The sequence below is a fragment of the Haliotis asinina genome, chromosome 10 (genome assembly GCF_037392515.1).
Source record: "Haliotis asinina isolate JCU_RB_2024 chromosome 10, JCU_Hal_asi_v2, whole genome shotgun sequence".
Taxonomy (NCBI): Eukaryota; Metazoa; Mollusca; class Gastropoda; order Lepetellida; family Haliotidae; genus Haliotis; species Haliotis asinina.
This window is the reverse complement of record NC_090289.1, coordinates 39,526,831-39,579,016: the sequence shown is the minus strand read 5'-3', so window position 1 is coordinate 39,579,016 and position 52,186 is coordinate 39,526,831. Positions and strand designations below refer to the sequence as shown.

The window sequence follows — 52,186 nt, the reverse complement described above, 5'->3', positions numbered from 1 at the left end:
AAAAATGGAAAGTCAACTTCTAAAGTTGAGAAATAACGAGAATAACGTTGAAAAAACCCGCGAAATCGTAGTTCACGCGATTCACTAATTTTCCCCCAGCGCAAGAGATGCGTGCAAGGATTAGCGCTAGGGTTGAAGTCGGAGAACAGAGATGTTTTTTGTGGTTGCAAGCATCTAGGGTCTGCAGTAATACATATACACTGGTCCCATACTTGCAGATTTGCAAGCCAGGTTTTCAAGAAAAGTGTAGCATTAGAAATACCAATTTCAGTGATGAAAATTGCTCAGCTTGAAAACTGAAATGTTTTAATACATGTCTATGGAAACAAAGACAGACATGTTGATTGTGACAAGCTGTCTCTGTCACTGACAAACCTCAATGTCTGTTTTACTGACACCTGTGTGTCTGCCTGCCTGTCTGCTAATGACAGTTTGGAAAATACAACGTCAAGCATTGACCACATACAATTTGAACTTAACACCTATCAGGCTATACACCATAAACAGTCTGTCACATTGTGTTATTACACAGACAGACAGGTGTGATACCAGTACACATGACATACAATCATGTTTGTGGTGTTTGTGGATTGCAAACAAACTGGATCGGACGGAAACCGGTGCAACGGATAGTCAGTTTCAAGTTCTGCTTTGTACTTGGACGAATGACAGTTTCCAGCCAGGCAGTAGTTCGCCATCTCAGTATCTGTTGATAGGATCGAATGGAAATGCAGGGACCATGTATTTACAAACTATATACTTTATTTATGGATAACAACTTCTTTTATTGTATGTGGTGAGACGTTTCATTCTTGCTTGAACGTCGCACCATATACAATAAAAGATGTTGTTATCCTTAAAAATCGTACTTTCTACCATACTCACCATAGACCATTTCTGTACACACATAATGAGCCTTCTGCGTGTCGGCAAATGAACCAGCCAGCCAACGAAAAGTCTTCGTTACACTTGAGTGCACACCCACCCGCTCTGACTGGGTTCGGTCTGCCAGGGTCTTCGATTCAAGGGATGAAAATCCAAGTACAAAATATTGCACTTTTGAGACGCGATTGCACGCTTATAATGGTGTTTATTTGTTTGTTTGTTTTCACAATCAGCAAGTTGTATTATATTATCTGGTCATGAATAATTGTGTTTTAATAATGTTTGATTTTTGGTTGCATAGGAGCTTTAATGAATTTCTTAAAGTCATGTCAAGAAAGGATGAAACTTTCTGCTGCATTGTGATGAGGGCACGTCTACGGTCCACTTCGTGATCTGTCTACGGTGACCCAAGTCTGTCTGTAGCGTTTAATAAGTCACATAACCGTGGTATGGTGGCATCCGAGGGCGTTGGCAACGGCATTGTAAGTAGACCCCATCTGCAACATCCCAATGGCATCCCACTTTTTCAGCTGTTAATCGTGGCCTAGTTCTCGTAATGTGAATCATATTATGCATTCTAGGTTCTTTTTATATCCTATAGAATCATTCTACATAAAAAATAAGCAAATGCTACTTGAATATTGCAGACCTTTGGCGATTGCTACGTGTAGACAGCAAAAATGTTAGCACAGATGTTACAAAGCACTTTTTCACATATCAAATCTACAGAAAATGATTTAAAAGACTGAAGCCACAGGAAAGATTTTTTTACAATTTCACACACTCCTCAACTATTGTTTCTTGTTTTAATAGTTGAACAATTGTGACTTTTTATGGTTTATCTTTGTCTCAATGCAGAATTCTATTTCAAACTTTCTTTTGGAAATGTAAATTATTGTTGGTATGTTTTGGCATGATCAAACATAGGACCATTTAACTCTTCTGAAAAATATACATTTCACCTAAATATGAATTGTTTTTCGGGTTTTACACAAAACTTTGTTATTAAGCTTTCTTAAAAACTAATACCTTCTGAAATATCTTAGATAGTTTGAAGTAATTCAGGAAAGGTAGGAGGTTAACGTGTCTTTTGACGTTTAGTTGAAGTCAATAATATATTACTCAAAAGAATTTAAAGGTCAAGGGATGATTTAATCATGATATTTAATAATGCATAGCAAACATATAATAAAATTCCAAGCATGAACGTCGGTTTATTCTGTCCAAAAGCTAAGCACTGTGTGCAAATCATATGCCGTACGCAAACTCAATGACAATAAGCATTCTTTTGAAAATTCTTTAATCCCGGAAAATTCATAATGGGCATATCAATAACGCGTGAAACCGCCATGTGCACCTGAACATGATGCACATCATCGTTGAGACATACTGTCAGTCACACCGTGAAAAAGACATCTGTGGTATAGCCTGGCACTCTGACTGAAGAAACTTGACCAATTTCTTGAAGATGACCAGGTTGACGATGCTTGTCCCTCACCCTATTTCCAAACCCGTCCCAAACATGCTCAATCAGCGCCATATCAGGCGAGTATGCAGGCATGTCAGTTCTCACATTGCCATTTGACTGGGAAAATCGTTCTGAAGCTTAGCCTAGCATTATCATCCTGAAGAAGGAAACCAGCTCCAATATGGCGAAGAGTAGGAAAAACAAACGGGCGTACGATTTCGTCCCTGTCCTTGTCAAATTTCCCTAGACGACGTACAGAGAAATCATGTGGTGCACACCATCACCGAACCACTGCCAAAACGGTGACGCTGTCTGACGTTGACGTCAGCAAAGACTTCACCTGGCCATCGGTAGATGCAAACTGTGTTGTCGTTGAACTGCAACACAAACCTGGACTCATCCGTCACGTGAGGGTGCGCTGACATAAGGCCGACTGTACAGCATACCGCTGTTCATCCTGGCCTCACAGAGCGGAGACGATTTCGAATTAAATTGTCACATGTCTTTGTGTCAAACCATCCTGGAGCCACGCAATACGTCTTCCCCAATCAACATGACATTGTTGATATCGGACCAGGATGAAAATTCACTTAAGAACACCATGATTGCAGAAACAACTTATATTCTCAAATTTTGCATAGAAGATGCAGACTGCACTTGCAATAACGAAACGACCTCACAAAGTTCAGGCAGCGTTGTGATCAAATCTTTCTTTGACCCTTAGGTGCTTTTGAGTAGTATTGCTTGGTTTGGTGGACTTGAACCAAATCAGATGAGGTCACGTGTGTACCTTTGCTAGTGACGTGTATTGAACTGATGTTCAAAGGACAACCCTTCATCCCTTACCTTCATCCTGGATACGTTGTACGAGCAGTGGACGTTTTTCAATATGAGTATCAAAGTCAAATATATTCTTTTCAGATTTAGATCTTACGGCAGAGAGAATACACAGTTCAAATGAACAAGCGAATTGGGATAGATTCCCCTAGCGTAAAACTTGGAGATTATGATAAATCAACAGTGGCCTGGCCAGGTGTCAGTGTGTCGATAGTGAAATTCATTCTGTCTCTTCCTGTTGAACACACTGGAATCCGGAGATATTACATGTACAAAGCACTAGATTTTCTTAGCTCTCTTAGCACAAAGAAAGTCGTAAGTGTCATACATTAACACTGACTTACTACTATCTTAGCGCTAAGAGAACTTCGAGCCCTGGACCCTGGTCCACTCTGCCTTGGCGGGCAAGTGAATTTAGTTTTAAGCCGCACTCAGTAATTGTCAGCTTTATGGAGGCGGTCTGTAGATAATCGAGTTTGGACCACGTACTCCAGTGACCAACAGCATGAGCATGAATCTGCGCAGTTGGGATACGATGTCATATGTCAGTCATGCCATTGCGCCTAACCACCCGATCCCATTAGTCGGCTCTTACAAAGTTGCTGAATACCAATTCCATCGCCATCTTCACTGGTCAGTACGTGCATTTACATATTACGTGGGCGATGGGGTAGCCTTGCTGTAAATGCGTTCTCTCGTCATGCCGAAGACCCGGGTTCGATTCCCCATATGGGTACAATGTGTAGAGCCCATTTTTGGTGTCTTCCGTCATGATATTGCTGGAATATTGCGTAAAACTAAACTCACTCACTCACTGCTGACGTATAAATATATGACGTATTGAACCACTTGGATAATGTAGTATAAAAATTATTGGATGTCCTATTTTGGGATGATATTACTGGGAACCCTATTTATGCATATTGTATATGAATTTTGGAGTGGCTGCTCCATTGATCACATGTTATGAATTTCGACCAAACACGCTTATTTCCTATAAGTGCTTTCTTCATGATATGCATGTGGCATGAGGCATCTGAGTCTATGATTAAACATGTGGGTGTTTGGAGTGAAATTCGAATTGAAATGTAACAGAATTCCACTACATCATTGAAGTTACAAACACTGAACAATCTCCATTTCTGGACATTCACCATTTGAAGGTAGGCCATTCGCAGTCAAGACAAATGTAGGTCAAACGTCATTTACATTGTTATCGTGTTTCCGTCATTCGGTCGCTGCACAAGATAGCGAGAGGGAGATGTCTGACTTCTCCACTATCAAATGTTGCAGTCGTGTAGGGCCGTCAGATATCATCAGCTGGCGTTTCCAAGATTTGACAACACATTTAAGAAACGCGATACATTGTTTCAGCCATCGAGGTGACGGACCAGTGAACATCCGGGTTAGAACTGATCTTTAGAAACCCATACTTGTATTAAGAGGCGCATTGATCTTTAGAAACCCATACTTGTATCAAGTGGCGACTAAGGAGATCGAGTGGTCTGGGTTGCTGGTTTTTTCGCTTGTTCACTTAACTTGTTCGCTGACATGTTCTCCTATGTATTTACAACCGTAGTATGACATGCAGACCCTGTAGTTACAGGCCAACTGTAGCGCAAGTTGGGTTGCGCAGCGTAGAGAATATGAGCAGTCTTCATATATGCGCACGAAGCGAGCAAAGGTTGGCAACACACTTTCCTCGTTTCGGTTCAAAAATTATTTTTCATGTCAAAATAAAATATCGCCACTATCAAAGGTACAGTCCAATTTCCTGACTAGGTTGTGCCCTCAGATTTCCAACGCCATATTTAATAATTACTCACGTGAAATATGTTTTAATCAACATTTTAAGCGCCACTCGTGATACATCAGACCGTTCTTCGCCTCCATTACCCCTGCCAGCTTCCGGTTTAAAGCAGTGAAGGAACAAGTAATTATTCCGTATGGAATACATAAAGAGTTACTTCCCATGCTTCATACACCCACTACGCCATTAGTGTGTTTATTGTAAAATAAATGTTACAAAAGATCTAACAATAACGCCGACACTTAAGACAAACACAATCCAACAGAATCATGATAAAATTAGGCAATATGGTATTTCTTAATAATTTCTGCTTATTCTTGTTCCTTCACTCCGTTGAGCCGGAAGCTGGGAGGGGTAATGTGGATCTCCCGGCTATGTTGTCAGAACATGCTCAGTGACTCAAACACTTCACCGTATTAATAAAACAAGATTTAATTTCCACATATTTTTTCATTCAGATCAAAACAGGTTATATTTCTATAATTAGCTCAAAATGATATACTGATGAGTGTTGTCATAGACTAAATAATTTCAATAAGTTTCTTTGAAACTTCATATATTCAAACGATCTGTTCGCTTCAATACATGTCCATTTGAAATAAACCTGATTCTCATTTTTTTCAAAGAATTTCACTGCCTCATTGTCGATACCACATCATATCATCTTTTTAATTTAACTGATGGTTGACGTAGAGGGCCTTTGGATGTAAAACGTTGTTTGGTGTTTAACAATCAGCAATATTCACGTTATACGGCGGCGTTCTGTAAATGACAGAGTCCAGACAATCCGCTGATTCATGTCACGAACATCGATCTACTGGGTATCAACAAGTATCACCCAAGTCAGTGAACCTGACCACCCGATCCCGTTAGTCGTCTCTCACAAGCACGCATGGATGTCTGGATTCTTACCCGGATCATCAACTTGCTTCAAGCTGTGTTACACCTTGTTAAATAGGGTGATTGATGAGAATCGTGAAAGAGACTCTTGACTGTGACCATATGAAGATAGGTAGAGACAGTACAGACAGGTTAAGTGAAATGTGGTTTAAGATTATTACGCTTATATGACGACGTCCATGCGTGTGTATGTGTGGCTGCTTATACTGACCAACACTAGAGCATCGATATAGTGCACGTTCACTATGAACACTCGAACAAAAACATACTGACCCCAAACCGGCCAGTCCTTGTTCTTTATATAAATTCCGGACAAGTACCATATTTTACCTTTGTTTGGTATGACGTGACTGGGGTTCGAAACCCCGACCTTCATCTCTCTGGGCGGATGCTCTAACCACTACACCACGAAGGCGGAGCAGTACAGATTGATACTGTCTTGGTATGAGCCATGCACTTTTGTGTATAATATATTCATGTTTACTTTTCATCTGTGCTAAGTATGTAAACCTCGTGTCCATAAGTATGCGTGCGTACGTGCGTGAGCGTGTGTTTGTTTGTTTGTGTGTGTGTGTGTGTGTGTGTGTGTGTGTGTGTGTGCGTGCGTGTATTAAACACTGCACCCAGCAAAATTAAAGATCGATGGCGGCGATCCGTAAATAATCGGATCTGGTTCACACAATCCAGTGATCAGCATCATAAGCATCATAAGCATATACGAGAGAGAGAGACAGAGACAGACAGAGAGAGAGAGAGAGAGAGCCTTTGTTGGTAGTCAGTTTAATATGACCAGTAAATTGTGCTTGTAGTTATTGTGAATGTTCAATGATATTCGCAGAGCGTTGAGGTACCATAGCGGTCGACGTGTTCGTTTGTCATGCCGTAGGTCGGTTTCAATTTTCCACTTGGGTACAATGTGTGAAATCCATTTCTGGTGTACCACCCCGAGATGGTGCTGGAATATTCCTAACAGAGGCCTAAAATTAAACTCACTCACTCAGTATAATTCTCGACGTCACGCTGAATACCTCACGTACGGACAACTGCTCTGAATATTATGTATTCGTGTTTGTCGTAAGTGGACGTGTAGTGACGCGGATACAATGTATTGTTGTGTACGAGTGCGGAAGTAAATCGAGGCCAAGCCGAGGAAGTAATGGCGACCAAGATACGTTTCTTAATCGATGGAGAGGAAGATAGGAACACAAAGCCAACTTTATTTGTGAGAGTTACGTTCGTAGCTACTCCAAAGAGAATCAAGAAATATTGCAGTTATTCATTTAGGAATGAGTTCTTTTACCTTTAAGTGTAAACGAGTCATTCCAATGAATGGATTATTCCACACAGAAAAGACAAAAATGTAAAGTGTGTTCTTCAAAATATGTCAGCGACAGACATAAAGAATTCTGATAACGTGGTGTCATAGCAACGTTCGGGCCACTTGCTATTATGACCGTTCCACATTGTCAGGGGAGATGAATTTCATTATTTACAGAGATACGTAGTATGATATTATACTTCAGTATATTTTTTACGCAACTAACGTGTACAAAGAACACATCAGAATTTAAAAAGTTATCCATGTTTATCAATAGAAAACTAACACTCTATAAATGCTAAGTGTGATCCATCTTGTCTCAGTCTGTGTAATCCGATGCTTTTGTACTCTTGTACCACCGCTGGGTGGTTGTAAATGCTGAGTCAAGGAGGGAGGGGTCAGATAGTTATCTCACAATCCCTGAACCTGGCCCTCTCTGCAAAGCGACCAGCGCCATCTAGCTGGAATATTGATGAGTGTGGCATTGAACTAAACTCACTCACTCACTCACTCACTCACGCACTCTCCGCAAAGCTAAAATTCTACATGAAGCAAGTCTAGATATTCTCAGACTCAGGGCTCCTTTACAATTTGAAGCTTAATTTAAATTTGAGTTTATTTGTTATAACCAAAGTTATATCTTCTGAGACTAAGCGTTAGTTTAGGGATCGCACGACCGTTAGCACTAGCCAACAACATTACATTCATGTACTGACCCACATTCATACAGTGAATAACTCCAGGTTCTCTAGTCACGCAGGTTTACTCAGTCCCGATCTTCTTTTACAAGGTGACTGGGACTGGGCAGGACAAAGCAGACGCTTAGAAAATGTGGAACTGCAGCGCTCACGGGGATGTGAACATTCTGTTGACTTTGAAACCCGCACCACTTCACTAGTGTTGACAGTCTCTTTTAAAGCTGTTCGAGCCTGCTCCGCCCATCTCCCATTATAACATTTCTGATTCATTCAAAGTTACACCATTCTATGGTCTCATGTTTTGCCGCGTGATCGGAGAAGTACTATAAACTATCCATCGTTGAACGTTTTCTCGACTTTGGGGGGTCCGTTTTCGCTAGGGTCCATTTTCTCCTCATTCCGTTGATTCGCCGTTAATGGAGTATAGTACCCATTCTATTACGAAATAACCAAATGTAGCAGGGCGTGGAGTCATCCCACAGATGACATCCTAACCTCATTGACGGGGATAACTTTTGAAGATGTGGACAAGGCGTCCGACTCCGGGCCATAAGTTCTGTGGCGATGGCCAGTGCATTATAGCCCAATCTATCACGAAATAACTGCAATTTTCAAAATGGTTTTGTTTCTAGTTTAGAATGCAATGTTTACCTTATAACACTTGCTACAGGTGGGATCGAGTGGATTATCTGGTTAGCAAGCGCCTGCACTGAATACTTTGTGTGCTGGCGATTAGGTGCCTCACTCTGAGGGTGCGGGTTCGAATCCCGGATGGGACTCAATCAAACAAGTACTAGCATTTGTACTTTACTAAGAATGCGAAATCCCAAATATGACATATGTTGTATTAAATGTTTGGTAGTTGACATAGCTTAAGTTAAACAATAGGGAAGAAAATATCAGTGTGATATTCAAGATACAAAGGCTATTTAAGTATTAGCTTCGCTTGCTTTCATTTCGCTTCACATATTGTACCCGGTTAGGGAATAGAACCCAGGTCTACGGCGTGACGAGCGAACGAACTGGGCTACCCCACTGCCCCACTTTAGACAGGAGGCAGCGGGAGGGACAGCAAGAGATGGCGTGAGTGTCTGTGTCAGTCTTTTTCACGAGTGTTCTGTTTGTGTCTCGTACAGTGAGTGGGTGAGTGAGTGCGGTTTTACGCCGTTTTAGCAATATTCCAGCAATACGACGGCCGAGGTCACTAGAAGAGGGTTTCACACATTGTGCTCATGTGGTGAATCGAACCCGGGTCTTCAACGAGACGAGCGAATGCTTTAACCACTAGGCTACCCGTGTCGCTTACAGACATAGACAGAAGGGTGTAAATATTTTACACAGAAATAATTTTCACCTCTTTATAAAAAATCCGTTTTGGGATTTTTGTTTCGAATAGAATTGCGAAAGGCAATTAAGCTCATTGAGGACATTATTTTCAACTTCTATCCTTTAATTATTTTTCTGTAATGTCAAGGATATTACTTTTCCAGGATATTCGTGTACAAATGTTTAATTTTTATCTGGCCTAATCACAACTTCGATTGCCATGTTTCTTTATATTTGACAGAGTTTTGCATAAACCTCGCATTCGTAAAATATCCGCGTACTTTCACAACACCCCTCTTTATTACAATGAACTCATCCACATGCATGGGGTGCACGTGCTGATGTGTCGGTTATCGTTTGCGCAGTTCTTGTGTCTGGAGCTTCAGTGATCTCAAAATGATCAGTCGGAAAAGACAAGTGTTGTATATAATGGTCTTCGTCTCTGCTGTGTCGTTTTTCTACAACAGCAATCATGTAGTCAGTGAGTATGAACATGTCCTTGGAAAATGTAAGCAGATATGGGATTACAGGTCACATCTCGATATGAGACATGAGATTTTCCTAACTACAGTACAACATCAAATGTTTCTTGGTATTCCGTTTTTTGATATAGGCGATGCATTTATTATTGCGAAACAGCATTGGTGTATCAAAATATTTCTGGAACAGAAACTCAGTGTCCTTAGTATTCAAATTATTCTAAAACTGGGAAACTAGTGATCGGGATAGCAGAGAGTGAGTTTGTTATGCCGCTTTTAGCAATAGTTTATCAATAACTCGGCAGGGGACACCAGAAATGGGCTTCGCACACTTTACCCATGTGGGGCATCGAACCCGGGTCTTCGACGTGTCAAGCGAATGCCTTAACCACTTGGCCACCCCCTGCCCCAGTCGGTTTCTGTTATGTATAATAGTCATCTACGCAATAAAAGAAATTGTTTGATAAATACTATTCACCAAGCAATCAAGAGAACTACGTATATATGCGTGGAAAAAACTGTAAAGTTGTTACAGGATCTAATGTATACGCCCATAAAATACTCTTCTGGAAGACATTATCGGGGCGGTTGGGTGATTAAGGCGTGTTCTCGTCACGACGTTCACGATGCTCGTTCCCGGCATGGGTACAATTTGTGAGGCCCATTGTTTCCCTCGCCATGATATTGCTGTAATGTCGGTAAAAGCGGAGTAAAACTAAATTTACTCACTAGAAGACACGCACTTCAACACACACTAAAATATTCACATAACTGATAATAAATGGGAGCCCATCTTACATCACAGCGAAAGAACTTGTTACAAGCTAGTGAAGCTTGGGTTATGCCTGGGTTGTGTTGTCTTTTCGTTTTTCAACGTCGTACTCAGCGATAATCCAACTAAATCTCGTTGGTCTTTAAATCGAGTCTGGACCAGACAATCCAGTGATCGACATCATGTTGCATCGATGCACGCAGTCGTGACACAATAGCATGTCAGCTTTCCTGACCAACCTATTCTGTCAGTCGCCTTCAGATTGTGGAAGATCATTTCTCTCCAGATCTTCTCGGGTATCTGCGATATGAGATCACCTGTACTTTGTATGAAGTGTGTGCAAATCATTTCAAGTATGTATTCCAGTGAGACAAGGTCCTGTGATTGTGTTGACCTTCAGTTCAATGAAGCACCATTTTACATCCAGGGCTATTGAGTACAGGATTTAACAACCATAGCACAGGTTTCCCCGTAAGCATATATTAAAGTTTTCGTATGGGAAAATTGCAAAGGTAACGCGTAAGTAAGGTCTGCGTGAATAATCTTCAGAGATTTTACAACCGCTTATTGCAATTTGTCATCGCTATCTGTGTGCTTCCTCTGATCCGTGAAGATGTTTGTTGAAATGGTTCTTGGGGCGGTGGGGTAACCTAGTGGTTAAAGCGTTCGCTCGTCACGCCGAAGACCCGGGTTCGATTCCCCACATGGGTACAATGTGTGAGGTCCACTTTCTGGTGTCCCCCGCCGTGATATTGCTGGAATATTGCTAAAAGCGGCGTAAAACCAAAGTCACTCACTCACTGAAATGGTTCTTTAGTAACCCATGCTTGTCTTAAGAAGCGACTAACAGGATCGGGTGGTCAGGTTGACTTTGTTGACTGATGTCATCGTATCTCAGCTGTGTAGATCGACGTTCATGCTCTTGATCACTGGATTGTCTGGTTCAGATTCGATTGCATATATTAACAGACTGACTCCGTATAGCGGGAATATCGCAGCCTTAAGCAACAATCGATCGATTAATCATCTAAATCATTGATAACTTGGCAATCCAGTCCTGAGACCACGCTTAGTCCTCAGCTTAGCTAGAGAAATGTCTTCTACAGACCACTCCCCGCACAGCGTGGCCCCGTACTCCCTTGTGAAGTCCCTCCAACTCACGTTACAACTGCCCCGAAACACAACGTCCAGGAAGGTCATCGTACGTAGCTACATGAAGAATCTACAATACCAACTTGCCGGGAGGGTTCAGCAGCAGTATCAGGTAGGTCTTATATATTTTCATATTTTCTGAAAACTCGAGAAGCCGGAAAGTGAAATGCACATTCACAGCGAATCATGGACTGTTTCTACTGGGAGACGAGTTAATTTTTACGCTGTACTCGGCAATATTCTAGCTGGATGGTAGTGGTCTGTACATAAGCGAGTCAGGACCAGGCAATCCAGTGATCAACATGAGCACACGTTCTCATGCCACATCCTCCTTTGGATGCACAAGAGCAACCGTCGTCAGACTGATGCAGCGACTCGGGCAGACAGGCAGCACTTCTGACAGGCCTAGGAGCGGTCGACCACGCGTGACCACAACCACAACCCCAATACATTGTATTGCTGTTTCTTGTAGTTGTTTTTTGTTTGTTTGTTTGTTGTTTTGGGTTTTTTAAAAAAGAATTTAACCTCCTTGATACTCTAAAAGAAGCGGAAACAATTGTCAAAAGCATATTCTGACATAATAATTACTAGATGTTCACCCTTTCTTTTCAATATGTCTGAAAAGAGTTGGTGATCACAAATGGGTTTTGTTTTATTGAATATGTGAATAAAATTTACAAAAAAACAGCTGCTTTAAATCGGTTAATAATAAGGTTATCGGCTCCCAGTTGCGCAGATCGATGCTCATGTTGTTGATCACTGTGTTGTCTGGTCCAGGCTCGATTATTTACAGACCACCGCCATATAACTAGAATATTGCTAAGTGCGGCGTAAAACTAAACTCACTCACCCAAGTGGATTTTAAGTGTATTCACTGAAAAACATATGAATCATCAAAAAACGTGAGACTAAAATATTCCTCGAGATGCGAAATCTGTGCCCAATATTAAAGATTCATAAGTTCATTAGTTACATTCAGACATAATATTATTGTACTGAAGCTGATAGCAATTTATGGCTACAGTTCCTAAACTTGTAGAAACGCACGTACAATCACCACAAGCCCGGAAGATCGTCAGAAACATACACATTCGGACCAGTGAGAGTCGTTGTGTCGAACGTACGTTCGTGTTTTCGTATTTTCGCGCATAACGGGCATCGAGTCGGGGGTGAGTCTTTGGAAGTTACGGAAAGGGGCGAGTGGTGACGAATGGAAAGTCGCCGGAAATCTGGTTCCGAAAGTAAACTGGCGCCTGTCTCGCATATCTAAAGTTGGTTCGCTCGAAAGGTGGCGGGAACCTGCGAGGTACCGGAAGTACCGCCTCGTGAGACTCGCAAGCCCTAGATGGGGCAGCGGTGGGGCAGCCTAGTTGTTGACCACGTTCTCTCGTTACGTAGACCACCCGAGTTCGATTCCCCACAAGGGTGCAATATGTGAAGCCCATTGCTGGTGTCCCCGGCCGTGATATTGTTGGAATATTGCTTAAAAGCTGCCTACAACTAAATAAATAACGAGTTCTTGACTATCTAATCAAGTGACTGGTTTTACAAACCAAATATATTTACTCCTTATGGCAAGGTTTAGAGTGATATAGTGAAGTAAAATAAGTGACCCACAGAATCGAGTTACTTGACATAAACCATATCACGGCTAATATTTTTTTACTTTTGTGTGTCAATCGATCATTGCTGTGTTGCTGGTTCAAGATCTGCATGATGTCATCATGATTTTTTTTTTTTTTTTTTTTTTTTTTTGGGGGGGGGGGTTAATTTTTGTTTTGTTTTCTTTGCTTTGCTCTGGTGCGTGTGTGTTATAATAGATACGTATCTTTTCATCCAATGAAATAACACCAAATTATATGGAACATCTCCAGTTGCTAAACGGGGATGGTGTGTTAGCCTATTGGTTAAGGCGTTCGCTCGTCGTGCGAAAGACCCGAGTTCGATTCACCACATGAGTACAATGTGTGAAGCCCATTTAAGGTATTCCCTGTCGTAATATTGCTGGAATATTGCTAAAAGCGATGTGAAACAACTCGGTTACTCCAGTCACAAAAACCCAACCATTCGCGCTGCGCCGCTCCTTCATCTTCGTTATGCATGCATGATATTGCTCGGCCATGACTCTTAACAACTTCACTCTCGCGCGTACATTAAACTTTATGCCCCGAGAGACACCTAAACGGGTCTGTGTTGATATAAACGCGACGAAGTTTGGATTTTACCAAGTCGACACACCATTGCCGTAACGGGTAGGTATATTTTGAACCTTTCAGTCACCTGACCTGAACGTCATATTGACACAGTGGGAAATGCATACTGAGGTTAACTTTAACTCACATTCTTTGTGTTGCACTAAGGTTACCTTAGTGACTTGCGATCACTTCAGTTCTTTGTGAAAGGGACCCGTGAAGGTCCGGGGTAGAATACGCCTTCAGCAACACATGCAAAACAAAAGGCGACTCTGCTTGTTGTAAGAGGCGACTAACGGGATCGGGTGGTCAGGCTCGCTGACGTGGTTGACCCATGTCAATTGTTCCCAGTTGCGCAGATCGATGCTTATGCTGTTGATCACTGGATTGTCTGGTCCAGGCTCGATTATTTATGGTTGGGATACTGCGGCGTAAAACTAAACTCACTCACTCTTTGTGAAAGGATATCCTGAGCATTTCTATCAACTATCATGCGTGCTAGAGGTATTCATCTAATAAACGTGTATACGACTCATTAAAATGGCCCTTTGGGGTTGTTGGGATGGTTCATGGGTCCCTTACACCCCATGCCTTGAAGACCCGATGACGGTGGAAAATTATGTTTTTTGTTTTTGTGGCCTGGGTTGGGGCCAGTCTCATCGGGTCCACTATAGCTCATTCCGTCACAACTCGTTGCTATGGTTGTTTAGCGCAAAGACTACAGCTCCAGTGTACACAATTATTGTCAAAGCACATCACTGTCAAAAGACCACTTTCTTTCAACTTGCCTTTTTGAAACGCATGCTAAGATGATTATATATTTTCAGGCTGGCGACAAAGAGGTGTACCTGAGGAGGCGCAACCACGTAAAGAACGCCTGCAAGAAGCTGAACCGCACTCGTAAAATAACCCCCAGGGAGCTCCGCCTGCAGACCAGCGTCGTTCATATCCCCAACCTGCTTTACTGTGCGATACCAAAGTGTGGGACTACTTTCTGGCGTAGAGTTGTTGTAGCACTCAGGCGGAAGGATCCATCTATAAGAAGCCCATTCCTGCTTTCTTATTCTGACTTTAATGTTAACAAGGCCGCCTTCAACAGAACCCTCCTGAAACCCAAGAACCTCCAAGCGCTGCAGCACTTGTTAAATAATTCCTTGAAATTTATCTTCACACGGGATCCATATCAAAGGTTATTTTCGTCGTATGTGGACAAAATCTACGCTCCAAATAATCAGTTCTGGGAGGTTATTGCCAAGAAGGCCGCATTGTTGATCCGGAAGGGCATCCGCGATCCTAATGCCACATGTGGTCAGGACCTTACGTTTAGAGAAATGGTTCGTTACCTGAACTCATTACCACCTCAGAAGTATGACGAGCATTTCTTGCCGGGTTCTCTGAAATGTGACGTGTGCAGCGTAGAGTATGACGTCTTTGGCAAAATGGAGACATTTATCAAGGATATGACTTACATATTTAATACCTCTGATTCATTTGGACGTTACTTACAGTTTAACGACGTGACCGCAGAGTATAAGGTTGACTACATCGTCGATGCCGTCACAAGGGCGTTTTTGTTTAAAAATAATGACAATAAACGATGGAAAAGTTGGACCAAGTGCATCAGTACTCATGCAGCCAATCAGAGGATTTGGCGTCAATTACAAATAGGTGGACATATTGACAAGACGGACCCTTATCCCTTAAGCCCTCGGGAAAGCGACGTCATATCGATGACTGAATACATCAACATGGCGCTCAAGGCTTTTAAGAGATCGTCCAAGAAAGCCAAAGCTCAAAAGAGGGAAGCCTATTTGCAAGCATATAGTGAACTAACTCGTGATGATTTAGAAACCCTGAGAGAAAAATACTTAGACGATTTTTATCTTTATGACTACAATGATAGACCTAAAGATTTATTTGAGCAGGTCGGTAAAGAGAAAGTATGGGATTTCAATTACTATGATCTGCTGAATGTGAAATAATGGTGTTTTCTTCACAAACACTCCATAAGCTTGGATGTAAGGTTTGTAAATAAATTATCGGGACCTACATTTCAGTGTGTGTGGCTTTCTGAGTATTGTGAGAAAGGATGTTATCGACGCAAAAGGCAGCAGAATCTGTTCAAACTCTGTATGATTATAATCGGTGGGAGAATTGTTGGTCAGACCGTTTGTGAAATGTAAACTAAAGATCATTCATATGTACTACAAACTGTTATGGGTCATGAATATTTTGCGGTTGTAATTTTGCAATTGTAAACTGAATCTACGCTGAAAAGATCCACACCCAACACAATATCAATCACTTGAACTTTGTTCAGTGTAAATGCCCTATAATCAACTTTGCTAACTACATAGTGACACTGATTCTGATGACATTGTATATGATTTTTACCAGTAGTCTAGCAAGATTCACCAGTATTCTAGCAACAAACAACATGAGATAGACGACGGTAGAATTGTTAGTTTCATATCTCGGCAGCAGCGGTGGTGTAGCCTCGTGGGTAAAGCGTTCTCTCGTCAAGCTGAAGAAAAGGGTTTGATTCTTCACAAGGTTAGAGTCCATGAAGACCATTTCTGGTGTCCCCTCCGTGATATTGCTGGAATATTGTCAAAACCGGCGGAAAATCACTCACTCGCATATCCAGTGAAACCATTATCAGTTTCCTTCCAACTCTTGGTAATGAATTTGTGATGGTGATTATTAGCCTGCAGGCGTAGTTCCATGTTGTATGCTTTTATCACGGGAACTAACTCTGTGAGTCTAAGCCTGAGGTGAGCCCCGACTTCCTCACTGTTCTAATACTGCCATATTTCGCCGTTCTCATAAAATCCCCTAGCGGCGAAAATGGCAGCAGATTGATCTCCCTTTTTCTGTCCAATCAGAACACGTGTTCCATCGACTTAGATTCAACTTGACCAATGCAAGCAATGTGGAGAAACAAATGTGACATGACTGAGTTCTGTCGAGAAGAAACATTTGAGTATCGCGCCCGGGAAGAGGTTCTAGTTTTCACGATGCATCCGGAAATTGCCGAGATCTTGCGAACGATCACTTTTGAGACATGGTCGCTGATTGCACTACTAAATCTGATTACCTCCAATCACGAGTCTTGAACACTCGCACCATGAAAGGGTCGTATTAGAACAGAGGAAAATGTGACAAGTAACAACTGTGGGAAGAGAACGCGACTTCCTCCCTGTTAAAGAATGAACAAAAACACTTGATAGCAGGAATATTAGAGAGCCGATTCGAACTGTATTCCCGTTCAAGTCCAGCACTCAGGCATGGCAAATAATTGTATGCTCATGTCAGTTCAGTGTTGTATGCGCTACTCTGATAATTCGTACATAAGATTTGATCTTTAGACTTGTCCCCTGCGTCGTAGCCACGGGGTAACCTCGTGGATAAAGCGTTTACTGGTTACGATGAAGGCCCGAGTTCGATAACCCACATGGGTGTACAGTGTGTGAAGCCCATATCTGGTGTCCCCGCCGTGATGTTGCTGTAATATTGCTAAAAGCGGCGTAAACCAAAATTCACTCACTGAAAAATATTGTACAAAGTACATCAGTTTCATGTAGAGTTAAGTTGATGTGTAATCGTTTGTAATCGTGTAATCGTAAAGGACACTATTAATATTTAAAAAATATATTGCAAATATGAATCTGAAAGCAAACACTTCAATAACAGAATGTTTTGATAAAAATGGATAAGCCATCTACCATTATCTGAACATAGTCGAAGTATTTCCCCACTAATATTATTTTCAATATTATTACAACTTGATATTTATTATAATGTGATTTCTGTACTGTGTATTGTGTAACAGTATTATCATTGTTGATAAACAATGGTACAGCAAACACTACACTCTGTACATTTGTACAACTCTGTGTGAGAATGGTGTACTCTGTGTATGAACTTGTACGCTACTGTAACAGCATGTAACCATACACAATATATAGCTTTATATACTGTAGTATGAATGTCCTTCATGAAAGCAAACCTGTCCTTCAGTATGACATATGAGCGATATGAACGTGTATGCTTCTGTACAAACATGTAACCATATACAATTTTCTGCCGTATAAACTACTGTACAAACATATAATTTTGGTGTACTGAAATAAAAATAAAAAAGACGTTGTGTACTATCTAAACACGTAGTTATGCTCAGAGTTCGCTAACTTCGTCGGCGGTTAGGTGATTAAAGTATTCACTTGTCACGCCGATTCCCCGGTGTCGATTCCATACATGGGTACGTGTTGAGCAATTTCTGGTAGCTGCGCTGTGATATTGGTGGAATATTGCCAAAAGCGTCGTAAAACCACACTCACTTATTCACACTCGTTTCATTGGATTCTGGAATTTTTACTTGTCTCATTCTTCCTTTCAGACGTTATCGTTTCAACAATTAGAGAAAATTTACAGCTCCAGACGAAGGCTGGTTAAGGACATATGTCGAATCCGCAGAAGTGGGAAAATGAAGGTAGATAAACTCCGTCAGATTAGCGTTCTGAGAAAACCTAACCTGTTTTATTGTGCCGTGCCAAAAGCTGGGAGTACCTTTTGGAGACGAGTTTTTGTAGTAGCCAAAAGATGGAAATCTGGAATATCATCCCCGTATATGTATTCATACTCAGATTTTATAACTAATAATTACGCTCTGGGTATAAAACTGACAAAATCTAACCGAAAGAAAGATTTACAGAAAACTCTTAAGTCTTCTTTCAAATTCCTTTTCACACGTGACCCGTATCATAGACTATTTTCTACGTATATTGATAAAATGTTAGCTCCTAATAGTGTGTTTTGGGAGTATACTGCCAAACGGGCTATTAAGAAGGTTCGGACTGATGGACGGTTTTACACTGGGTGCGGAGCGGATATTACCTTTGTGGAATTAGTTCGGTACTTGAACACTCTTCATCCCAATAATTACAACGAGCACCTGATCCCCACGACTGGGAAATGCGACGTTTGCAGTGTCGATTATGACGTCATCGGCAAGATGGAGACCTTCACGAACGACGCCATATATATTTTGAATAGAACCGGTTTACTCGGGAAGAAGATTGTTTTCTACGACATGAGCACTGAGCATGAAGTTGATTACATCATCGATGCTGTCGTCAGGGGTTTTCGTCTAAAGCATGTCAACAGGAGTGCTTGGATCAAGTGTGTCAGCACCCATGCGGGATACCAACGAATATGGCGGCAGTTGCAAATCGCTGGACTGATAGACAAAACACGCCAATATCCGCTTACTTCTATCGGAAGTGAGGACGTCAGTGTAACGGAATATATAAATATGGCACTTGAAGCCTACAGACAGTCTAGTCCGTTATCCATCCTCAACAAAAAGGAAGCGTACTTGCAGGCATATTCGCAGTTGTCTTTGAGAGACTTGGAAGCCATCAGGGAGAAATACCTTGATGACTTCTACACGTTCGGGTATCCTGATCGGCCAGCCGAACTCTTCCACAGAACAAGTATTCCTCAACAAAATATGTTTGACTACTTCGACCTGTTATAATAAAGATTATGTGATTAAGCTTTTTACACATATTATTTAGTAAGATTTGCGACTCCTGAAGATCCGGGGTAAAATAGGTCTTCAACAACCCATGCTTGCCACAAAAGACGACTATGTGCTTGTCGTAAGAGGCAACTTCCGGGATCGGGTGGTAAGGCTCGCTGACTTGGTTGACACATGTTATCGGTTTCCATTTGCGCAGAATTGCTCATGTTGTTGATCGACTCTTCGCCAAACAATCACGTGATCAACAGCATGAGCATGGATCTACGCTCTTGGGATACGATGACGTCAAAACCATGTCAGCGAGCCTGATCACCCAATTCCGTTAGCCTTTTAACCTCTTATCTTCACAGGTAAAATGTTGTGAATCTCGATTCCTGGTGGATGTTTTCTAGGTACAAGGCCCTTAACTGGCTAGTTTTATGACGCGATCAAGATCTACCTACACCTAACACCTGTACATTAAATTGGGCTTCACACTTTGTACCTACGTGGGTAATGAACCCGTGTTTTCTGATTCATGAGCGTAGGCTTTAACCGATATGGTACCCAACTGCCCCTTGGGCACGTACCTGTTCTTTGCAAGTTAGAACTGATCTTCACTAACTCCGTTACTTGGTTGACACGTTTCAAAGGGAGCAGTCACTTTAGAACAGTGAACATCACAGAACCGCACCTTTGTTGTTTAGTAAAAAACAATAATTACACTATTGCAATTCAGGTTCCGTTGCAGTTAAGATACAAAATGGATAGTTACTATACTGAATTTGGACGTCATGTTCAACTCCATAAAGAAATATACACGTGAAGATTCATCATGTACAGCAAGCTTTGTGAGTGCGAAACACTACATACTGATCTTGTTTTGTTTGTAGATTGACGCCTAGCAAATAATATTTTAGATAAATGTACATGGGTTCGATTGGTACATAATCGAGTCAGACAATCCAGTGAGCAAAATCATGAGCATGGGTCTACGAAAATGGGCTACAACGGCATGTTTCAAGACATGGTCCGGTGGTAGAATAGGCCTTCAGCAACCCATGCTTGCCACAAAAGGCGATCATGCTCATCGTAAGACTCGACTAACATGATCGGGTGGTCAGGTCAGGTGAGTGTGGCGTAAAACTAAACTCACTCACTTGCTTGTTTCAGTGGAAGCTGTGAGCCTGTTCAACCGATCTCGTTAGTCACCTGTAAACATATGTTGTTGAAGATCAATTCTAACGCAGTCAGTGCAGTGCACTTGTGAGAAACGAAAAATCTATTTACCCGCAGAAAAGAATGTCGGAACATGCATTGGATCATACAAAGCAGTTGCACAGCATTCAGACTATTGTGATACATTATATTATGTTTGATGTCGGTGGCACAATCAATTATTTAAACAATTCCACTGATAAATGGAGCGCTTGTTCATGTATTTGACACACAGTGCTACAAACGTTACCGGATTATAAATACATCTATTTTGCCATTTTGACCGCTGCCACATAGCTGGAATATTGCCGAGTGTGGCGTAAAACTAAACTCACTCACTATTTTGCCATTTTAGAAATACACACAAATCGTCAGTTCTTATAATATCAAAACACTTGGATCATACGAAATGTACAGATCTGTAAAAGTAAGAGGACAGTGTCGTAATTCATTTGATGAATGTGGTTGAATGTGGTCATTTGCTAAAGCAAGTCGGCTTCCATTGTATTTCCGCAAGCCACGAATATATATACTCGCCGCCCCAAATTGTTGATAATTTCTAATCTTAAAGTGCATTGAAAAACAAAAAGTAATAAATTGATTGGGTTCAGATTTTATTTCTGAATATACAATGGCAAGCATTTCTAGGCTTCCTCAGCCTCTCCTTCCTCCTCATCAAACTCGCCCTCTTCCTCGGCGGTGGCGTCTTGGTACTGCTGGTACTCCGACACCAAGTCGTTCATGTTGGACTCGGCCTCAGTGAACTCCATCTCATCCATGCCCTCGCCAGTGTACCAGTGGAGGAAAGCCTTGCGACGGAACATGGCTGTGAACTGTTCGGAGATACGTTTGAACATCTCCTGGATAGCTGTGCTGTTACCAATGAAGGTAGACGACATCTTGAGGCCACGTGGCGGGATGTCACAGACGGCAGTTTTAACGTTGTTGGGGATCCATTCAACAAAGTAGCTGCTGTTCTTGTTCTGGACGTTGAGCATCTGTTCGTCAACCTCCTTCATGGACATGCGGCCTCGGAACATCGCAGCCACTGTCAGGTAGCGGCCGTGTCGGGGATCACAAGCAGCCATCATGTTCTTGGCATCAAACATCTGTTGGGTGAGTTCGGGGACAGTGAGGGCACGATACTGCTGGCTTCCTCTGGATGTGAGTGGAGCGAATCCAGGCATGAAGAAGTGGAGACGGGGGAATGGCACCATGTTGACAGCCAGTTTACGGAGATCAGCGTTCAACTGACCAGGAAAGCGAAGGCATGTTGTTACTCCGGACATGGTGGCGGATACCAGATGGTTGAGGTCACCGTAGGTGGGTGTGGTCAACTTCAGTGTCCTAAAGCAGATGTCGTAGAGAGCCTCGTTGTCGATACAGTAGGACTCATCAGTGTTCTCAACCAGCTGATGTACAGACAAGGTGGCGTTGTAGGGTTCGACAACTGTGTCAGATACCTAGAAAAGGAAAACATTTGATGATTTATATTAACTGTATAATCATTTCGAATATCACGAATACTTATAAACAGTGCAAATAACGACGAAAACCACAGTTTATAATTTACAGTTCAACTCATATTTGTTCCTTCTACAGCCAGAATTTGTTTTTGTGTTTTGGGTTGAGGCGTTAATGAATTCCATAGCCAGGTATTGATACCATGTTACGTGGCTGGAGTACCACGTGATCTTTCGGGGCATATCAACAAGACGATTATCCTTCTTATTTACCTTTGGTGATGGCACAACTGAGAACGTGTTCATGATCCTGTCGGGGTACTCCTCCCTGATCTTGCTGATGAGGAGGGTGCCCATGCCAGACCCGGTGCCGCCTCCAAGAGAGTGGGTCAGCTGAAAGCCCTGAAGACAGTCACAGCTCTCTGCCTCTTTGCGAACAACATCTAATACAGAATCCACCAGCTCAGCTCCTTCTGTGTAATGACCCTTGGCCCAGTTGTTACCAGCACCGCTCTGACCGAAGACAAAGTTGTCAGGACGGAAGATTTGACCGAAGGGCCCAGATCGTACTGAGTCCATGGTTCCAGGCTCCAGATCCACGAGAACAGCACGGGGGACATACTTGCCTCCTGGAAAATGTACATGGTGTTTGTTTTGGTTTTATTTATGTATGTGTAGGCATTGGGCTGTCAATGTTGTGCTTTACTGTCTTAGAAGAGACTGGAGTGTCTCAATGCATACTTAGAGAGTGCATCTAGGAAGGGTCCGAGTCTCGTGAGAAAGAGCCATGATGCCATCATAATCTATTACTGTAGATCCGGGTTAGAATTGGTCTTCAGCAACCCATGCTTGTCATAAAAGGCGACAAACGGGGTCCCAATTGCGTACATTGTTGTTGTTTATCACTGGATTGTCTGGTACAGACTCGGTTATTTACATAACGCCGCCGTATAACTGGAGTATTGTGAAAGATGGCGTTATAAAACAAACAAGCCACTATTACTGTATATTCCTGCAGTTATATTATATACAACTTGAATACTAGAGAAGTATCTGTTGTTGTGATGATAATCATCTACGTCATGAGGAAAGAGTGTCCTGTTAACATCCCTTCGACCCCGTTACTTCAGTATCTTACTCACCTGTAGCCTCGTTGTAGTAGACGTTGATTCTCTCTAGCTGTAAGTCGGAGTCGCCGTGGTAGGTGCCGGTGGGGTCAATGCCGTGTTCATCAGAGATCACTTCCCAGAACTGTATCGAAAGGATAATGTTCACAACAGAAATGTTACCAAGTAGCTTCAATGCACTGAAATTAGTTTAATTTATATCTGCAAAGAATTAACTATCGCGATCCTTTTCCTTTTCCGCTAAACATTATAATGATGCATTTTCTAGTATACCACAATTCCAAATGGAAATCTAAAACGCAGCAAACACAGAAAAAACATTTCATACAAACATTAATGCTTCCATTTTTGTTCTAAATGTGTAAAATTGTTTTCCAATTCTTTTCTGATAAATTCACTAATATTACGTTACCTTAGCTCCGATCTGGTTGCCGCATTGGCCAGCTTGCATGTGTACAATCTCGCGCATGTTGACAGAAGGTGGAAGGAGGAAGAAGACGTTGAATGGTGACTACAAAAGTCCAGCTGGGCACTTGAGTTGTTACTGACCTCAGCAAGAAGGACGCTGTTTATATATGATGTTTTTGTTGTATGCTTGCTTCCGATTGGTCGGTAGTTGCCTTGCTGGTAACTACCAACACGATAACACGATTAGGCTAAACCTGCCCTTAATCTCACAATTAAGCCCATTGCGACGAAAAGGCGTCTCATTAGGGTGCGCCCACTTGACGAATATTGCTGCCTACATTCAGTTATAATAATGCTGCTAGGATATTCTTGTTGCATTCATTTGACCCTCAAACATACATAAATGGAAGTATACCTGTGCAAGTGTAAGCATGGAATTAAGTATATTATAAGTTGTTCACTGGTCGCGAGGGGGCCATGGGCTCATGTACCCTCGAGGTGTGTTTATGAACGATAATTCAATTCAACATTAACAAACATTACAGAAACACTAGAAAAATTCTCCTTTAAAAGATTTTAACATGTTCAATATATAATGATGATGATGATTTGTTGGACACACGTTCTTCTGCAATTATTGCTAGATATTGTCTTAATCTTCCCAAACAGGCTCATGAATCGCACGTCTTTTTTCTTCCTGTTATTTAACTGTAATATAAGAAAATAATTACACAAAAGTTAGTTTAACATGTATCTCGAACTGGGGAGTCTGTGGAGTGTTTTTTCATGAATTGCTGCACGATGTCAACTAGTTGTCACAACTTGCATGTATTCTTGTTGCAAAACCTCAGGTGGAATTTATGATTATTACCCACGTGGTAATGAGTGAGTGAGTTTAGATTTACGCCGCACTCAGCAATATACCTTCTATATGGCGGCGGTCTGTAAATAATCGAGTCCGGATCAGATAACCCAGTGATCAACAACATGAGCATCGATCTGCGCAATTGGGAACAGATGACATGTGTCAACTTAGTCAGCGAGCCTGACCACCCGATCCCGTTAGTCACCTCTTACGACAAGCATGGTCGCCTTTCATGGCAAGCATGGGTTGCTGAAGGTCTGTTCTACCCCGGACTTTCACAGGTACGCGTGGTAATGCGTAAAGGGATTTCATAACACCTTCCGGTGATCTGATTGGCTAATACGTGAACTTTGACATTACTGATACTACTTTCATCACTCGTTCCATTTATGATTTTCATTCAGAAGTTTTCATACCTTCTGACAGCATGTAAAATGAAAACACTTCCATTGAATTAAATAGAATTTATTTCATTTAGTGTGGTTACAAGCATTATTTTCAATCCTATAATAACTCAAGTTCCTGTAATAAAAACGAAAATAAGATAAAACAATCGAAACAAGTTAACAAACACGTCTAGTGGTCTCTCGTGAGTGTAAACAAATATGGCGTCGCCCGTAAAAGTTATTGATTTCGTCACAACAATTCGGCGTGTATGTTGTCAGGACTGCATAGAAACACCCAATATCAAAAGATGAGCGGCGCTCTTGTATCTCGATCAATGCCACTGTCAGCCGCACCCTCTCGAGTCCTCCCACACCAAAGTATTGCCAAAGCCATGCCTACCGTGCGTTCTTATTTAGGAGTCAAAAGCACTTCCTAGAGTTTGAACACAATAAGCTTGAAATCGTCTTCATTTGAGGTTGTAGACTGGTGGAGTCTTGAACATAAACATCGAATCTCGACAAGTGGGAGTTCCAAGCCGAGATGAACAGGCGTCACCGGCATCCTGCGCAAAGCGTCGCCATGTTATTTACAGTAACTCGTCCTCCGATTAAGCTCAGCTATTTCAGACATACAGATCCCTGTTATTCACATTCATCTTTGCTGTTGAGTTTGCCGCTCCTAATTAAATGCTCCCTGTTATCTTCTTTTTTGTGAACACTTCTCAACATGACGACTCAGCCGACATGTACAGTGATAGCCGACTGACGTTTAGGCAAGATTTAGATCACGTAGTCATGTTCAAAATATTTACACTTCACAAGTGTTTTGATGAATTACACTATTGCATTTGAAACCAAATCCTAAGTTGAAAAGAATCAAATTTTGAATCCGAGTTGATTCTGTCTTATTTTGTTATTTTCTTTATAAGTTGTAGGAAATGTTTTGCTTCTACGCAGCCTACGTTTTCTTGAGTGAAGCGGTTGACAAATATGATGTATTGATCCGCCTTGTGCGGTTCTATATTGGAAAACGAAAGATTGCTAAAGCTAAAGCTCGTGACAAACCAAAAGTATTTCACTTGGGACATAAGCTAAAGCTTGTGACAAACCTAAAATATGCCCTTTTAAGTGAAATGTCAACGCACTGATTGGATTTAAAGTTGATTTGTTATATAAAACTATGTTGTTTTGCGTTATTTTAATCACATTTACTAAATATGTTGGAAGCGCACGTAGAATCTACAAAACATGCCCGGAAATCACCTGAGAAGAGGAGAGCCGTTACGTGATCACACGCATGCGTGTATTTGAATTTCTCACCGTCCATGGCATTTTCCTTGTTAAAAACATCACAAGAGGCGACACAATTCCATTATCTACGTTCTTTGTACTTACAATATACCGACAATACATTATTCATGACTTTGTGAACATTGATATAACGTCACAAACGAATTAAATACTCGGTATTATTTTTATGAAAACACTGTCATTATTACGCGCGTTCTGGTTAGTTGTCGTATTTTCGCACATACCAGGCATCGAGACGGGAACGAGTTGTCTCATTTGTCACCATTCGCCCCTTTCCGTGTCCTCCAAGAATAGAACCATTCGTGACCGATTCATGTTATTCCGGAACAAGCCGAATTTTTTGCTTATTTATTTCAACGAATTAATCATCCGTGATACTCGTACAACTAAACGAAGGAGAAAAACGTTTTTCCTAAAGACATACATAAAACGCTAAACGTGTGAAACAAGACCTCTCAAACCATACTTAAACCATGGAACTGATTGGGCGCATCGTGCTAGGTTGCCACCTGTGCCAGAAATGCAATCCCTCACCCACGAAAAAAGAATTTTCCGAGGATCACGTTTCTGAACATGTTTATGTTGTAAGGCTGGGTAAATAGGACTGGATCCGCCATGTTGGATTTATGACGTCATCAACACCTGGACGCCTGGTGTTTTTTTTTCAGAAGATGAGTCACTCCTATATTGAGATCTATTGTGTGGACACCTGGTGTGCCTGTTTTTAGATCATAATGTACCATCACCCATTTGTGCAAACAACATCTAAGGGAGAAGTTTTGAAACAACTTACCTCACAGAATCCATAGGAAATCCAAAGCTTCACACATATGTCCATGAACAGATCGATTCGCACATATATCCATTATTTCCAGCAGCACAGATATTTCCATGAATGGGTAGATCCATATCCAACAACCCAGCATGTCTAGATGTTTACGTGAGTTGGGACAAGTAACCCATTCATGTGAAGATACAGATTGATTCATACTGTACTCCAACAATGAATGAATCATTTGCCCACCCGTGAGTGTCATTCAAAGCTATGTTTACGATCCACTGAAGAGAATCCCCTCTCCCGATCAAGCATGAAGATTAAGAAAAAAAAGGGAATGATGAGGAATAAGTAACTTCACTTAGATGTTCCCGAGTGTCCTTGTTAATCCTGTTTTCTTCCTTTTAATTTGCGACAGCCTCCGAGTGAGGTGCACCTCCCTACGCTCAATGAACCAAGAAGCATCACGGCCTTCACGCCCAAGCATTCGTGAAACTAGGGCATAGATCGCCGCCATTTTGAAGCAAAAAATTATAAAAATGAAAAATGTGAAAAGCATAGTTATTATGCATGGAGAATATTAGAATCCCTGTAGAATGATCCACACGTGTTATGTCAGTCAACAATAATATGAATAAACATAGCCTGATACATACTGAATACTACCTTACTCACGTGTGTCATATGATTTAAAGCCAGTACATTTTTTCGCCAATGTTCATGCAAACAATGGACAAAGCTTGTTTAGACAGGTGTGAACAGTCGTTCACGACACAGTATGGTTTAAACATATGAAAGTGAACACGCATTACTAACATAAGCAGTAAATACAACATGAAATGGAGGATTTGATTATTGCATAAATATTATAAATTCTACCATGACTTCGGTAAATACTGGATTGTGATTGGTTAATCAAAGTCATTCAGAGGTATAAATTTTGTATCTGCTATTGAAAACGGATTCAGTGATGATGAGCTTAACTCATTGCTGGCGCAAATGACAGAGACAGGTGGTTATATGCACAAATTAATTCAGAAGTATAGAAAACAAATTGAGTTGAACAGCGCCAACAGATCGTCTGCTTTCGGACGAAACATTTCACAAGCAAAAATGATTACGTAAATTCAGTGTAATGCCATAACAGATGGACTATTTCATAATTTCCATATAAAGTGCATAAATTATTTATTTATTATTTCGATTTCGTTGACGATATGGCCACTGATCCTTACCCGTTAACGAAGAAATTGTTTCTCATTTAAATTCTATCATATTATGATAACACTACCTATAATTTCGAAACACAGTACCGGTTGGTTTATTTTCTAATTCAACCTTTAATTGCTTTAGACTTCAGTCAACACCCAGCCTGGATGAAACTGTAGGTCACTCTAATGAACCTGTCCAAACCAAATCTGACTTGAAAAACTTAGGTATGAAGTAAAGACTTTGATGAATAATTAAAAGCATTATTTTCCAACGTCAGAGATGAAAGTGATAACCAACATTTTATAGTACAATGACTGAAATTAGCTATTGCTACGCCCAAAGATTCACATAATAATCGATCACAATAATAATCTACAGTATAGCAATTTTGAAGCTGGCCTACATGCTGGCCGTCCGATGCCAAAAAATCAAGACGCTTCGAAAAAGTGGATGAAGCTGAATTAGACCAAATATACCTGGCCGAGAGGCATAAAAACACCCTAAAGACAACCCACTGGGGCGTTTCCATTTTCAAACGTAAGGAAATATATTCTATAAATGAAAAAAACAACCCAAAACAACACCACTATTAATTTTTAGAAATTGAATTTATTTTCACTAATTTCACCAATGATTTTCCTTTATTAATTTACTAGCAACAAACATATTATGACACAGACAGTATATTTTTAAACATAACACTTCGTAATGGTTTCATTTTTAAATGCGAAAACTGTAGATCTACAGTAAGTACCGTAACTGTAACCGAACTATAATGTATCATTCAATAAAAAGAAAAATAGTTCCTACCTTTTTAAGATATTCCCATTACTGAGTATGTTCCTTTCCATTTAGAATGGCTAACACAACAAAATGGGAATCCGAACTTTGAAAGTCTTCCGGCTGAACAACTGGCAAAATTGCTTCGACATTTTTATGCCAAAGTGAGGACGATCGACGGACACTAGATCTACTAGATCAAGGCAGCCATACATCGTCATGTCAGGACACTTCCTCATGAACGCAATTTTAATATTTTGCAGGATGAACTATTTCACAGCGCACATAATGTATTTCAGGGCGGTATCTTGCTCAAAATTAAAAAGATGGGCTTGAATAACCCCAAACACCATGAGCCAATTTCTCAGGGTGACATGGCCAAAATTAGATCGCACTTGTCTGTTGACAAGCCGGAAAACCTCCAAGTTAAAGTTTGGTTTGATCTCACTCTCGGTTTTGGCAGGTGGGGCTGTGAAAATCAGCAGTCTCTCACTCGCGATTCTTTCACTGTCGAAACCGATGACATGGGTGTTCAGTACATTACGATGACACACTCTGAAGCGACAAAGAATCATCCAGGTGGGGTTCACGGTGGGGGGCAGGGAAAACCTCGTATCTACTCGACCGGTTTGTCTTCGTATCCAGTCGATTCATTCTCAAAGTACAAATCCAAATTGAATCCACAAAATCCAGCATTTTTTCAGCAATCACGGAAATGTGTACGTGAGTACGACACCACGTGGTACACTCTCAAACCGTTAGGCCACAACTCTCTTTCGTCAGTGATGAAAACTTTGTCAGTAAATGCCGGCTTGAGTGAAATTTACACATTTTGGCACATGCTGGTGTAGAATCACGCATGATCGTGAAGTTGACTGGACACAAGAATGAGCAAAGTCTAAATTCATACAACACCGACTCTTCCTCCGATCAAAAACGAAAATATTCATCAATTCTGCAGGGTACTCCGGCTAATTCCACACACTTGGCCCAATCTGTCAGTTCACATTCGATGAATCAGGTCAACTTGGCACATCTAGCGTAAAGCCATGCGCGTCATCCACTTTTCAAATCACTAACTGTGCTGTTGACAGTTATCAACAATCATTTCGGCGGAAACTAGGTCAGTGGGTTAACTCATTCCAGAAGTTGAGAGGGTTCTAATTTGTGAAAATTCATGTTATCATCCGTCAAAAACTAAGAAACTATGGTTCACACTGTAAACATGAACATATTTAATTGTGTGAATAACGTTTTGAAGCACTAAAGCTGGTGTTTATTTTAATTTATTTTGACAAAGTTGTCACTGTTCACAATTTTGGACAGGCTGTTAACCCTTATGTTTGGCGGTCCAAAAGAATGGATGAACCTGCACCCCTTCGGTGTTGGCAGTGCGAGCTTGTCGAACCGATTTGCGCAGCGGCGCTGTCGCGGCGGTAAATAATTCGTTTTTTAAATCTTATTAACGCGGTCATGGTAGAATGAAGATAAACATACTGTGTGTGCTACGCGTTCGGTTTTAAATTAAAAAAATAGAACTATTATATTTTGGTTATATACCTTTGATTTTCCTACAGTTTGTTTATCTCCTAAATAAATACACCAAACACAATTATTCTCTGAATGGTCGTAAGGGTGTCTCCATTATTGAAATCAATTTTAATTATATTCCTTAAAAAATGGTGTCTTGCTTATATTATCGTGGATTGGTTTACACATGGATAAATTCTTCCTACAATGTGGTATCCAGGTTACATGTAAAAATACATCTTAGTATATAGTGACGGAAATAGAAGGTTCGCACAACAAGAATAACATGGGCTGACTATTCTGTTTCCGGCGTTTAGATCTCTACCTCCTGAGACGGTACTGATTTGGTACAATGAGAACATTTCACAAAATACATTAAGAAATACTTTATTTTCTTGTTATTGCAGTTACAATAAATAGTTGTTGAAAACAATAAAAAATAAATAATAACTGCAAAAACAAACACTATTCATTGTATGCTTATATATCATGTGATGAACCGTATGTGTCCCAGCCAAGGCATATATACACGGTTCCGTCAGATCGTGTTTTCCCATCACCTCGGGATAGCTTGTTGCGAAGGCGTCATTAGGTTCCCCCAAGCTTCGGTTGTCAGGACATTTGACCCTGCGAAATAGCTATCCGTTGTTGGATAATGGGAAAACAATGTGCATGGGGAACTTGCAAATCTGTTGAGTGATACCAAGAGAGGCTCGAGAATGCAATTTTCATACCTTTTCCAAAGCCAAAGACCCGTTTGGAAACCGTTTTGGTTTCGCGTTTGCGATGGATTCGGGCTTGTTGAAGACCCCGTCATCTGCTGGATACCAGCATCAACAAACACAGACATGAGTCTTCAAAGGTATATTTAATCATTGATACATTAATCCTTGAAAATATTGTCAAAAGGGGAAGATTTCAGTGAGTGGAATTATAATACGTCTATGCCGGAAATACATATTATGTATTTTCAACATCGATCTACTGCATGTAGGCAGACTGACAGCTAGCAAAGCGTGCCAAATATTAATTTTGCTTTGTTTTACATTCGATTTTATTGTAGTGTTTTTCTCTATTTTAAACTGTATAGTCAGAAGCACACTTTACACATTTATTATGATCAATAAATATATGCATGTTAAATTGTCAAGTTGAGGTACTGCCAGCGGAGAGCGTGTTTTTGCATCATATTACGAAAATCAATATTTGACTTTGCACACTTTAAACATATGTGGACCCGTGGTCAGGCTTGCTGACTTGGTTGGGACATGTCATCGGTTCCCAATTCCGCAGATCAATGCTCATGTTGTTGGTCACTGGATTGTCTGGTCCAGACTCGATTATTTACACCGCCGCCATATAGCTGGAATATTGCTGAGTGCGGCGTAAAACTAAACTCACTCACGTAAACATATGTGATAAGTTCCAGAATTTCTGGAGAATCTGATAATCAATGCACTGTTGTGACGGTATTTCAAGGATCCGAGTGGACTAATAGCAGAGTGCCATAGCAGATTCCTGCGGTAGTGGGGGAGATTCAACACCAATCCGGCCACCACCAAGAAAGAGGATCTGTTTGGATACCAGTGATTTATTTCTAAGGCATATTTCAGTAAGAAAAAGAAGTGTATTTATATAACAGTATGCCATTTCAAGAATACAATGCCTATAAGAGTTGTTTAAATGTTTTTGTGCTCCTATCCCAAACTTTACTATTATTTGAAAAAGGGTTCGCTAATGTGACAAACACTGATATGTGAGAAACAACACCACACAACAAAAGAATGGTACATCATCTATTTTTATTTTGTCCTCACTTTTCGATGTATCATGATTATATTCAACCCCCAAATGTTGGCAGAGAAAAAAAATAATAAATTAATTGAGCCATCTAAAATAATGTAACCAAGTTGGTATAAATCAAATGTGATAATAACAGCATATAAAAAAATCCTGCGACATAACGCACATAAAAATAACAACACAAAGTTAATGGAAGCTGATATAAAGTACACTTAAAATGTTTGACCTTAAAATCATGCAGCTAAAATTATTTGATGCATGTGAAGAAAACTGATCTGTAACAAATATTGTCACATATTTGCCACAAATAAATATTGCCACATATTTACTATAAGTAATTGTTTTTTCGGAAATTTTGATTACAAAATGCTATTTAGGAAGTGGTCAGGTGTAACATGTTCATATTTGGGATTACACTTCCATAGTGAAGTGTCGAACTGAGCACAAGCATTTGGTTCGATGTTTTCGTTAAAGTAGCGTGATCTGGCAAAAATACAATAGATATTGTGTTCGGGACTGTCAACAGGCAATCGGTGCCTTCCAGTGTATCCGCCATTTTGACAGCTCAGCATCCGAAAGCTTGGGGGACGTAGCAACAGAAACCAAGGTGGGCGGAGCGTGGCGCGAATGTCGGAACCATGTATACATCTTGTATACTATGTGTGGTGAAAATTGTTTTCTCCCATAAAATCATGAATGACATGTTATACATGTACTCACATACCCCTCTGTACGATTCCATCACAATATAGAATAACACACAAATTCAGCACATCTGTGCATTTTGATCTATGAAGGAAAGTCACAGAAGCACCATCCACGCCTTTGCGCTCTCACCCACATGTGCTCTCACTCGCTCGGTTCCATGTCAAAACGGTTCTGTCAAACCTGTCCGCAAAAGGTCCTAATTCCAAACGGCAGCTCACATTCGTAAATGATGCATTATTTTAAGTGAATGGCTATAACAATTACACTTCGTTACAGAGCAAAGATGAACTGAAACAGTAATGACGTTTGAACTGAGAGTTTTAACTTTTATGACAGATCATAGTATGAGGTTGTACGAGAAGGTTGAGAACACAGGTTTATGCCGCACTCAGCAATAGTACAGTTTTTTGCCTGAAGCAAACAATCCAGTGACCAACAGTATGAGCATCGAACTGGGAACTTGACTTTTTTTCGTGGATTAGAATGCACAAATGCCCTATGAGGAAATGAGCGTTAATTGCCCTCGTGAGTGAGTGAATTTGATAAAGCATTTTGGAATGTGTGCATTGAGTTGTCTGTGTTGATAAAGCAATTTGGAAAAGTTTATTTTGTACATTTAACGTGTTTGCTATTTTTCGAATTTGCGAATTTACACCGCACTCAGCAATATTACCGCTATAAGACGGCGGTTGGTAAATAATCGAGTCTGGACCAGACGATCCAGTGACCAACAGCATTGGCAATGATCTGCGCAACTGGGAACCGATGACATGTGTCAACCAGGTCAGCGAGCCGGACCACCCGATCCCATTAGTCGCCTCTTACGACAAGTATAGTCCCCCTTTCGTGGCAAAAATGGGGTGCTGAAAACCTATTTTAACCCAGATCCTCACGGGCTGCGTTGCCCCGGTTCTGCGCCACATTCGTCTGGTCATTTCTTTATTATCATCACCCCATGTGCAAAAAACCTGTGCATGGTAACCAGAAACAACAACACTCAATGAAAGAAGGGCAATGTAACGACTCAGTTTAACACATCAGTATCACCAAACAGGCGACCTGCTGTCATGACTGGCGTTAGAAGTTTAAAAACGTCAGGGACATTGTACCTGAAAGTCAAAGGTCTCTCCAGGTGTGTCGCAGGCATCGTGAAATCTCTCCTGAAATGGTCATTTTCTGAACTGGACTCAAGAATCAGCCGGGTAGGGAAGTACACCTTGTTCAACAAAATTAGTTACAGCACATGTGCATCGTGCATCCGTGCATTATGCTAATGTGGTGTGAGTTTAGAAAATGAAAATAGCCTTGAACGATGTCATCCTAGGAGGGTACGCGTAAACAAAAACCCATCAATAATGATTTGTGTTCTCCATTGACTTGTGGTTGTCTCCAATCCATTACACTTACCACACCGAACTGACGAGGAGACAGTAAGTCTTACGTTGGAGATAATGAACCTAAAACAAATTCACTGTGTCACACATTTCCGTACAGCGTTAAGTGTATTAAAATGAAGTTAAACCTGTGTCACCTTGTGCAACCATCACTTCTTATCACAAATACGTCGTTACGATAACTCGCTGCCATACATGTGCATGACTTACAAAACCATTGTATTAAAACACTAGATTCGCCCTATATATGTCGGATCGAATTAAAATAAAACCAAAACCAAACACTGAGCATAGAAAACGTATCAAAGTGATACATTATGATATATATAATCGTAAGAGTGTGGTTATGTTTAAATGAAAACGGAATAGCCATGAAACTAAGTATATTAACTACCGGGCAAAAGAATGTCATTACTTTAAATGTATGTAAAAAGCTAAAAAAAAGAGAAGGAGAAAAAATAGACTTTGGCGCTTCCGTAGATTACGTAGCTGTCCGAAAATTTCATACAACTCATGCATTTTTAAAAACGTAATTGTGCAACAGTGGTACAAAAAGCACGTGCACTATTGAGGCAAAAATACCGATGTTGGACAGAAGAAGCTTACAGTAACCACAAAATCACCATAAACATGGTGCCAAACCGTCAACTGGCAAGAAACTTCAAGTACTGGAAAACAAACCACAATAAATTTGAGATTAAGCTTTTATTACACCCCATGTTCTTGTGACTGTTTGAAATGAATCCAATCAACCATTAAGAATACATTTATCCATAAGCATCTATCAAAGTGCACAATAATGCCCCACCTACACAACAACGCATTTTTTCGCAGCTGGTTTCTTGGAATAGACACTCTCATGAAATTCAGTGTAAATGAAATTGTGGGTCAAAATTGGGTCAATGTATTACTTAGCTGAGTGGTGTGAGATTATAGTTTTGAATGTGTATAGTGAGCTTTTATAATCACTGGCATTCCTATGTTTGACATAAAACTATGTATGTTAACTCATCCAAAGTAGTAGGGATACGTGACTGACATATTGGGAGAATGGGTTTGCCCAGTGGTCGCTGTGAACGCGAAGTAAAGTTTCCTAAATGGTAGACTCAAGCGGAATAGCCTTTGTATTTATGTGTAAGATTTTCCGATTTTTTTAAAAGAAGCTTCAGTGTGAGTATTGTATCTGGTCTCATTTGTTCAAGATTCATCCATATTTCAGTTTGGGCATAAGCAACTGAGAACCATTGACTTGGAGATTATGAGACAGGCTAAGTATACCCGTGTTTTTGTGTGAAATGAGACTATTAACATGTAACTCAGAGTCAACAGGGCTTTCCGTTATTGTTATAACCATAATGTATGAACTATAGAGAGATGCAGGAGGGGAGGGGTGGCTACAAATACATAAACCACTTCAACTAATCAGAGGGGCGTGTCTCCGTGACGTAATGTGAGGTATGTGTATGTGGGTCGCTGATGATTTCATTAACATGGGTGGGATAAATGATCTTTATATGTTTATATAAACATGAAATTGTGACAGTTGTTGTATCAAAGGAGAGATTTATGTTCTTGTAATCTGTTGTCATTCCATCTTGTCACCTGCTTTGCCTACTGTCGGAGTGGCAATTTGTTTTAACAAATAATTTTGTCATAAAATGCTTGTTGTTATGAGGTTATAATTCATTACCCTAGAGGCTGTGCCATTACAGCCAAGGTTCAAATACATGTATAACTAAGAGGAGGAAATAGTTTTGATCTTCTAAATTGAAATGAAAACAAACCACAATCTAACTGATTGCCAAACTGATTGTAGCCTTTCACGTCAAGATTTTTGACGTGAACATCTGCCAGTCTGTGAATATATGCTATATGAATATATCATCCCAAGGAAGCAATTGGATACCTACAGTGAAATTCATGTGCAGTGCACGTCATGAATAAATCGTGAAAATGATAAATTGTATAAATCATTATTTCGTCATCATTTTCAGTGAAGTCTCTCATGCAAGATGTATGTTTGTACAGTTTAGAAAACACTTTATGACACAGATTTTTAATGTCTTGTACTTGCTTCAGTATTACTTGTGTCTTTCTGTCCCACTGCATCTGATACAGATAGGTCATAAATCATGCGTCTATCTCCATATTAATTTCTTCAGTTTGACTTGTATCATGTGTTTGCTTAAACCTCTTTTCATGTACATCTGTCGTTTCTCATCAAATAGGTCTTTATTCATCTCAAGGATACCTGATTATATGTATCATATACCTTACTCTCTGATAAGTTATCTTATTTTTCCCATGTTTCATTTTGTCTGTGATACGACATAGTGATTCATCATCATCAATGTCATCATCACCAAGTCAAGTCCACCTGGGGACATTGGTGCCTTCCTTCACAGGAGAGAAGTATTCTCTAGCCGTGGACGTTAAGTCAATGATTATAACAGTGTTCACAACACAGGGCTTCAGAAACTAATGCGTTTTGAGGTCAGAAGGGATGAGAGAAACACAGGTCCAAATAGTATTATACAGTGGATTCCATAGTTTGTAGAGCCACATAAAACGTCCAGGATAAGGTTTAAAGTTTATCCATTTTAGAATCTGCTTTAATTTGTAGGTTTTCCCACAGAAGATTGGCCAAGAGACGACGATGGTAATAGCCTAAATTCTTCGAAAGCCTGGATAGCCCTTTCTGACGAATGTTGTGGCACTAGTTGCATCAAAGATGGCGGTGGTGCTGCTGCTCCTCTGTGTTGATTCATGAGATGTCTAAGCATGACATACCTTATTGAAAAGATCTGATTGCACATGGGACAGGTTGTTGTTGTTGTTGACTGCATGGTGGTCTGAGTTTAAATGATAGTGAACCCGGCTACTCGCTGGTTTTATCCCCAAAAATGTCTTCCATTTCTTCGGGCGACTCTGGGAGGAAGTAAATTTTGTGGTTTCAGTCTCCACATTCTTCTGCATCTGAATATGAGCTTTGGCCTGTTGAATGACGTCTTGGGTTGGAGAAGTGAGTGCAGACGTCTCTTTCGAGTGAGATAGGTCCATCGTTACACCTTGCTTCTTGTAATAGATTACATAATAATTGACTTTTGTAAAGAGATTGGGAAATCGTTTGGTCTCCAAATAATAATATTTGGTTTATTTCTTGGGATCGTCCATATAAGGTCGCCAGTAACTTCTGTTCATTGGCTTGTGTTATAATTCAACAAACAAATGGGTTCAGTTTGTTTCTTGTACTCGACATCTCATCATCATTACATACACCACAGTGTTTATTAATTCTCATGTTCTTCCACATTTCATCATCATCATCATCATCATCATCGCCGTCGTCATCGCGGCAGTTGCGGCAGTCGGTTCAAGCTAAAACATGATGTTTTATACTTTATAGTACATAATACCTACTGACAAATGTTCCCCCCAATTACCTAATCATGGTAAACAATGTATCCTCGGATTATGTTTTGTAGATGAAATACACTTACTCTAGTAGCCAGAAACGAACATTACAAACACTGGCTGGTGTAATGCAACGCATTAAACATGGAACATTATGATTCACAAGTTCATGACAGAGTGTGAAATTATTTCTGCAAGAACAACTGTAATTCCTACATGTCCAAAGACCCTAAATATGAGGGTACTATTCACGTGTAACAGTCAAGCAAAAATAAACACGTGAAAAACATGACGCTAAGCTTGGCTAACCCACGCGTTCCTAAACTGAAATAACTGCACATTTGTGACTAAATGAAGCAGGTTTATGCATATAACTGTAATAGATACAAACTGCGTATTACATTACTTGTAATTAAAAAATTATACTCACAAAATTTGTAAACCCACAAAGTTCCATCTTCGCCGCAGCGAAGCACATGGTCCACTATCATTCCCATCTTTAAAGTTACCTCCCTTGCCCCTTGGGCATACAAAAAATGGATCGCAAACCGAAACAATTAAATTTGTCAGTTACAAAATATGTATCCCAATCCGAAACGATTAAATGTTTCAGCTACAGCTTGTACCCAATGAATACTGACTCTCAGGCAGAGGTTTCTCTCCTTTATATGAAGATTGATGGGTACATAATATCACTGTGGAAACGTCCATGCTGTTTTGGTTCCAAACAGACAAACAAATCTTAACACAGGTAGCTCTGAATCTCCAGCATGTGAGGAGTGACAGAGGGATGAAAAAATGCAGATATCTCAAAATTCTTATTCCTCTTTAGCAGCCCTGTTAAAGATTATTTAAGTCAGTCCTACGTGCAAGTGGTTGTCTAAATGAAGAGATCTATTCATATTGACATTAAAATGATAGGGTTTAATATCAGGATGAAAGGTCTGTATATTATCCGAACATCTGCGTAGGGTGTATTTATCAATGGCATAGCCTAGATTTAATCTTGGGTTTGGGAAGGAGATACTATTGAGATAATCAGGCTGGAAGACTCGCATAGGTAATGACGTCTCGCCAGACGTCTCATCTGCATGTCTAGTATGTCTAGTCCAGGACATTGCTCCTTGTTAAATCAGCCAGCTGTGGATGACGTCATTAACAAAATGGCTGATATGGGACTCAGTACTTACGTTTGATCACTTCTTTGTTTTGTTCGGATAGCTCAAAATTTATACATAATTGTGATGTCCAGCACCAACTAAACATGCATCGCTTGTGAATAAAATATGATAATAAATAATTATTTGTTTCAAACTTTCACTGAAGTAAATCATTAATGTCACGTATGTAAAAATCATGAGAGTTAATCCATTCAATTGAGAAAGTTATAGATGGGTTATAAGCTACGTTGACAACTGAACACGTTCTCGTCACATGCTGTAGATGTTCTGGGAGAATGTTCAGAACTTATCAACACAAACTGACCGGTAAAAGAAGTAAGAAAATATACCAAAAGTCAGAAAGTATACTCAAAGTAAACCATTTCTCGAATTTTAAAGAAATGTGTTTGTAGATACATTTACTCTAAAGCATATCGCCCAAATGCAACCGTTTGATACCTGCAGTGAAATTCACGTGCACGTCGTGAATAAAACGTGAAAATGGTAAATTGTATAAACTACGATTTATCGCCACTGTCAGAGTTTCACATGCACCAAGGGTATGAAAGTCAGTGTGCTGACACTTTGCACATGCAGTTCTAAAATGAACCCCACAGATATGTCACGACTGTCAACAGTGAATGTGAGAGGGCCACATGTCGGCTACAGATGGGGTCGACAAGTTGCAAGAACCTTCGACTGAACCTACCCGTGTAGGTACACACAGACGGATCGCACAAAGGACAGACCAAGAAGTGGAAGACCGTTTACTGACGGCAATGTCATCAGCAGCGAATTTTCCTTGATCAAAGTGTCAGTCGATACACTGTGGGTGGACGTCTTCGGGTGGCAGGTAACAGAGCCAAAAGGCCCTTCAAAGGACATGTGTTGACCCATAAAGACTGACATTGCGTTGGACCGAAAAGCCGGTTTCCCTATAGAGGTCTGATAGACAAGCATGTGTATATTATCGTAGAGGTGAACGTTTGGCTGTTTGTTGTGTCAAGGACCAATATTGTCGGATATGACGTGCCCTTGTCGGACGCTTGACGTATTCGGCTAGAAGGAGAGTACATGCCTGCACTGATGCAAGGGATGGACATACATGATGCTAAAGTGGTGGCAATGTCCATTTTTGTAACTTGCGCATGCCTGAAGCCATGTGTCCCCATATTAAGCATCTCTCTCTCTCTCTCTCTCTCTCTCTCTCTCTCTCTCTCTCTCTCTCTCTCTCTCTCTCTCTCTCTATCTCTCTCTCTCTCTCTCTCTCTCTCTCTCTCTCTGGGCTTCACACATTGTACTCATGTGGAGAATCCGATCTTTGGAGTGACCGCTTTAACCGCATGGTTAACCCCACCGGCGGTAATTTCAGCAGCCGAATGTTTGACACTAGTGAGTGAGTATAGGTGCAGGCCACTTTTAGCACTTTTCCAAAAACATCATAGGGGTGAGCCAGAAATAGGCTTCCGACAAAACGAGCCAACGCTTTAATCACCAGGTAGGGAATCGAACCCAGGTCTTCGGCGTGACGCTTTGACCATCAGGCTACGCCACTCCCCCAGTCACCTTTTCACACTTTGTGGCATATAACAACGTAACTGTATTTAACAAACACCTTTTCATTCCTATTTTTTATGATAAGCATGACTAATTATAAAACGCAGAACAAGAACTAAATCTACATTTCTTTATTTATGTATTCGAAACACTGTACAGAATACATCGAAATCCCAGCTTCATTATTGGGCACGAATGAGTGTTCCGCCATAACTTGATTGTTTGTTTCCGCGGAGAGGAATGGTGGACGAAGCGATTAGAGCATCCATCCAAACCTGGTCTCCTTCGCCCAAGTAGGTAGTGGTGACGATGGATGCTACACCGTGTACATGGTTAGTGATATACCCACGAGCAATCATCGTGCTTCCTTTCATGATGCGAATGGTCATGTAAGTACGCGATCTTATCATCACATTTGCCCAGAAGACGTAGGTGCCAGACACGGGAGCTGTGAACATACCAGTGGTCTTGTTGTAAGCATTGCCCTTGTTGTAATCGACGGTGTCAAATGTAAGAGGTTTTTCACCAATCTGTTGGATGTCTGACTGTAGAGACACGCTGTAGGCCACATCAGTCACTTGAGTCGCTAAAAACAAAGCATTTATGCACATGCATTAGTTTATAACTTGTTTGTATTTCGTTTATGCTAAATACCAACACTTTTGATCAAGTGACACTGGGGACAACCTTCTTTTACCCAATAGTTTTATTTTGGCTTATGATATGGTTCCAATACTCACTATGCATCTATCCATGCATACCATCCTCGCACATCTTGTAGGATTATCTGTTTTCTGTTCTAAAATAATTATCAAGTATATTCACAATAATGTCCACATTACACGAAATTACCTTCAGGTTGAAATAGTCAAATGTATCAGGAACAAATATTGATGAATTACTAGTGTTCGTTATGACGTATCTTAGTGGAGGTAGAATTATATTTGTTCAAGGACACTGGCACTGTATACACAAACTCTTTTTCTTAAACTAGGGAACAACAGCAATATTAGTGTTGATGACAACCTATGCAAGAACAATTATGTTTTTAACTCTTAATTACATGAAAACAAGAAATCACATAGGCAGCTCTCAGTCAATCAATTCTGTACTCAAGTGTGAAGGCCATTGGGCTTGTATTAATTAAATATGCGACAACTATTACTGAGAGTAATGTGATATTCTTCCGCAAGACTATTTTGACATATGGGGCTGGTCCTCAGTACTGTATTAATCGTATGACATTTCCCTTCGTTGTATTTCAACCATATTAACCATCCTCTAAATTTAAAGAGTCATTTGACTGAGTGTGTGATGTTTCGCTTAAAAATATCGACTGAGCGAGTTAAACAAAACACGATTCCAACAATTTGTGATAGACAGACAAAACCGAATTAAGGAGAAATATGTAACAGTCGAAACCCATGTTAGAAAACCAATATTGTCCATAATTAACAGCAAATCATAAGGCTTAATTGTAAAACAACGGGAACTGACCTCATTGACCACAGACTATACCATTCGGCGTCGGGGTTCCGACGTTTCGAAATAATTCGAAGTCAAATATCTTAAAAATCACATCAAGTGACAGTGTTCCAGTTTGTCTCAGGTTAACCCTAAGTTTCCCTGGTGGTATGACGGCGCCAAGAGAGGTGTCTTTCCCGTGCTGAAATTGCACTTGAATACAAAACCTCGACTGTAAACTATGGACTACTTTTGAATAACCGCCTTAAATAATGTTTATTTCACATCTAACCCTTTTTATAACGATAACTATATATAAATTAACTATGAAAACCTGTGTTTCTGAATATGAGGCTAAAGTCGACATCGAAAAGCAGCCCCGGAATTTCTAGTATTAGCGGGAACAGTTGCATTCCATGTTTACCAGTTTAGAAGATTCCGTAACATTGGGCCTCACGTACACGCTACGTTGTAGGGCATTTGAAAGTGAAGTGTGTGAAAAGCAATATTTATTAATATCAATGTCCACAAGATTCAAATGAAACATATATGCCTTTTAATGTTTGTATAATACGTTGAAAAACAATCAATCAACCAGTGATTGATATTCTGATATGTTGTTCTTTATGTCTGGGCATTCTGTTTAACTATATATATCTTACTGAAAACATGTCTATACTTACCAAGGGATCGTGTAATATTAGCGAGCAGTGCGTCCTTGTCCTGTAGGGTGGATTGCATTGTCTCCTGCTTTGATTTCATGGACCTCAGTTCTGTTGACAGATTTTCCACAGTCCGTTCCAGCTGATGAATTTGATTGAACAAACTGCTCACAATACAGTTCTCTCTTTTGTTCAAATCAGGCACGTTGCCGGCACAGGCAGCAAGAACAAACATCGGCAACACAAGCAGATAATACATCATGATCACTCGTCATGGAACGTATGGTGCAACACCGAGCCGTACGTGTTTTATAACCTCGTTTAAGTGAGTAACTGCAATATCATTCGCTCGTTTCCCAATGACGTACATCCTGTATCATATGTTTTACCTTGGTGTCGTCTGTCATTACCATCTTCATAACGCAAACCGCCCATCATAGATTTGTATTTTTATTAGTTTGTATGTATGTGCGTTTGTTTTTAATGCTATAATTGTTTGTCTGGTTGTTATTCTATGTTTATTCATTTTTACGTTTTAGCTAGTCAGTCATTTTTCTGATTGAGGGACGTTGCCTGTCGATTAGAGGGAGGGCTGTCTTCCAAACTGTCTCTAAAATTCATGCATCCTAACTTTCCATGGGGCGGTGGTGTAGCCTGGTGGTTAAAGAGTTCGCTCATCACACCGAAGCCCATTTCTGGTGTCCCTTGTCGTGATAGTGTTGGAATATTGCTCCTGGGGGCGTGAACTTAAACTCACTCACTCTTACTCTTTTTAACTGTGGTATATGATGGCAAGCCTATACATAAATAATATGTACCTGTGACTGATACTCCTCTGTCAGTACTCCCATGACAACGCTATACTTCATTTTGTCTTTTTCCATAATACAGAGTAGAGTCGCCGTGAGGAAGCACGACCAGTTGTGAAAAATAACTCGTAAAACACAGGGGAATAGTATACAAATACTGAACTTAGTAACAACCTGTGAAATGCCAGGTTTGTATTGGAATACACACAAATATGGAAATAAAATTCTAGTCAGAATATTACTTTCTGAAGGCTGTGACTAAGCAAGTTTGTTGGCATCGATGGTGGCATGTGTACAACGCATTCAACTGGAACATTGTCTTCGAGTGATACTGCCGAGTTTATCGTGAGATTAGTTCATGCACAAGAGTTAACAAAGTTGAATCTCATCTGTTTTCACTGACAGTTTGCTTGAGACATGTTGCGCTTTCAGACATGTTCATGGCGATAGAATTTTAAAAGCATTATCTCCCTTGTTCACCGTACCACCTTTTATCACATAAGAAGTCACCTTTTTAACATTTAAAAAGTGGCGTAGTATCTGGAAGTCAGACTCCATCACCTTTGAAACGTGACGAAAGTCTTACCACAAATATATCCCATTTACGTCAGTTTAAACGCTAAAGGTATTCACATGCATATTTCTAGCTACAAATGCAAACTACAGCCATCATTGTCCATGAAGATCAGGGTCAAGTGTCTGGCTATGTGTAGAGTTCTTTTGTTTCCAATGTTTCTGGCACAATGGATGAAGACGGGCTTATTATCTGAGGGGCAAATGAAAATACCTTTCAGTTGCTTGGTTATTGCATTTGTCACTGATTGTCATTTGAAAAATATGTAAGTTTGGTGATATTGTATCTGAAACACGACCTGTACTCGCGATAAGTTGTCACTTAAGAATATTTCTGCAGATACTAAACATATTTACTTTTTGTCAGTACCCATTTATTACATTGAAACATTATACTGCCGTTTCCCCGAAAATTCTTTTTACATCCAGTCTATATTGTACCCCTTTAGTTTTACACATAATTAGTAAGCTAGAGATTATAGTTCTTTTAAATGTCGCCGGAATGAGCCATGGTTTTAAGGGCAGTTCTTTATAATTGTAATAGCATAAAAACCTAAATCAGTATAGATTCTATTTAACAGTGTGTCAGGAGTGTGAAATGGCGTCTGTTTCGGTAATGGAAATATGCCGATACTTGTAACCCGTGAAAATCCAGATTTCAATTGGCCTTCAGAAACTCACGCTTGTCGTAGGATGCTGCCAAAGGGATTGGGGGTCAAGTTCACTGACACATGCCATCGTATCCCAGTTGTGTATGTTGTCGGTGCTCATGCTGTTAATCATTGGATTGTCTGTTCCAGCCGCGATTATTTACAGATCGCCGCCACGTAGCTGGAATATTGCTGGGTGCGACGTTAAACAACAAACCAACCAAGCAACTAACCTGTATTACATGTACAGATTTTCCGGACGCTATCCGGACTATGTTTGAGTGAAACCAGAACGTCCGGATAAACGGGGTTCGACTGTACTAAGTTCCCAAATCAATACTTATTACTGAAAAGAAGTTTCAGTGACAGTAGTAAATTAAGAAACATCTCACAATTCAATGACAGAATGAAGCATAATAGAAGAACTAATGGAAATTGAGTCAGTGATAACCATTTTCACCTGCCATCACCAGAGGTCAAGTTTTCAATGACTGTGATACTAACGTCAGATAACTAGCCCCTGACTTTGATAACGGGTTAAAAATAGCATCATTGCCCCTTGAAAAGCTTCCGAATTCTAACTTTGGTCAGTGACAGTATCTCCGATTAAATGTTATTCGCTCTTGCGCTGACAAAGAATGAAGTAACTGCATTAAACATAAACATACTCATTAACTATTCTTCTGGAGAACCATAATAAAAATAAAATAATAATAATATAATTTCATTCAAGTCTGTATTTAGGTATTATTTACGGTGCACAGAGTACATCGAAATCCCGGCTCCATTAATGGGCACGAATAAGTGTTCCGCCATAACTTGAATATCTGTCTCCGCGGAGAGGAATGGTGGACGAAGCGATTAGAGCATCCATCCAGACCTGGTCTCCTTGGCCCAAGTAGGTAGTGGTGACGATGGGTGCTACACCGTGTACTTGGCCAGTGATGTACCCACGACCAATCTCCGTGCTTCCTTTGGAGATGCGGATGGTCATGTGAGCACTCGATCTTATCATCACATTTGCCCAGAAGACGTAGGTGCCAGACACGGGAGCTGTGAACATACCAGTGGCCTTGTTGTAAGCATTGCCCTTGTTGTAATCGACGGTGTCAAATATGAAAGGTTTTTCACCAATCTGTTGGATGTCTGACTGTAGAGACACGCTCTAGGTCACGTCCGTTGCTTGAGCCGCTAGAAAACAAAGCATTTATTGTATTTAACCCGTGATTACTTTATACTCGTGTGCCATTACTTGTTTATATTTCATGCACGGTAAACATCAATAGATACACATGAGGAGAGCGGTTAATACACAGGTAGAGACTATTGGCACAATTGTCGCCAAATGAAGGGAAATTCAGCATTCACTACGTAAGTTAAAGCGGAAAATAGTGTTATCTGTTGGTTAAAGTGCCAGCGATTCTGTCAATATTACGTTGAATCAATCAATGCGACCTGGGTTGTTTTGTCATTTACAATGTGTACGTTTTCAACTTGCATTTCAAGCTACGAATAGTGTATTTCAGAGTATTTGCCACTTGTGTCAAGCTTACAACTCAAAACCACAATTCATGGTAAATTGAAAATATAAGGCATCTGAACAGCAGTAAACAGTGGAACGTGAAATTGTAAATAAAGGTCCCGGCACTGGAAACATTATTTCTTATGAGTTGTAACATCTATATGTTTCCTCTTTGAAATATATACAACTAAATGTTTTACAAACTTTCTTAACAGTATCGAACAACACATGCAATGTCATAGTTTCGTTCTTTAACGTCCGATATGTTCTGTTGTAAATGGCACATGTTTTATTCAGATTGTTGATATGGAAATCCACCGATATGCATGTCGACCAGTCACAACAGTCTGAGATGGTAGGTACATGATTAACACTGTGTTACGTAACACGTTCCTTAAAGCAGCAGGACCCCGTTTCACAAAATTCTCGTAAGCCTAAGATCTTGTATCTTTTCTCACAGCATTCGTACCTCCTATCTTAAGTATATGAGTTACGAATGATACGAGGAAAGTTACGAGATCTTAGGCTTACGAGAGTTTTGTGAAACGGTCCCTTATCTTCAGGCAGAACACTTCAATGTTAACAATGTAAGGATATCCAGGAGCACCGTTCGTCGACAGCAAAACTCATCTGTAGGCCACCTGCAGTTGGTCCACCACAAATACCACGTCTCAGACAGGTGCGATTGAGATTGTTTTCGTATGCTCTTCACAGATGAAAGCGGATTCAGTTTCTCGTCTCAGGATGGTCGGCACAGGATTTATCGTTATAATGGGGACTGAACCACACATACAAATGCGGTCGCGCATGTCCGATTTGGTGGGACTCCCACTGTACGTTCTCCACTGTACGTTCTCCACTGTACGTTGTCAGCGGTAATGTTGAAGGATATTGGTATCAGGACAGGATTCTAGATCCTGTAGCAATGCCATTCGTACAAGCCATGCATGGCTGTTATACTCGTCAACCAGCACCAGTGGATCTCCCAGGACTCCGCTGAGCTCTAGTAGAGGAATGGAATGCGATTCCGCAAGCTTTCTTTATCAACATGATGAGGAGCATGAGAACAAGGTGCACCTGTGTCTTGAACGCGCAAGGAGAATACACAAGATATTGAATGACCGAGTGTTTCATGTTTGTCATTTTCAATATAGTGGGTTAATCAGTCTATATACAACTGATGTTTGCTCATGCTGTGTGAACCTTTTCCTCTGAATGTCACGATGTGTCACATTTGTGAACACATTACACAGAATGACGACACTCTTTCTTCTATCGTTTCTGAGAAACGTTACTCTACATGTGCTATATATCATTTGGCTCTTTATTAATGACGCCTAGTATATAACATTCCATTTACTTTTTACACATTGTGTAACAATTCATTAAGTAACAGCTCCATGCGGTTTTTCCACAACACATAAGGTTGTCCTCATTAGCTGACCATCAGCATAGGACTGCTAGTACAAAAGCAGACATACATCAGTCTTTTAACGGGTGGTGGGGTAGCAAAGTGGTTTAAGCGTTCACTCGTAACGCCGGAGATCCGGGTTCGATTCCCCAGCATTGCTGTAATATTGCTTAAAGCATTGTAAAACCATATACACTCGAACACTAATTAAATTCTAAACGTCGATATTTTACGTACTTACCAAGTGATAGAGACATATTAGCGAGCAGAGCGGACTTCATTAATTCTTGCTTTGTTGCCATGGACTTTAGTTCTGTTGACAGACTAGCCACAGTCCGTTCCAGGTGAAGAATATGGGTGAACAAAGTCCCCACAACACAATTCTCTGTGTTGTCCACTTCGGGCATGTTGCTGGCACAGGCAGCAAGAACAAACAGCGCCGACAAAAGCAGTAAACGCATCCTGATCACTGGTCATGGAAAGCATACAGTACACAGCCGGACGTGCTTTATTACCTCGTTTGAAAGGGCCAGTTTTACATCTGATATCATTTGTCCGTTTTCACGTTGACATCCGCTTGTATTTGTCTCTTCCTGTTTAGAGTTGAGTAGCCACTTAAAATATAATTATGAAGTATGTGTTTTCAAAACATGCACTTGTGACATAATTAACCCGACTTGCCTTGCCAAGGTTCAAAGGAAACAAATATGAAGCACTTCCCCTATCCTTGTTTCAAAGATTCAGATTACCGCTTAGAATGATGACTTGTCTACGGAGGGTTATTCCCTGGCGGTGTTATTCCACAGTGCTTGAACTTGTTTCTGTAGGGCGCAATCATGTATTCGCGGAGTTTAGGAGCATATTGTCTACAATAGGGGCGGTGGGGTAGCCTAGTAGCTAAAGCGTTCGCTCTTCACGCTGAAGCTCTGGGTTCGATTCCCTACAGGGGTACAATGTGTGAAGCCCATTTCTGGTGTAACCCGCTGAAATTGCTGAAATATTGCTAAAGCGCCGAAACTCTAAGCTCACTCATTCACTCATTCACTCACCCAATGTCTACAGTAAATCAAAATGTCTTGACGTTGAATTCCTTCACTATTTCAATAAAGTAACACGGACTTGTGTATTATCTCAGACTTCAACGTCAGTGAATGGTCAGTCTTCATTATCTCACGAAACAGATCACATCTTGTAATAGCAGGAAAGATAATAACGAACAGGGCACAGGAAAATTCGTCATATCATCCTCGGTTTGAGAAGTAGTCCAGTCCCATCCAACCGGCGGCACACAGCCGTTAAATTTCCATATGAATCAGTGTGTCTGTTTCCTGACATCGGACAAACACATATATCATGTGACTGTCAAGGGTATCCGAGACGATTCCCGTTTTCATCTGACTTGAACAGTTGACTTGTCTTCACGTTTATTTCGCTGGGTTTTTTCCCCTATTTGGGTACAATGTGTGAAGCCCATTTCTGGTGTACCCCGCCGTGACAATGCTGAGATTTCGCAAATCTCAGATATATTTAACTCCTAATAAAACATGTCAGTATAATTTCCCTCCCCGAACAGAATATATGGTAAGTTGGTTTGTTGATCAACGATGCACTCCAGCTATCTCACGGCGGTCTGTAAATGATCGAGTGTGGAAGAGACACAGAAACTCACAACACTAAAAGATATATCTTCATCACTGCCACTGTCAGCCGCATCCTCTCGCGTCCTCCCACACAAACGTATTGCCACTGCCATGACTCCCGTGGGTTCTTATCTAGGGGTCAAAAGCACTTCCCCGAGTCTGAAAACAATAGACTTGAAATCGTCTTTATTCGAGGTTGTCGGCCCTGTTTTCAGGCCGACAGGAGTCTTGAACATAAACGTCGAGTCTCGACAAGTGGGAGTTCCAAGCCGAGGTGAACAGGCGTTACTGCCATTCTGCGCAAAGTGTCGCCGTGTTATTTACAGTAACTCGTCCTCCGATTAAGCTGTACTATTTCAGACATACAGATCCCTGTTATTCACATTCATCTTTGCTGTTGTGTGTGCCACTCCTAATTGAATACTCCCTATTATCTTCTTCTTTGTGAACACTTCTCAACATGACGACTAGCCCGACAGTGATGGCCGACTGACGTTCAGGCAAGATTTAGATCACGTAGTCAAGTTCAAAATATTTGCCCTTCACAAGTGTTTCCATGAAGAACATTATTGTATTTGAAACCAAATCCTCAATACAAAAGAATTAATTTTTTATTTCGACTTGATTCTGTCTTAATTTTCTATATTTTCTGGATAAGTTATAGGAAATATATTGCCTCTACACAGCGTACGTTTCCTGGAGTGAAGCGGTTGACTTTCCAATCACCAATATGATGTATTAATCCGCGTTGTACGGTTCTATATAGGAGAGCCAAATATTGCTTTATTCTCATTTTTATTTATTGGTTAGTTATATAAAATTATATTGTTTTACGACTCGTTAACATAATCACATTTACTAAACATGCCAGAAGCGCACGTACAATCTTTAAAACATGCCCGCAAATCAACCGAGAAAACACTCAATTTCATATACGAGAGCCGTTACGTAATCAAATCATGCGTGTATTTGAATCTCTCACCGCCCATGGTATTTTCTTTAGTAAAAACATCACAACAGTCAACCATAATCCATTATCTACGTTCTTTGCACTTTCGTATTTTCGCACATACCAGGCATCGAGACGGGGACGAGTCGTCTCATTTGTCACCATTCGACCCCTTCCGTATCCTTCAAGAGTAGAACCATTAGTGACCGACTCGAGTTATTCTGGAACAAGCCGAATATCGACTTGTGATCCACTGGAAGGATTTAATATTTGCGTAAGGACATCAGGACAACTTCAAACAGGACCGATAACTCTATGTCTGTTTGATTCAAATGACGTTTAATGTCACGGAAGTACTCATATTTTGGATTGCTGTTTTTGTTTTTGCTTATTTATTTCAAAGAATTAAACATCCGTGATACAACTAAAAGAAGGAGAAAAACGTTTTTCTTAAAGACAAATACATAATGCAATACTAAACGTATGAAACAAGACGTCGCAAACTATACTTAAACTATGGAACTGACTGGACGTATTGTGCTAGGTCGCGACCTGTGGCAGAAATGCAATCCCTCACGCACGAAAAAAGAATTTTCCGAGTACCATCTTTTTAAACATTTTTATATTTTCTAATTCATTATCACAAAACTATGTAAAACTCTCAATGTAAAAGACAAAACTATGTAAAACGCAAAACGACAATAACCTGTAACCTACAATGACAAACCACTTCACCCTTTTACACAAAGTTCCCTTCACAAAAACCCCATGAAGGTCCGGGACAGAACAGGCTTTCAGCAATGCCTGCCTTTAATGGCAACTATATATGCTTATCGTAAGAGACGACTAACGGGATCGGGTGGTCGGGCTTGCTGACTTGGGTGACATACGTCATCGCATTCCAGTTTCGCAGATCAGTGCTCCTGCAGTTGATCACTGGATTGTCTGGTCCAGACTCGATTAATTATAGACCGCCCCCATATAACTGGAATATTTTGGGTGCGGAGTAAAACTAAACTCACTCACCCACTCACTTACTCTTCACAGAAGATCAAGTAAGGAAATCTCTATATTCATTTCTCAAAAGATAATTTGATTTCTTAGAACACAGTCACGATCAAGTATTTTCAGCCGTACTCCATCAAGTCCATTCTTCAACCACGAAATACAACGTGGTCAGGCAGGTGTAAAACTGGTACAGTTACTACGCTTCACATGCAGTATTGTTATTATATATTACGCATAATGCTTCCACATTCGTCTGGTCAGTCCTTCGTTATCATCATCCCATGGACAAAAAACTGTGTAATAACCAGAAACAACAACACACATTGAAAGAGGGGAGCTGTAACAACTCAATTTAAAACATCAGTATCACCTAACAGGCAAGCTGCTGGCATGACTGACATTAGATGTTTGAGAACGTCAAGGATGTTGTTCCTAACGTCAGTCTAAGGTTTTACAAAGTGTGTCTAGTCGTCTAGGAGGTGTCGTGACATCTCCTCTCAGGTGGTCAATTTCTGGACTGGACTCAAGAAACAGCCGGCCAAGGTAGTGCATAAACATTATTAACGGCAGTGTATAATCGATTCCTTTAATGGTATCAATTAAATATACTTCTTTTTATGTGACGTCACACGTATCGGCCTGGTCCCCGTGAGGAACACACATGCAATGAAATGTTTTCCGATGAACCAAACCATATCTGTGTTGATAAGCATTTTGCAAATTTGTTTTCTATTGTAATGAAGCACAGTTTTACAATGTATGACCAAAAGGAAAGCAAGGTGTTTCTGTATTGCATTGTCTGCTTTTGATGAAGCATTTTGACAATGTTTATTTTGTACAATGAATGTGTTTCCTATTTTACTGAAGATATGGGATGCCTCGCATCAAAAGTGCCTCTCTCGAAAAGGTGGTCCCCAAAGGGTTGAGATTGATAATACATGTACGACGTGCCGATGAGATTGGCATACATTGATCCAAAGAAAAAGCGACTTTAAGTTGGATATCGGCGTTAGTTTATCTTACCAC

The 52,186-nt window shown here is 40.5% G+C and overlaps 3 protein-coding genes and 1 pseudogene across 4 annotated transcripts; 1 reads left to right on the top strand and 3 right to left on the bottom strand.

The window, feature by feature from the left end:
• The first annotated feature begins 9,502 nt into the window (after window positions 1–9,502).
• On the top strand, window positions 9,503–20,176 carry LOC137298039 (carbohydrate sulfotransferase 11-like). Of its 2 annotated transcripts, none has more exons than XM_067830079.1 (3): window positions 9,503–9,723; window positions 11,600–11,757; window positions 18,237–20,176. In XM_067830079.1, the coding sequence occupies exons 1-3, from the start codon at window positions 9,639–9,641 to the stop codon at window positions 19,374–19,376; spliced, it is 1,383 nt and encodes a 460-aa protein (XP_067686180.1). In that variant the 5' UTR covers window positions 9,503–9,638; the 3' UTR covers window positions 19,377–20,176. The 2 variants fall into 2 exon arrangements, with proteins under 2 accessions (XP_067686180.1, XP_067686179.1); XM_067830078.1 differs by lacking the exon at window positions 18,237–20,176 and adding an exon at window positions 14,665–16,048 and having other exon boundaries at window positions 9,520–9,723.
• A 1,004-nt stretch (window positions 20,177–21,180) lies between these two features.
• Window positions 21,181–23,715, bottom strand: LOC137298418 (tubulin beta chain-like). The gene is made up of 4 exons (XM_067830681.1): window positions 23,582–23,715; window positions 23,185–23,293; window positions 22,316–22,671; window positions 21,181–22,042 (listed from the first exon to the last, which is right to left on the bottom strand). The coding sequence occupies exons 1-4, from the start codon at window positions 23,636–23,638 to the stop codon at window positions 21,224–21,226; spliced, it is 1,341 nt and encodes a 446-aa protein (XP_067686782.1). The 5' UTR covers window positions 23,639–23,715; the 3' UTR covers window positions 21,181–21,223.
• Window positions 23,716–40,588: 16,873 nt separating this feature from the next.
• LOC137297797 (complement C1q-like protein 3) lies at window positions 40,589–42,861 on the bottom strand. The gene is made up of 2 exons (XM_067829745.1): window positions 42,620–42,861; window positions 40,589–41,058 (listed from the first exon to the last, which is right to left on the bottom strand). Exons 1-2 carry the CDS (start codon window positions 42,858–42,860, stop codon window positions 40,655–40,657), a joined length of 645 nt encoding a protein of 214 aa, XP_067685846.1. The 5' UTR covers window position 42,861; the 3' UTR covers window positions 40,589–40,654.
• Window positions 42,862–45,349: 2,488 nt separating this feature from the next.
• LOC137298369 (uncharacterized) lies at window positions 45,350–48,067 on the bottom strand (annotated as a pseudogene).
• Between the last annotated feature and the right edge of the window lie 4,119 nt (window positions 48,068–52,186).

What these genes read in the sequence shown, in the direction of transcription:
- LOC137298039 (XM_067830078.1), top strand. Translation starts at nt 9,639, where the DNA reads ATGATCAGTCGGAAAAGACAAGTGTTGTATATAATGGTCTTCGTCTCT. An exon ending in CAACAGCAATCATGTAGTCA is followed by an intron (nt 9,724 to 11,599) that starts GTGAGTATGAAC and finishes TGTCTTCTACAG; the next exon opens with ACCACTCCCCGCACAGCGTG. An exon ending in GGGTTCAGCAGCAGTATCAG is followed by an intron (nt 11,758 to 14,664) that starts GTAGGTCTTATA and finishes ATATATTTTCAG; the next exon opens with GCTGGCGACAAAGAGGTGTA.
- LOC137298418 (XM_067830681.1), bottom strand. Translation starts at nt 23,638, where the DNA reads ATGCGCGAGATTGTACACATGCAAGCTGGCCAATGCGGCAACCAGATC. An exon ending in CTACTACAACGAGGCTACAG is followed by an intron (nt 22,672 to 23,184) that starts GTGAGTAAGATA and finishes TACATTTTCCAG; the next exon opens with GAGGCAAGTATGTCCCCCGT. An exon ending in CAGTTGTGCCATCACCAAAG is followed by an intron (nt 22,043 to 22,315) that starts GTAAATAAGAAG and finishes TTCCTTTTCTAG; the next exon opens with GTATCTGACACAGTTGTCGA.
- LOC137297797 (XM_067829745.1), bottom strand. Translation starts at nt 42,860, where the DNA reads ATGATGTATTATCTGCTTGTGTTGCCGATGTTTGTTCTTGCTGCCTGT. An exon ending in TAATATTACACGATCCCTTG is followed by an intron (nt 41,059 to 42,619) that starts GTAAGTATAGAC and finishes CTTTGTTTTTAG; the next exon opens with CGACTCAAGTGACTGATGTG.